The 70,998-nt window shown below is 46.4% G+C and overlaps 2 protein-coding genes across 11 annotated transcripts in view; both read left to right on the top strand.

Moving 5' to 3' along the window:
- Positions 1–10,651, top strand: part of ZFP62 (ZFP62 zinc finger protein) — a 13,549-nt gene extending 2,898 nt beyond the window's left edge. For 4 of the 5 annotated variants that reach the window (XM_030927560.1, XM_030927561.1, XM_010375016.2 and 1 more), the window contains one exon: positions 6,766–10,651. In XM_030927560.1, coding sequence (XP_030783420.1) covers positions 6,876–9,479 — 2,604 coding nt within the window. In that variant the 5' untranslated portion in view covers positions 6,766–6,875 and the 3' untranslated portion in view covers positions 9,480–10,651. Of the gene's footprint in view, positions 1–1,342; positions 5,267–6,765 lie in introns of those variants that run through there. The other variant, XM_030927559.1, reaches the window with a different exon arrangement.
- Positions 10,652–46,946: 36,295 nt separating this feature from the next.
- MGAT1 (alpha-1,3-mannosyl-glycoprotein 2-beta-N-acetylglucosaminyltransferase) lies at positions 46,947–68,227 on the top strand. 6 transcript variants are annotated; one of them, XM_010375022.2, is made up of 3 exons: positions 46,947–47,326; positions 48,662–49,085; positions 65,098–68,227. In XM_010375022.2, exon 3 carries the CDS (start codon positions 65,224–65,226, stop codon positions 66,559–66,561), a length of 1,338 nt encoding a protein of 445 aa, XP_010373324.1. In that variant the 5' UTR covers positions 46,947–47,326; positions 48,662–49,085; positions 65,098–65,223; the 3' UTR covers positions 66,562–68,227. The 6 variants fall into 6 exon arrangements, with proteins under 6 accessions (XP_010373324.1, XP_010373321.1, XP_010373322.1 ...); XM_010375019.2 differs by having other exon boundaries at positions 47,318–47,717; XM_010375020.2 differs by lacking the exon at positions 46,947–47,326 and adding an exon at positions 47,887–48,099.
- The last annotated feature ends 2,771 nt before the right edge of the window (positions 68,228–70,998 follow it).

Below are 70,998 nucleotides of genomic sequence, written 5' to 3'. Positions count from 1 at the left end.
GTCATAGGGGACACATGACTTAGCCACCACATCAGTCTTGATTGGATTATAGTGACTTATTCCTGGAACTCCAGGACTCAGTCCTGTCTCGCCTCAATCCGTTCTCCCACTGCAACTAGTATGAGTCATCTTTCTTTTCTTTTTGTGAGACAGTCTCACTGTGTCACCTAGGCTGGAATGCAATGGCGCTATCTTGGCTCACTGCAACCTCCGCCTCCCAGGTTCAGGCGATTCTTGTGCCTCACCCTCCCAAGTCAAGTAGCTGGAACTGCAGGTGTGCACCACCACACTTGGCTAATTTTTGTGTTTTTAGTAGAGACAAGGATTCGCCTCCTTGGCCAGGCTGGTCTTGAACTCCTAGCCTCAAGTGATCTGTCTGCCTCAGCCTCCCAAAGTGCTGAGATTACAGGTGTGAGCCACTGCACCTTGCCTGATCTTTCTTTTTAAATTTTTTTTCTTTTTTTTTTTTTTTTGAGACAGACATACAGGCGCCCACCACCACACCCAGCTAATTTTCTTTGTTTTTTGTTTGTTTGTTTTAGTAGAGAGGGGGTTTGACCATGTTGGCCAGGCTGGTCTCAAACTCCTGACCTCAGGTGACCCGCCTGCCTCAGCCTCCGAAAGTGCTGGGATTATAGGCGTGAGCCACTGTGCCCGGCCTAAAGTTTTTTCTTATGACCTTCCATATACCCATCACTTGGGTTCAGCAATTATCAGGATTCTACTGTTTAACTTTTCCCTTTTTAGTTTTTCTTGATTGAAATATTTTAAAGCAAATTCCAGATACCATGCCATTTCACTCCAGACTTCAGTCTGATTCAAAAAAAAAAGTCTGGGTGCAGTGGCTCATGCCTGTAATCCCAGCACTTTGGGAGGCTGAGGTGGGCGGATTACGAGGTCAGGAGATCGAGACCATCCTGGCTAACGCAGTGAAACCCTATCTCTACTAAAAATACAAAAAATTAGCTGGGTGTAGTGGCGGGCGACTGTAGACTCAGCTACTCAGGAGGCTGAGGCAGAAGAATGGTGTGAACCCAGGAGGTGGAGCTTGCAGGGAGCCACTGCACTCCAGCCTGGGCGACAGAGCAAGACTCCACCTCAAAAAAAGAAAATAAATAATTTTTAAAAAGGGTCTGGGTGCGGTGGCTCACTCCTGCAATCCTAGCGCTTTGGGAGGCTGAGGTGGGCAGATCACAAAGTCAGGAGATCGAGACCATTCTGGCTAACGCAGTGAAACCCCGTCTCTACTAAAAATACAAAAAATTAGCCAGGTGTGGTGGTGGGCACCTGTAGTCCCAGCTACTTGGGAGGCTGAGGCAGGAGAATGGCGTGAACCTGGGAGGCGGAGCTTGCAGTGAGCGTAGATCGTGCCACTGCACTCCAGCCTGGGCGACAGCGAGACTCTGTCATTTTTATCACATGGTTGTTTTCCTACCAGACTCTCTTACAAGTCTGCAGGCGCCTTGATGGCAGGGCCTTGTCATATCCATCTCTTTGGATAGGAATAGCCCAGGGCCTGGAAAACAAACAGGATACAGATAATAGTCTTAAGTTCCTTGCGCAACAATTAGCCTCAGAAAGAACTGATACACTAGAATGCATCTTCAGTATTGTTTATAAGGATAACTTCATTCTCCTTATATGTTGCATTGTTTGTGTTGTCTTTGTGTTTTAGCAGCGGAATGCACCTGCAGTATTGTTTATAAGGATAACTTCATTATCCTTATATGTTACATGGTTTGTGTTGTCTTTGTGTTTTAGCAGTGTGTGCTCTAGTGCTGTCTGGTTGTTTTTCTGCCTGTTTCTGATGGATCTTAGTATTGATTAATACAGATTTCATTTCAAGCCATGTATTTTCAGTGAAGATTCATGTTTATATTAATCCATCTTGATTTCACGCAAGAAGAAAATTGGATGAACTACATCAGATGACGGGACATTGTGCCTCCAACCCAAACAGAGGGGTTTAAGCAGAGCCAGAACAGGGAGGCCCCTGGCCTGCACCTAGGTTAGAGAGATAAGTGGCAATGTGTCTGTGATTTTAGGCAGACCAGGCCAGTCAGCAGCCAGTCTAACATGGACTCCCAGAGGACAGGAAGAAAACTCATAATCCACTTGTCGAAGAAACAAAGGAGGAAAGATCAGACTGAGAATCAGTGAGTGGAGTGGCAGTGAGGGGTGACAGTTGCACAGGCGACTGGTGCAGAAGGCTTTAGGTGCCACAGTAAGTAGCCAGGGAGAACTTGGCACTGCCCAGTGACTAGGTGTGCATTTTACAAAAACTTGACAGTGGTTGGAGAAAGAATTGGGCAGGGATAAGAGTGAAGGTCGAGAAATGATGGCAGTAGTCCAGAAGAGAATTTAGAAGGCTTAAACTAAGGCCTTAGCAGTAAGAAGCAGGTGGGGGATAGGGGTGGGAGCTTCAGAACTACTCAGGCAATAGAATCAGCGGTCCTCGGGGCTGTTTTGGATGTGGTCAAGGGAAATAGCCCACTTCTGATTTAGGCAAAGGGTGGGGGGCGCGGTGGATATGAGGGTCTGTAATTGAGAGGGATCTTGGGCAGAGATGAGGACCTGGGACGGTGTGTGGGAGTGCTGGGAGCAATGAGGGCTCCCAGGGGAGTATGGGGAGCCAGAAGAGGAAAGGCTCATGGTGGAAGGAGGGGCCGGAAACATCCAGGGGGCAGCAGCCCGGAGGGCAACCACCACCCTGAAGAAGCTAATGCAGTGGGGTCTGGAAGAAATGAGGCATGAGGGGAGTGGGAGTGGGATGTGAAGACCACTTTTCCAGATGCAACAGGCAGTAGGATGGCGAAGCAGTACCTGGAGGGGAAGGTGTAGAAGAGGAAACAAATTTGCTTTCTGACATTTTGAAAACTTTTTGTTTGGTAATAATTTTAAATGCACAGAAAAATTCAAGAATACGAACAATAGAAAGATACCCATTACTCAGATTTACCTGCAGTTAACATTTGACTTCATTTTGTTCTCTTGCTCTCTCTTTCATACATGTAAGTATTTTTCTAAACCTTTTGTAGGTAAGTTATGTACATCATGGCCCTTTATCCCTAAATACTTCAGTGTATTTCCCAAGGATTGGGATAGTCTCCTAGATAACTACAGTACAGTTTTCAGATTGAGTCAGTTTGAAGTTGATACTGCTTTTACCTAGGCTACCATCCATATTCCACCTTTGTCAGCGATGTAATTGTTTCTATCACAATTTTCCCTCCACTGCAGATCCAGTCAAGGTCAGGAATTTAATCTAGTGGTCAGATCTCTTTAGCCTTCTTTAATCTGGAACATTTCTACAGCTCTTCGTCTTTTATGAAAATGATGTATTTGAAAAGTATAGTCCCCCCTCTTCTCTCCACCCTCCATTTTAGTAGAAAACAGTTTTCATTTTGGGTTTACCTGCTGATTCAGTTCAGGTAATGCGTTCTCACAGGTGATGTGTCCTCCCTACTAAAAGCATATTATGTCCGTCTGCCCCACTGGAGGTGTTAAATTAGAACACCTGGCCAAGGCATTGTCTCTCCACTCTTGCATTTTTCCCCCTTGTAAATAACTTAAGCATTACAAATGTTTAAGACCATGCAGATACCCTGCTCCTTGTCAGAATTTCCTCTTAGACGTAGAATTCATTGATGATTCTCTCCTGATCCAGTTTTTACTCTGATAGTTGCAGAATGCTGATTTTTCCAATTCTGGTATTCCTTCTACGTTTATCAACCAGCACTCACATTCTGCTGTAAGCAAGAGGCCTCCCTTTCTATCCTGTTTGTACCTGTGTAGACTCATGAAAGCCTACCTTCAGTGGTTTATCATGTATCACTATACTTAGTTATTATGGTGCCTAAAGTTATTATGGTGCTTGAACACTGGATGTGCAAGCTGGGTCTTGCAGCATGTCCCTACCCTGTTTTTGAGCCTCTCTTTACTTGCTGGTGTAACATGATGCTCTTCTTGTATGTTTCCTGCTCTCAGCCTGAAATCAGCCATTTCTTTGAGAAGCTGTGGTTCCTGTCAGTAAGCAATGGTAATAGAGACCCAGAATGAGGGTACTGGATGTGCTCATTACCACTGGAGTGTTTTTGTGTTTTGGGCTTTCAGCAAACAGAACTAGGAAGTATATGCAGATATATGCATACAGCTATATGGACTTGAATATACATGTGTGCACATATATGTGATTTAGAAATCGTAAGTTCACACCAGTACTTTGAATTCATCCCAAGATTCATTTTTGCCTTCCTCTATTCCTTATTTTTATATCCCTTTCTTTAGGAGAGCCCTGAGCCCAACAAAATCAACACATTTACTCAAGTTCTTAATACATCTAAAGTTGTTTCAGAATTGCTGTTCATACCTCTGCAGAAAACCTGCTAACAGTTGAATTGCTTGTACCTCTTCCCACTGCCACTGCCCCGCCTCCAGCTTTCCCCAGACTGAATGTACTTAGGTAGTCAAATATGTTTCTAAGTTGCCTGGATTAGTTCTATGTTTCCTTTTTGTTTGTTCTCTTCCTGCTATTGTGGTATTCATGTGAAATGCAAGTAGGTTGATTTGTTTTCTGTTTTAGCAGTTTTTCCCCTTTCCTATCCTCTTGATGTTTAATTTTATTCTTTGAATATGTAGAATATTATCATGTATTTTGTATAGTAAAAACTATTAAAAAGGCTGTATACTCAGTCTCTCTCTTTCCCTCATCCTTCTGCTCCATTCTCCACACTCCTCCCGTGTAGGCAATGAACCTCACTGTTTTCTGGTTTATCATTGCTATAAAGAGAAACACACACGTGCTTGTTTTCCTGTTTTCTTTCCTACACAAAACGTAGCATGTATATTACTCTTTTTCACTTTGACCTTTTGACTTTAGGATATACAAATTGCTCCATATCAGTTCAGAAATGCTCCTCATCCTTTTTTAGAACTCCATCGTGCATATGTGCCAGTTTATTTAACCAGTCTTCTGTGCTTGGAGATTTACGTAGGTTTCCAGATTTTGCAGTTACGAATAATGCTATAATGAATCATCACTCTGTGCACATATGTTTTTTATATTTTTTGGAGGGGTATCCTCCTTATAAATTCATAAAGTAGGATTTCTGGGTAAATGCATATATGGTTTTGTTAGATATTGGCAAATTCCCCTTAAAAGGGGCTGTGCCAGTTTGCATTCCCAGCAGTGTATGAGAGTGCCTGTTTCCTCCACAGCCTTGTCAACAGTGTATTGTCAAGCTCTGAACATTTGCTAATGTGACAGGTGAGAAGTGGTGTTTTACGGTAGTTCTTACTTGCCTTTCTCTTATTATGAATCAAGTTGAATGTTTAAGGACCATTTAAAAGAATTGTCTGTTTATCTTTTTGCCTGTTTACCTGCATGATTTTTAGTTTATTTTTCTTCAGTTTTTGAAAACATCAGTCTTTTGTTGCTTATGAGTCATTGTTAGAAAACTTTCTCTATACTCAAGTCATGGAGGCATTTACCCATGTTTTCTAGCATTTGTACAGCTTTTTTATATTTAGAGCTCTGTTCCATATGGAGTTTATTTGTGTGTGTGTGGTGTGAAGAATGGGATCTAATTATATCTTTTTCCTTTTTTTTTTTTTTTTTTTTTTGGAGATGGAGTCTCCCTCTGTCTCCAGGCTGGAGTGCAGTGGAACAATCTCAGCTCACTGCAACCTCTGCTTCCCGGGTTTAAGTGATTCTCCTGCCTCAGCCTCCCTCCCGTGTAGCTGGGATTACAGGTGCACGCCACCACGCCCGGCTAATTTTTGTATTTTTACTAGAGACAAGGCTTCACCATGTTGGCCAGGGTGGTCTCAATCTCTTCACCTCGTGACCCGCCCGCCTCAGCTTCCCAGAGTGGTGGGATTACAGGTGTGAGCCACTGCACCCGGCCCTGATTTTGGTGGGATCACAGGTGTGAGCCACCGTACCCGGCCCTGATTTTATCTTTTTCCATATGGCTTCATAGTTGTTACAACACTATTAAAAGGACCATCTTTTCTCCAGTAATTGCAGATATCATCTTTATCATTAATTTCTGTGTCTACCTGGGACAATGTCTGGACTTTCTGTTCTATTCCCTCTGCCTGTCTGTGTACCAGGACCACACTATTTTAATTATAGAGGTTTAATAGTATATTTTAATATGTAATATGCAGGTTGCCTTCTTTCTCGTCTCTGCAGTAACTGTCTTCATGGTTTCATAGCCTTCTCCCTGATATCCCTCCCCAGGTACTGATTTTTTCTCTTTAGTGTTGTCTGTCCTCTGCTGATTTTGTCTAACTTTTCACAATAAAAAAAAAAGTTTCGCCTAACTTTTGTCCTACTTAGGAATTTTTCTGCTTCTGTTCCTCAGATTTCTTCTGCCCTCTTGTTTGTTTTTCCAAGACTGGATGACATTGTTTAAAAACTGACTGGTGTTGCCCATGGTTCTGTGAATCATTTCACCTTGCCCAACGCTAAGCTGTTACGCAAGAATAGAAAAGCTCATTGTTCCATTGAAAACCCAGGGCTCTAGCATTTTAACATTAGTTCCACAGGGGCAGAAATTTTGTCATATTCATTGTTGTATCCCTAGTACTTAAAAAACAGTACATGGTACTTATCACACAGTGTGTTGTCAGTAAGTGTTTGTCAGTTGAGTGAGCAAACTTTGTTGTTTGTTGTTATTCCAGTTTGTTTGTTTGTTTGTTTGTTTGTTTGTTTGTTTTTAAAGAGAGTGAACAGGTGTCCTTTTCATTTTCTTGGTTTAGTGTCACATTTGAAGACGAGCACTCAGGATGAGGAACCAACTGAAGAATATGCAAATGCTGGAAATACAGAATCTAAGTGGCCGAAAGTGGAAGGTCTTCACAGGGATCCTATGCCTGAGTCTAAGGTTGGTGACACATGTGTTTGGGATAGCAAGGTAGAGAGTCAGCAGGAAAAGCCTGTGGAAAACAGGATGAAGGAAGACAAAAGCAGCATCAGGGAAGCAATCAGCACAGCCAAGAGTGCAGCAAATATAAAGACAGAACAGGAAGATGAGGCATCTGAGAAGAGCTTGCATCTGAGCCCACAACATATCACACACCAGACTATGCCTGTAGGACAGAGAGGCAGTGAGCAAGGCAAATGTGTGGAGAACATTAATGGAACCTCCCACCCTAGTCTACAGCAGAAAACCAGTGCTATTAAGAAATTACATAAATGTGATGAATGTGGGAAATCCTTCAAATATAACTCCCGCCTCATTCAACATAAAATTATGCACACTGGGGAGAAGCGCTATGAATGTGATGACTGTGGAGGGACTTTCCGAAGCAGCTCCAGCCTTCGGGTCCACAAACGGATCCACACTGGGGAGAAGCCGTACACGTGTGAGGAATGTGGGAAAGCCTACATGTCCTACTCCAGCCTCATAAACCACAAAAGCACCCATTCTGGGGAGAAGAACTGCAAATGCGATGAATGTGGAAAATCCTTCAATTATAGCTCTGTTCTGGACCAGCATAAAAGGATCCACACTGGGGAGAAGCCCTATGAATGCGGTGAGTGTGGGAAGGCCTTCAGGAACAGCTCTGGGCTCAGAGTCCACAAAAGGATCCACACGGGGGAGAAGCCCTATGAGTGCGACATCTGTGGGAAAACCTTCAGTAACAGCTCTGGCCTCAGGGTCCACAAAAGGATCCACACGGGCGAGAAACCTTACGAATGTGATGAGTGTGGGAAGGCCTTCATTACTTGTAGAACACTCCTCAACCATAAAAGCATCCACTTTGGAGATAAACCCTATAAATGTGATGAGTGTGAGAAATCTTTTAATTATAGCTCTCTTCTCATTCAGCATAAAGTCATCCACACTGGAGAGAAACCTTATGAATGTGATGAATGTGGGAAGGCTTTCAGGAACAGCTCAGGCCTCATAGTGCATAAAAGGATCCACACGGGAGAGAAACCTTACAAGTGTGATGTCTGTGGCAAAGCATTCAGCTATAGCTCAGGCCTCGCAGTCCATAAAAGCATTCACCCTGGGAAGAAAGCCCATGAATGTAAGGAGTGTGGGAAATCCTTTAGTTATAACTCACTTCTTCTTCAACATAGAACTATTCATACCGGAGAGAGACCTTATGTATGTGATGTGTGTGGGAAAACATTCAGAAACAATGCAGGCCTCAAAGTCCACAGGAGGCTGCATACTGGGGAAAAACCCTATAAGTGTGATGTGTGTGGGAAAGCCTATATCTCACGCTCTAGCCTTAAAAATCACAAAGGAATCCACCTTGGGGAGAAGCCCTATAAATGTAGCTATTGTGAGAAATCCTTCAACTACAGCTCTGCCCTTGAGCAGCATAAAAGGATTCATACCAGGGAAAAACCCTTTGGGTGTGATGAGTGTGGAAAAGCTTTCAGAAATAATTCCGGCCTTAAAGTACATAAACGAATCCACACTGGGGAACGACCTTACAAATGTGAAGAATGCGGGAAAGCGTACATCTCCCTCTCGAGCCTTATAAATCATAAAAGCGTCCACCCTGGGGAGAAGCCCTTTAAGTGTGATGAGTGTGAGAAGGCCTTCATCACATACCGAACCCTTATAAACCACAAAAAAGTTCATCTTGGGGAGAAGCCCTACAAATGTGATGTGTGTGAGAAATCTTTTAATTACACATCACTCCTTTCTCAGCATAAAAGGGTCCACACTAGAGAGAAACCCTATGAATGTGACAGGTGTGAGAAGGTCTTCAGAAACAACTCAAGCCTTAAAGTTCATAAAAGAATCCATACTGGGGAGAAGCCCTATGAATGTGACGTGTGTGGAAAAGCCTACATCTCACACTCAAGCCTTATTAACCATAAAAGTACCCACCCTGGCAAGACACCCCATCCATGCGATGAATGTGGAAAAGCTTTTTTCTCAAGCAGAACTCTTATAAGCCATAAAAGAGTCCATCTTGGAGAGAAACCCTTCAAGTGTGTCGAGTGTGGGAAATCTTTCAGTTACAGCTCTCTCCTTTCTCAGCACAAGAGGGTCCACACAGGGGAGAAACCCTATGTGTGTGATAGGTGTGGGAAGGCCTTCAGGAACAGCTCAGGCCTCACAGTGCATAAAAGGATCCACACAGGTGAGAAACCCTATGAATGTGATGACTGTGGGAAGGCATACATCTCACACTCAAGTCTTATCAACCATAAAAGTGTCCACCAGGGAAAGCAGCCCTATAATTGTGAGTGTGGGAAATCCTTCAATTATAGATCAGTCCTTGACCAGCACAAAAGGATCCACACTGGAAAGAAGCCATACCGATGTAATGAGTGTGGTAAGGCTTTCAATATCCGATCAAATCTCACCAAGCATAAAAGAACCCATACTGGAGAGGAGTCTTTAAATGTGATATATGTGGGAAGTTATAGTGGCACATCCCAGAAGAGAACCTATGAGGGAGGGAATGCCCTGGATGGGAGCAGGATGAGGATGCCTCTGTAGCAGGCAGAGCTTACCAAGTCTCTGAACTCAAATGGAAGAAATACCTTATGAATGTAAGAATGTATGGGGTCATAGCTTGTAATTTACACAGTGCAAATGAAACCATCCTAGAGGATTGGGAGGAATCCTTTCTATGTGATTTTCAATCATAGCGAGCAAGAAAGGCTCCAGTATCAAAGTAGTTCAGCTCTTACGGGATATAAAATAGTCCATACTTGAGATAAAAACCTACCCAAGTGATGGAATGTGAAGCAATGTCTTCAAAATTAGTAGACATTTCTGGACATAAAACACAGATGAGGAAAGGACTTCAGTTAGAAGTTACATAATCACCATCAGAAAGTTCATGTTTGGTAAATTCTGTTACTAGAAATGTAGGAAATTCAGGTATAACTTTGAATCCCAGTTACACATTGGTCAGTGGGAAAACTGAGAAAGGCCTCCAACAGGCAAATTCAGGGAGAGGTAGGTTTCAGGGAATATAAATTTACTTAATATTAGTGGTCTTTAAGTATAAACTTGATGTAATTGGTTTGGGAGGGGGCAGTGATGATGACTTCTGAAACAAAATTTGGATTTCCTTTTAGGAAAAGTAGAAAGCATAGACTTACAAGTCTAACAGGAGATAGGAGAGAGTCACTCATAAAAAATGCAAATTGATGAACGTACTATTGTGATACATTAGTTGAATGGATGAAACTTTTTTAAAGTTTCAGATGGACTCCCATAATAATGAATTTGTGATGAGGGATAACCTGGAAGTGGTATTCCAACATTATGCTACAGTAAAAGGTTCTACCATGGAGAGGATTTTGACACATTCAGTAACTAATGGAACACACCGTCAACATGAATTTACACCTTACATGACAGAATTGATTCAGGGATTCCTATGAATAGAAATGCTGAGAAGGAACGCATCTTAGTGTAGAAGCTAAAAAGCTAAGTACCAGTCATCTAGAGAGAAGGAAATTAATGTTTCTTAATCCTGTTAAATGTTTGATTGTTTGGAATATGTTATTGTAAAGATGTCATGCAGTATATGTGTATATTGTCTGTTGTAAAATGTTAACAAATACTTTGTTCAGGGCTCACTTTCTCTTTGTCATGAAAGCCAGCTCCTTGTGGCGAGGTAAAGTGGAATTCCAATAAAGAAATTCCTTAAATCAAAACGGGCTGTGAGTTTAGATGCAGGATACCCAAGAGCCGTTTGTGTGTCAGATCTTTGTGGGTAAGTTATATACCAGATCCAAACCAGAGAGGGCAGTGGACTCATCCCACAGGGCTAGCAGCTCGGCTGGTTTCACCAGAAGTTAGAAGGTGCCTCCCTAAGAGGAGCACAGGATAAATTTTGAGGGGACCACAGTGGAGCCATGTGATCCTCATACTGGGCTAGATCCTAACTCATGGGAGCAGGTAGGTTGTGTGAGTGGTCAGTCACCACACACAGCTCTGACAGGACCGTGTAGAATTGAACATAAAATACTGCTGTGTAGGAAGCTGTTAACTAGGTAACTCAAAGGGTAAAAATAGACTCTTCTGAGAATTGAGTAACCTGTCTGAGAATACTGTGAGTGGGCCAATCAGTAAAGGCTGAATTCTAAGTCTGGTCTCTGGTTTCAAAACCCACTGTCTTGACAAGAGAACAATCTCAGCCATGTAGTTTCCCATCTCCCTCTAGGACTCTAGCCAGATAATTTCCATGCTCTTTTCTAGGAGTATAATTCTTTCACTTTGTATCCAAACCTCTACCATTAAGTTTTGATGGCTGCAATGGGGAAGGGTGGAGTTGAGGGAGGAAAGGGAGAAGGAGCATTTCTGCCATTGCTCCACTTTGGACTGTTCTGGTCATACTTGCTCTCTATCCTTCTTTGCACATGACACTGGGAAGCCTGACCCTACACACAGACTTGGACTGGTTTATTCAGCAAATCCTTGAGGATTTACTAGGCATCGTCCCTGTCCCACGTACTGGGTGGGAGAGAATGGCAGCAGGAGTAGATGCTGGCAGATAAGGATGAATAAAAGGAGAAAGGCTGTGAGCAGAACCACCCTAATGGATGTCTGAATTAAGACTGCACGTGATTAGAGGACAGTGACTAGGACCAACCAAGAGGGAGGAAGTGGTGACATCTAGGCAGGACGTTGAATTGGGTTTTCTGAGAGAGGAGTAGGAACTAGGATGACCTGAGTAGAGGCAGCTATGGAAGTGCCCAGGCATCCTCCCGCAAGGCTGGTCTCCGGCAAGGCTGGTGTCTGGGAGGAAGGAGGGTGCCGTGGAGGACTGATTCCCAGTAGTCGTGGGGACATGGATTGGGCTTCCTTTTGCTGAAGATGAGACCAGCTCTGGCTGTTTTTAACCTGAGGTTTCCATGTGCTCCTCACACAGGAGAGCTCCCGTACTTGAGCTCCAGCTGAACCTAATGCACTGTCTACTTTTGGGGAAGATGCAGGCTAAATAACAAAGGAGAGGATGGCCACAGCTCAGGTGGGGATTCTGAGTGCCTCAGCCCCCCAAGCACCAGACAAGCTCCTACTGTGGCCCCCATCTACTCACATGCTCCGGAAATGGGCCCAGGTCCTCAAGTGGACCTACAGCCAGATACAAGCCATGCAGGCTGCTCCCAGACATGGAGGGGTCTCTGTTGTAGCACAGACCTAATAAACTGGTGCAGCTGTGCCTGCTCAGACCAGGGATGGAACCTGGTTTAGGGACCACCCCCAATTCCTTCCAGAGAATGATATGCAAGTGGGAAAAATAAAGGGGGAGGAGAAAGAAAGGGAAAGCCTGAAAAAAAAAAAAACAATGAGTATGGAATAGCATTCCATAGGAGTGCACATCTTTCTTAGCAAATTTGTCTTAAGGTGAAAGCCTGGAAAATAATTTCATGTTTCATGTATGGAGACACTGGGTGTGAAACGGTACTGAACACCAATCCTGCAATGCAGGGGAATTTTCCTTCATGGGATTCAAAAACGAGAGGATCACCACTAGGACAACACCTGAAGATGTGTTAGCTGAAGACAGACACTGGGGACCTGAAGTCTGTCTGCATCAAGACCTTGAGGAATTGGCCACAGCTGTACCCAGGGAGTCCCTGGGCTGGGAAGACCCTTCATTCCTCTTCTCCAGCTTCAGCTAAGGGCCTTGACCTAGAGACATGGAGAAGGAAGCAGAATATAGTACTTCAGTTTTCTTCCTACTGAGGAGCCGTTCTCATTTAGACCTGGCAGTTTTTCTGAGGCTATAGGTAGTGTCATTGTGCCTAGGAAACTGCAGGAAACTTGTGTAGAGGCAATGAAGTATAGTGGCCGAGGACATGGTCTCTCCACCAGTAAACCTGAGTTCAAATAAGGACTCTCACTTTTTTCCAGATGACTTTAGGCAAGAAAGTAAACTAGAATGTCCTCACCTGTCTTTTTTTTTTTTTTTTTTTTGAAAGACAGTCTTGCTGTGTTGCCCAGGCTGGAGTGCAGCGGCATGATCTCAGTTCACTGCAACCTCCACCTCCTGAGCTCAAGCAATTCTCATGCCTTAGCCTCCAGAGTAGCTGGGATTATAGGCATGCACCACCGTGCCAGGCTAACTTTGGTACTTTTGGTAGAGACAGGGTTTCATCATTGTTGGCTGGGCTGGTCTCGAACTCCTGCCCTCAAGTAATCTGTCCAGCCTCAGACTCCCAAGGTGCTGAGATTACAGGCCTGAGCCGCCACAGGCTACCACGCCAGGCCCTCACCTGTCTTTTGTAAAGATGATAATAGTAGCAGCCTCATAGGTTGTGATGAGGGTTGGAAGCAGTAATAGTGTTCAGGTCCTTAGAAGGCTGCCTAGAATGAGAAGTGTCTGCATAAGAACGTATGGAGTAAGTCTGATGAGTAAATGTAGTGGCCCTGTGCAGGGACTCAGCATCTAGATGCTTGGGTGATGGAGGACAACTCTTACCTGGAAGTCAAGGAAATCCCTCAAGGACCACCCCCTGCTCAGACAGAACTTCAGAAGAAACATGAGAAAAGTGATTTTTTGGATGTTCCTGAGAGGTATCTTGCTTCTGAGTAAGCAATCCATTGTCTCTAAACAAACATGTTTTGTCTTTGTCCGGCTGCAAAAGGGCTCAGCAAAGGAGCCTCCGGCTGAGGCCAGTAACCACACGTGTTGGTCGAGGGCTACCTCACGCTTGCTTCTCTGGCCTGGGCAGCTTGCTCACTCACGTGGTATATTTTGTTTCCTGTGTTTTCCCAGCAATACTTAGATGTGCTGGAGATGTCTGTAGGAAGGGTTGGTGAGAGCCCGACTTCCACTGTCTTAACCGTGGCTATTTCTGGTTAGTGTCCCTTAAGATCCCAGAGGATAAGTCGTGGTCCTGAGGTGGGCAGAGCAAAGCCCCAGAGAGGAGCAGGCGAAGTTCCGCTGGTCTCGGGTGCAGACCATAGGGCCATATTCCATTCAATGCAATAATACGGATTTATTTCCTGTTCTGTCATTTTCTCATCTGTAAAATGAGGGAAAAGGCCTGTTTACAAGATTATTTTAAGGCTTAATAAAAATGCTCTGTATTTCATAAAAATTTTGTACAAACGTTGTTAAATTGACTATCTTTTTAAAAGTTGAAGGAGATAAGAATGAGGGCAAAAGTTGATGAAACAGCAAACAACACAATAAAGAAGACCAACGAAGTCAAGGTTGGTACTTTGAAAAGACTGAAAATTGGTAAACCTCTGATGTGATTGATAAAGAAAAGCACAAATAAAGTCAGGAATGAAAATTGGGAAATCACAACAGATTCCATGGGTTATTTAGAAGAGTATTTTTTAACTTCCAAACATGAGAATTTCCTAGTTATATTTTTGTTATTGTGGTTACAAAACATGCTCCATCTGACTGCTATCCTTTGAAATGTGTTGAGATTTGCTTTATGGCCCAGCACATGTTTAACTTTAGCGAAGGTTTGTGGGCACTTGAAAAGAGTGCATGTTCTGCAGATGCTGCATGCAGTTGTCTACATAAAGCCATTACATTGTTTGTAATACGTTGTTCAGATCTTCTCTGCTCTTAATGAAGTTTTCATTTGCTTGTTCTATTAACGAGACAATTGTTGAGTTATCCCTACTTAGATATAGTTCTGTGAATTTTGCTTTATATATTTGAGGCCACATAAATACAAAATTGTTACATGAATTGAAATTTTATGAAGTAAACCTTGTATCTCTAGTAATGCCTTTTACTAAAAGTCTCCTTTTTTTCTGGTATTAATAACATCAGCTTCCTTTTTGGTTACTGTTATATGGCATTTCTCTTTCCTTCCTTTTACTTTCAGCCTTTCTGTATTTTTATGTTTTAGATGTACCTCTTGGAAATAGCATATAGTTGTTGTTTTAATCCAGTCTGATAACTTATTTTAACAGGATCATTTAGCACTTTAATGTATAGTTACTGAAGGATTTGGGTTTAAATCTTATTCACTGCTTTCTATTTACTCCACCTGACCTAAATTGTGTTGTCTCTTCTATTGCCTTCATTTGGATTGGATTAGAATGATTGTATTCATACTCTATATTTCCATCTTTTGGTTTGGAAGTTACATACTTTTTCTCTTAGTGGCCTAGGAATTAAAAGGTGGATTCTTATCAAAACCCAATGTTAATTGATACTTTTATCTTCATCCTAGACAATGCAAGGTTCTTAGAATACTTCAACTTAATTTACTTTCCATCCTGTATGCTATTGTTTTGGTTAATTTTAATTATAGATAGATAGATATTAAAATGTTATGATTGTTTCCTATACCAGATGTTTATTTTAGATTTATCTACATTTTTACTATTTTAATTACTTTTCATTTTCTTTCTTTCTTTTTTTTTTGGAGAGAGAGTCTTGCTTTGTCACTCAGGCTACAGTGCAGTGGGGAAATCTCGGACATTGCTCACTGCAGTGTTCACCTCCCAGATTCAAGCAATTCTCCTGCCTCAGCCTCCCCAGTAGTTGGGACTGTAGGCACACACCACCACACCCGGCGAATTGTTATATTTTTAGTAGAGACAGGGTTTCACTGTGTTGGCCAGGCTGGTCTCGAACTCCTGACCTCAGGTGATCCACCCGCCTTGGCCTCCCAAAGTGCTGGGATTACAGGCATGAGCCACCCTGCCCAACTTTTTCATTTCTTTTCAGGTTCTTCTCCACCTCTGCAATTTTTTATTTGGGGACATTTTCCTTCTCTGTAAAAAACTTTGTTTAGAACGCTCTGTCCTGGTAGAGGTAAAACTTCACAATTTTTATTTGCCTAAAAATAGCTTCATTCTTAAAAGAGATTTTTTGTAGGAATGGAATTCTAGGTTAGACCTGATATTCTTTTGTTGCGTTGGATGCTTAAGCCACTGAACTGTGATTTCCACTCTGGCCGTTCATTTGCCAGTTTAATGTATTCTTTTTAAAATAGCTTCTTTTAAGATTTTTTTAATCTTCGGTTTATTCCAGTTTCACTGTGTTTTATTTTGGTGTGGATTTTTTTAAAGTAATCCTTTTTTTTTTTTTTTTTTTTTTTGTATTCTCTGGGCTTTTAAATTTGTATATTTGTCTTTCATGAGTTTTGGTAAATTCTCAGCCATTGTGTGCTCAGATATTAGCTCTGTACCATTCTTTTTTTCATTTTTTTTCTAGGACTCCAAATAAAGCCTTCTCACTGTATCTCCTGTGCCTCTTAAGTGCTCATTTCCATCCTTTTGTCCCCTACTCCTTTACCCAGGTTTCATTCTGGATCTAATTTACCTTCCAGTTCACTAAGTTTCTCTTTAGCCATGTAATCTGGCTTGAATATACCCACTGAGTGCTCAGTTTAAGTTTTTCTATTTCTCAGTTATAGACTTCTCATTTGCTTCCTTTTTTCTGGAGATGGAGTATTGCTGTGTCACCCAGGTTGGAGTACAGTGGTGAAATCTTGGCTCACAGCAACCTCTGCCTCCTGGGTTAAAGCAATTCTCATGCCTCCCATGTAGCTGGGATTACAGGTGGGCACCACCACACCTGGCTAATTTTTATATTTTTAGTAGAGAGGGGTTGTGCCATGTTGGCCAGGCTGGTCTCGAGCACCTGACCTCAAGTGATCTGCTCACCCCAGCTTCCCAAAGCTCTAGATTACAGGCATGAGCCACGGCACTGGACCTTCTTCCTTTTTCGTAGTATGCCAGATTCTCAAATGTAACTTTATTTTCCTTGAACATAGTAACATTGTTAGTTTAAAAGCTGTGTCTGATAGCATCTGTGGCAGTGCTTTCTCTGATGTTGACTCTGAGTGTGTCACCTCTTCTCTGCATTAGATTTCTTCCATCTGAATACTTGAGTGGTTTCTGATTTTCAGGTTAGAATCTGACTGATACACTGCTGTCTGCATGCTCTTAACCTGGGCCTTAGAATTTTCTACAGAATCCTTTCACAGCCCACAGCCCCTCTTTGTATTTTGTTAACTTTCAATAAAAGGGAACTTGGTTCAAGAACTATAGAAGTTGTTGTCTAAACCCAAGATTCTAAAGTGAATCCAAACTGGGAAAGAAAAAAATCCTCCCCTCAAGTTCCTGGCCTTATGTATATGTGTGTGTGTGTGTGTGTGTGTGTGTGTGTGTGTGTGTGTGTGTGTGTGTGTGTATACGTATAGCACACTGCCATGCTTTCCATTTTGTTTCAGTTGGTCTCATCCAGCAAGCTCATTTCCTTCCACAAAACAGTATCTGGGATACAAGACAAGAGGTTAGCTATTTGCTAATAGTTAACACATTTTGGGGTCATTTCAATTCAGTATTTTTGATTTTTCATTCAGAAGTCATTTGAATAATTAAGAAGTTATTTATTAGACCCTGTCCTCAGAATATACCATTGAAACAAAAAGCAAAAAAACCTCAGTGAGCACAAATCATGGAGTTCCAGGTTCCAGCTTCTTTTTCAGGATGCTTTTTTCCTCTAAAAGCAAAGACTGACTCAAGCATGTAACAACAGAAATACTGTGATAGCAATACTATACTAACATTTTTTTTTATTCCCGTGATCTTAACACCTTCCTCCCCCACCCCAACACACACACAGAAATTGTTTTAGCTACCTTTTTTTTTTTTTTTTTTGAGGCGGATTCTCACTCTGTCGCCCAGGCTAAAGTGGTGCAGTGACGCGATCTTGGCTCACTGCAACCTCCGCCTCCCGGGTTCAAGCGATTCTCCTGCCTCAGCCTCCTGAGTAGCTGGGATTACAGGAGCCCGCCACCCCGTCTGGCTAATTTTTGTATTTTTAGTAGAGATGGGGTTTCACCGTGTTGGCCAGGCTGTTCTAGAACTCCAGACCTTATCCACCCACCTCGGCCTCCCAAAGTGCTGGGATTACAGGCGTGAGCCACTGTGCCTGGCCGTTTTAGCTACTTCTATGGGAAGAGTTACATTTCCTAATTCCATTCTCATCTCTACCCACACCTAGAATCCTGCAAGTTATCTAGTTTATCTTGTCTGGAAACTGGCTGATTGACATCCAGTGGGGCTTTGAGGGGCATCTTCAAAGTCTTCCCCATCCCCAGCTCCTCAACTCCCTCTGAAGCTGACTGCCCCTTTTCATGGCCAGTGCATTTAGGAGAAGCCAGGGATCTGCCCCTGAACACACTAGGCCTTGGCTAAGACCACTGTCCACTGTGTCTAAGCAGTCAGGCACACGGGACCGTGGACAAACACCATGGCTAGAACATCTTCACAGAACATGCCCTTGATGACCCAGTGACCTTGTGGCACTTACTGTGGACGCCTCCACCTGGGGATCCTCAGCTCACCTCTCTTGCCTTCCTGACATTCTTTAGGCAATCCCACAGCTGTAGTATTTTAGGTGGGCTGGGGCTGGTGCAAATGGACCACAAGCATATACCCATTGTAGGGTTAGTTCTTCATTAATTAACCAGGGATTCAAAATCTTATCAGAAGGAAAATGGTGGATGGGGCAGAGAAAAAACAAATTCAGCACATCACTGTGAAGCTGTCCTTGGTGCTGGGAGTTCTTAAAGGGGTAGGAGCCAACCAGATCTGGAACATTTATTTCTTGTCAGTACACAACCATTTTATTTTTTATTTATTGTAACTTTTATTTTAGGTTCAGGAGTACATGTGCAGGTTGGTTATATAGGTAAACTGTGCATCACAGGGGTTTGGTGTTGACTGTTTCCTCATCCAGGTAATAAACGTAGTAACCAATAGGTATTTGTTCTGATTCTCTTCCTCCCCCTGCCCTCCACCCTCAAGCAGGCCCCAGTGTCTGTTGTTCCCCTCTTTGTGTCCATGTGTTCTCATTGTTTAGCTCCCACTTGTAAGTGAGAACATGCGGTATTTGGTTTTCTGTTGCTGCATTAATAGTTCTGTTAGGATAATGGCGTCCAGCTCCACTCATGTTTCTGCAACGGATGTGATATCCTTTTTTATGGCTGCATAGTATTCCATGAACACAACCATTTTAAACTAAGGGATTAGGTGATTGTTACGAAAGAAGCTAAGTAATTTGTGCCTTCACACTTTAAGGAATTCATACAAACAGGCTGTCATGATTCCTGAACCAGCCTCAATATCACCAGGGCAGCATGTGAGAGGAAGTTGAGGCAGTACCTTGGCACTGTTTTTAGCCACTGCTCTATACCAGGCCTTCACATGAGTGCTTTTGCTTCTAAACATATGCTTTTGATTTTTAACAAAAGGAAGCTTACTATATATACATGATATTGGCACATTTGCGTTTAGACAGTAGCTCACCTTTCTGTAAAAGTCAACATACATCTTTCTGCATTCTTCCTAAGGGTTTCCTAGTAAACTCATTGTATAGTGATATCATACTTTACTTAACCCCCTAATGATAAATGTTTTGGTGGTTTTCAGTTTTTGTTAGTATCAACAGTGTTGCAATAAAATACATTTTTCTATCCTGTATGTTATTCTACAAATACATTTCTAAAGGCAGAATTGCTAAGATTTGCTTTTAAATTTTTGCTAGATATTGGAAAATTGCTCTCCAAAAATATTGTAACAATTTATACTTTTGACAATAGTGTATGAAACTTTGTTTCTCCACACCTTCACAAACACCAGGTATTATCAATATTTTTCACCTTTTACCAACTGATGGTTGACAAATGCTGTTTTTTAAAAAATTGTATTTTGAAACAATCTAACCGTCCCAAAGAAGTATAGTATAAAACATTTTTCTTCCTGAACCATTTGAGAATAAGCCACTGATATGATGCCCCATCACCTCAGAATACTTTTGAAGGTGTATTTCCTACAAGAACCTCCGGCATCATCAGCATACAACCATGAAAATTAGGGAATCAACATCGATGCATTACTACTACCTAATGCTCAGACCCCATCCAAGTTTCTTTCATTGTCCTAATGTCCTTTAGAGCAAAGATTTCAGTTTAGAATTGTGCATTGTTAGTGTTTGCGTCTTTTTAGTCTCCTTCAATCTAGAATAGTGCCTCAGCCCTTCTTCAGCTTTCATGACTTTTCAAAATTACGGGCCCTACTCACCTTGCTTGGCAGTGACACCCTCACTCCCTGCATGGTCCCCTCTTCACCTTGCTTGGGCACTGAGACCCATGCCAGGCCATGCCCCACCACCACATGGGCCTCCTTGACTCCGTCCTCACCCTGCTTGGGCTCCAGCACCTAGCTTCGGGACACTGAAGCTCTGTTCCCTCACAACAGAATCCTATCTTGTTTGGTTTTGTGTAATGGGAGCTGAATTGTTAAGGAAGGGAAGGGAATTCTTTTTTTTTTTTTTACCTCTTAGTAGAAATTTAAGATTTTCTATACATAGGTCCAGTTAAGTTTATTCCTAGCTTCAATAAATGTTTAAAGAAGAGTAAATATTCTTCACAACTTTACATCAAGTTCATTGGCAAATGCAAGGTTTTTTTTCTTGAGGGAAGCTTTAACAGAGCCCAGGAACAGGACCTCGTGCTTGAAGGTGCATCAGCTGAAACAGGAGGTTCAGGAGGGTGGAGGCTCAGGAGGGTAGAGGTTCAGGAGGGCGGAGGCTCAGGGTGGAGGCTCAGAGGGGGTGGAGGTTCAGGAGGATGGAGGCTTAGGAGGGTGGAGGCTCAGGGGTGGAGGCTCAGGGGGGTGGAGGTTCAGGAGGGTGGAGGCTCAGGGGATGGAGGTTCAGGAGGGTGGAGGCTGGGGGGTGGAGGTTCAGGAGGGTAGAGGCTCAGGAGGGTGGAGGCTCAGGGTGGAGGCTCGGGGGTGGAGGTTCAGGAGGGTGGAGGCTCGGGGATGGAGGTTCAGGAGGGTGGAGGCTCGGGGGGTGGAGGCTCAGAGAGGTGGAGGTTCAGGAGGGTGGAGGCTCAGAGGAGAGTGGCCGTCCCTACTCATGAGCACCATCCCAAACATCCCTTCGAGAGAAACCAGACATTTGACAGAAACTGAAAAGCAGACTGTTGGAGATTATGTTTCTTCTTGAAGGCCTGGATGCAGATTTTCAATTATGTAGTCTTCTCCCCAAGGCAAGTTCATTCCAGAAGAGTCTTGTGGGGAAAATTCCAGTAAGTTGAACACTTAATTATCATAAATTTTAATGGGGGAAATTGTTATGCATTCCAGAGCCTCTGAATTAACATACCTGTATGCTAAAATCCTTTACATCCCAATAGATAGACTGAGTTAATCTCTGCTAAAAGGTAACTCAGTGATTAGGAGCTTCCCTTCAATAGCTGAAAAAACAGCTGTTTGCTACCTGACAGCTTTCCCCACCCCTCACTGCCAACACCTGTCATTCAGCTTCCTACGCAGTGTGAGGTGCCACATTCTTCAGTTTGTTCTCACAGTCAAGCCTTACAGCTCAAAGCTCAGATCAGTAGACTTTAATCCAAAACAAACCCACAAAACAGGAAATTTGACAGATCAACATAGTGCCAGTGATGATGTCACATGCAGTGAATAAGCCATTGTATGGAAAAGCAGAAAAGATGGGAGGAGGATGCAGAGAGAGTCACTGCTGTTGGATTCATCTTCAAAGATGGGCCACACAGTGGTCTCGTTTCGTGGCCCTCAGCCACTCACCAGTGTTTTGCAAGCTGTTTCATGTTTATTAAATTAATTCTTCATCCAGTTGATGGCCTGAAATAGAGACTGGGATAAGCCTGAGTTAGCAGAAGCTTCATCTGCTCTGGGAAGCAGGTGGTAGGTGGCAGGGCTATGTCTGTGGACACTGAGGGACCTGGCTCTCAGGTGGCCACACATGTATCTGCAGAAAAATGTGGGTTTTATAGCTATTCAGATTCATTTCTGGAGATTCTCATTTGATAGCAAAGGAATGTTATGCAATGTTAATAAATATAGCTTTTTTATCAACTTGAATAAAATGTATTCTTACAGGAAATTAATTGAATGCTGTGGCAGTCCCTACTCATTGCCTCTGCAAAGAGTAGCCCATAGATCTGCAGCCCACCTCTGTTGTCACCATCCAGCCCCCGTGGCTCTGGAATGACAACACAGAATGCTTTCCAAGGCGGCATGGCCCTTACTTCAGTTTACATGTTCATGAAAAAACGGGTTTCGCCATGTAGGCTGCTTTGTGGCTTGACCTCTGATGTGGGTTCACTTGTGCCCCCTAAAAATATATGTTCAAGTCCTAACCCCCAGTACATACGAATGTGACCTCATTTGGAAATTGCATCTTTACAAAGGTAATCAAATTAAGGGTCACACTGGATTTGAGGGGCCCTGAAGGCAAAGACTTGTCCTTATGCAGAGTGAGAGATTTAGAGACACAGGGGTTTACACCGTGTAAAGACTGAGGTAGGGATTGGAGTTGTGTTACTACAAGGAAAAGATTGTCAGGGATTGCTGGGAGCCACCAGAAGCTGAAAGAGGCAAGAAAATATTTGCCTCTAGAGCCTTCAGAGGGCGATGGCCCTGCTAACAACTTGATTTCAGGCTTCTGTCTGCCAAGTCTGTGAGAAAATAAATTTCTGTTACTTAAGCTTCTCAGTTTGTAGAATGAATAGTCATGGGTCACTTAACAACGTGGATATGTTCTGAGAAATGCATCATTAGGCCATTGTGTGAACATCATAGAGTGCACAAACCTAGCTAGGAGAGCCTGCTACACAGCTAGGCTGCCTGTCATGGCCTACTGCTGTGAGGCTGCGAACCAGTACAGCATGTGACTGTACTCTGAATACTGTAGGCAACTGTAACAATAAGTATCTGTGTGTCTAAACATAGAAAAGGTGCAGTAAAAAATAATGGTGTTATAATTGTATGGACTAATGTCAAAAACGCAGCCCGCTGCTGACTGAAATGTTATGTGGTATGTGACTACTTTGTTACGGCTGCCCTAGGAAATTAATACAGGCTGCAAGAGCAAAAGAACCTTAATTTTTTTTTTTTTTTTAGAATTTGAAAGTTTCATACTGCACTTGAAATTGGGGTGAGAACATCAATTTCGTAATGAAAGTGTCACATAAATGATCGGCTCAGTTGAAACTGGCTGAAGACAACTGTACAAGAAATTTATTGTCAAAAACATTTATTTTTTCAAATGCTAATAGTAAGTATTAACCATTTCGGATGGTTTGCATGTGCTAGGTTTTACTTATGTTAACTCATTTTTACCTCATAACAGTTACCTTGGTGTGAAATTATTATCCACATTGATATCTAAATATCAATCCACAGAGGAAGAAAATTGCTTAAGACCAAAGTCATAGTTATCAAATGTCAGGGTCAGACCCAGACCCGGGGTGGTCTGCCTGCAGAGCAGTTCTGGCAACCACACTCTGCCACCAAAAGACCAGGGCAATTCCCATTCTCCATGAAGAAATGCTGTTTGGAGATGCCAGGGATATCATTTATGCTTTAGGTCTTACCTGTGTGTGATGGGGTTGAGAACGAATGTCTTCCATGAAGCAGCTGTAAATATTAACAGCTGTATTAGTAAAGTTTCTCCAGAGAGATAGGAGAGAAAGAGAGAGATGGATGAGTGGGGATTTATGGGAATTGGCTCATACAATTATGGTGGCTGAGAAGCCTCACAATATGCCATCTGCAAGCTGGAGAATCAGAGAAGCTGGTGGCATGGCCCGATCCAAGTTGGAAGGCCTGAGAAACAAGAAAGCACATGGTGTAACTAAGTTCAAGGCTAAAGGCTTGCAAGCCCCAGAGGGTCACTGGTGCAAGTGTCAGAGTCCAAAGGCCAAAGAAGCTGGAGTTCTATGGTACAAGGGCATGAGAAGAAGGGTGTCACAGCTCTGAAAGAATTCACCCTTCTTCCCCCTTTGTGTTCCATCTGGGCCCGTAGGTGATTGGATAGTGCCTGCCTACATTGAGGGTTGATCTTCCTGACTCTGTCCACTGAGTAGGCATTCTCAAGTCTTTATCCTTGAACTTACTTCCACCATGTTCTTCCTTATTTCTCAGGCCTTCCAACTTAGACCATGCTACCAATTCTTTCTTAGAGTTCTGAAGGCTGGCAAGTCCAAGATCAAGGTGCAGGCAGATCTGGTGTCTTAGGAGAGCCCACCTGCTTCTGGTTTGCAGATGGCAGTCTTTGGTAGTCTCACATGGCAGAGAGAGAGAGCAAGCTTTTGGGTGTGTGTTTGTAATGCCACTGCCATGATCTGAATGTTTCCTCCGAAATTCACCCATACAACAGTCTCCTCCAAAAACATGGTCCTTCCCAGAAACAGTGCTTCCCCAGCCATCTAGGCATCCCTCAATCCTGTCAAGTGGACACCTAAAACTATCACAGGGACACTCTACAAGTAACTGGTAAACCCACCAGAAGATCAGGGTCCAGATGCAGAAAGCAGGTGCTGATGAGTTTTAAAGTATCTTGGGGTCTCTTAGTGGGCTGCTAAAACAAATACCATAGACTGGGCAGCTGAAACACACACTTGTTTCTTACTGTTCTGAAAGCTGGCAAGTCCAAGATCAAGGTGCAGGAACATTTGGTGTCTGATGAGGGTCCACCTGCTTTCTGGTTTGCTGATGCCAGTCTTCTTGTGGTATACTCACATGGCAGAGGGCAAGCTCTTGTGTCTCTTTGTATAAGGCCACTGTGATGGTCTGAATGTGTCTCCCAAGATTCATATGTTAGAAACTTGATCCCCACCAGCTACATGGAGGCAGAGGTGGGAGGATTGCTTGAGCCCAGGAGTTTGAGGCTGCAGTGATCTATGATCCTGCCACTATACTCCAGCCTAGGCAACAGAACAAGGCACCATCAATCAGTCAGTCACTCAATACATAAATAAGTCCATCCATCTACCCCCAATGCAACAGCTGTGAGAGAACAAATATCTGTTCTTTATAAATTACCCAGTCTCAGGTATTCTATTACAGCAGCACAAAATGGACTAAGACAGCCACTAAACCCACTCATGAGGGCTCTACCATCATGGCCTAATTATCTCCCAAAGTTTCCACTTCCTACTGCCATCACAATGGGGTTAGAATTTCAACATAGAAACTTTGGGGGCACACAAGCATTCAGTCCATAACATGGAGCGTCTTAGCTTGGGTTGCTATAACAAATACCATGCCGGCCAGGTGCAGTGGCTCATGCCTGTAATCCCAGCACTTTGGGAAGCCTAGACAGGTGGATCACAATGTCAGGAGTTCAAAACCAGCTTGACCAACATGGTGAAACCCCGTCTCTACTAAAAATACAAAGCCAGGTGTGCTGGTGGGCACCTGTAATCGCAGCTACTCAGGAGGCTGAGGCAGGAGAATCGCTTGAACCCGGGAGGCAGAGGTTACAGTGAGCCGAGATCGCACCACTGCACTCCAGCCTGGGCAACAGAGCGAGACTCTATCTCAAAAAAAAAAAAAAAAAAACATGTCATAGAGCTGTGGAGAAATTTATTTCTCAGTTCTGGGGGTTAGAAGTCTGAGATTGTGGTGCCAGCATGGTCAGGTTATGGTGAGGGTCCTCTTAGAAGGTGCAGATGGCTGCCTTCTTACTGTATCCTCACATGGCAGAAAATCAGCAAGCTAACTCTCTCTCTTTTTTTTTTTTTTTTTTGAGAAGGAGTCTCACTCTGTCGCCCAGGCTGGAGTGCAGTGGCGTGATCTCGGCTCACTGAAAGCTATGCCTCCTGGGTTCACACCATTCTCCTGCCTCAGCCTCCCGAGTAGCTGGGACTACAGGCACCCACTGCGACGCCCAGTTAATTTTTGGTATTTTTAGTGGAGACAGGTTTTCACCATGTTGGCCAGGATGGTCTCGATCTGATCTCGTGATCCGCCTGCCTCAGCCTCCCAAAGTGCTGGGATTACAGGCGTGAGCCATCTCTGTTCTCTTAGGCAGTCATTCCATTCACGAGGGCTCCACTCTCATGACCTAATTACCTCCCAAAGGCCCCACCTCCAAATACTATCACACCGGGAAATAGATTTCAACATTAATTTTGGGGTGACAGTCCATTCGTAACATGGAATAAACCATGAGACTGCTGACCAGAACATGGAAAGTGCAGCCTTGTAAACAGTCCCTGTGCTGGAGCCTGGCTGATTGCCAGACACAACAACCAAACCCTCACCTTGACACCCACCCCCAGCCACACTGGAACCTGAACTGAGAGGCCACCCTTTCCCTGCAGGACCAGCTCCTAGAACAGCGGTTCTCAAACTTAAGCAAGTGTCAGAATCACCTGAAGGGCTTGTTAAAACACAGGCTGCTGGGCCCCACAGTTTATGATCCAGTAAGTCTGGGTGGCTGGTAATTTGCATGGTTACAAGTTCCTGGGTGATGCAGATAACATTTTGAGAACTGCTGTTTCAGAAGTTCTCCACATTAAAGTCTGCCAGTCCTGACTGGTACCTAAGGGGTCATGAGGTAGTCAGTGCACAAGATAGAAAGTGAAAACACTGTCTTCAAATTTAAAACAAGACTTCCTAACACCAATAGGTAGCTTTTGATGAAGAAATTATCAAGCATGGCTGTATTCATTTCTTATTGCTGCTGTAACAGATTACTACAATTTGGTGGCTTAAAACAATGTAAATTTATTATCCTAGAGTTTTGGAAATCAGAAATGGAAGCCCAGGTGCAGTGGCTCATGCCTGTAATCTCAGAACTTTGGGAGACCAAGGCAGGAGGATTGCTTGGGCACAGGAGTTTCAGACCAGCCTGGGCGACATAGTGAAACCCCGTCTCTACAAAAAATCCAAAAATTAGCCAGGCATGGTGGTGCATGCCTGTAGTCCCAGCTACCTGGGAGGCTGAGGTGGAAGGATCACTTGAGTCCAGGAAGGTTGAGGCTGCAGTGAGCCATGATTATGCCACTGCACTCCAGCCTGGGTGACAGAACAAGACTGTCTCAAAGAAAAAAATAAACTAGAAATGAGTCTCACTGGGCTAAAATCAAGGAGCCAGCAAGAGTTGTGTTTTTTGTTTTTTGCTTTGAGATGTGGTTTTGCTCTGTCACCCAGGCTGGAGTGCAATGGTGCAATCTCAGCTCACTACAACCTCTGACTCCCAGGTTCAGGCGATTCTCCTGCCTCAGCCTTCCGAGTAGCTGGGATTACAGGCGTGCACCACCATGCCCAGCTAATTTTTGTATTTTTAGTTGAGACAGGGTTTCACCGCATTGGCTAGGCTGGTCTCGAACTCCTGACCTCAGGTGATCCGTCCACCTCAGCCTCCCAAAGTGCTGGGATTACAGCCGTGAGCCACCACACCTGGCCTAGGAGTTGTGTTTTTATGGAGGTTCTAGAAGCAAACCCATTCCTTGTCTTTTCTACAGACTGCCTACATCCCTTGGCTTATCCTCCCACCCGCATCTTCAAAGCCAGCAGGTGGTCAAGCCTGTCTCATACTGCATGACCCTGAAACTGACTCTCCTGCCTCCTTCGTTCACCTACGAGGACCCCTTGTAATTACATTGGGCCCTCTGGGATAATCCAGAATAACATTCCAAGATCCTAAACATCCATAAAGTTCCTTCTGCCGTGTAATACATATTCACAGGTTCCAGGGAGTAGGATGTAGAGATCTTTTGGGGGCCATTATTCTGTCTACCACAGTGATGAAGACACACTAACTACCTGCTAGTCTCTGTATTTCCCTATCTGTGGGCACATAACTAGACTACACTTTCCAGCCTTCTTTGCAGTTGGGTGAGGCTGTGTGACTGTCTCTCCAAAGGAAGGTGAGCAGAACTATCTGTTACTTCCATGCTAGGTCCATGGGAATGTCCTCTTCATGCTCCTCCATTTTCTTTCCCCTTTCTTAGGACATTAGGGGATGGCAAAGCCTAGGTGCCTATCTTACTTTGTTTTCTGTTGCTTATAACAGAATACCTGAAACTGGACAGTTTATAAAGAAAAAGAATTTATTTCTTACAGCTCTAGAGGCTGTCAAGTCCAAGGTCAAGGGGTCCCATCTGCTGAGTACCTTCTTGCTGGTGGGGACTCTCTACGGTCTCGGGGTGGTACAGGGCATCATATGGTGAGGGGGCTCAGCGTGCTAGCTCAGGTCTCTTCCTCTTCTTAAGAAGCCACCAGTCCCACTCCTGTGATAATCCATTAATCCATTAACGCCTGAATGATGATTCCATTCATGAGGACACAGCCCTCATGACCCAGTGATCGTCTCTTAAAAGCCCATTTCTCAATACTGCCACATTGGCAATTAAGTTTCAGGATGAGTTTTGGAGGCGACAGACATTCAAACCAAAGCAGTGCCCGAATGACCAAAAAGAAAGGAACCACCCGCTGACCTGAACACTCATCCTGGACTGTCAAGTGAGCAAGAATTAGATTTCAGTAAGGTAGAGGTTATACTGTGGAGCCTTTGCATGTGGGCTCTGCTTCTTATGGTATTTAGTTGATCCTAACTAATATACAAACAAGCATATTTCTTCACAGGCCCTTGACTCCCAATATCCATTTCTCAGAAGACCTAACCTGGTACTGGCCCAACAAGACCGAGGCCGCCTGAGATAAGCAACCACAATTTCTTCCTCTCCCCTTCAATCACGTATTGACAACAGGTTCAGGGCAGGTACAACACTGAGACCTGCAGATGCCTGCTTCCTTTGTCCCTCTGGGCATACTTTCTTTCTGCGGCCTTTTGTGATTCAGCACCCATCCTTCAACTCTACTGCTCTCACCGCCTTCGCCAACTTCGTCCCGTAGGGCTCCTTAGCTTCCACCTTCAAACTTGCTGGGCTTGGCCCCAGTGTTGCCAGGCTTCCCTTCACTCTGCTGTACTATCTCACGGTTCCTCGATTCCTCTGCGTCCTTCACTGTCAAACTTCATGGATGAGTAGCTGACCGTGTGGGCCCCACTTTTCTCCTGCTGCCGCCCTCCCGTCCTCTTTCCACCATCCACTCAAGTTTCTACTTTGCTTATCCAGCTGGTATTTACTGAGCCTCTCCTTGGTGCTGGGGATAAGGCAAGAGTGAGAGGGTCCGTTTTGCTGCTTCCATCCAGCATAGACCGTTAGGTCCTTATGAGGTCAGGGAATCCACACTGATGGGGAAGCCCCGGGGAGGGGAGGGAAGAGGAGGGAAGCAAGGAGAGAGGAACCCAGGGAGCAGAGCCTGACCTGGTCCTGGGGATCTGGGAAAGACAAAGAGGCATTGTTAGAGCCGGCAGCTGAGGGCTGAGGCCCAGTAGTGGTTAGCCCAGCAAAGGAGGAAAAGGAAGAAAGTTGCAGGTAGAGACTTCGGTGGAGAAAGACCGATCTGGAAGGCACCAGCTTGTGCACGTGGCAACTGAGGTCAAGGACGCGCCTGAGAGAGAGGAGGAAAGTGCCCTGGGCACCGGGTAGGGGTTTGGAGGTCCCGAATGGAGAAGAGTTGTTGGGCAGGTCCGGGTACCCGTAGCCAGAACCCCAAGGGCGTGCGCAGTTTGGCGTCCCTGCCCCCTGGCGGCCCCGCCCCCTGGCGTCGCTTCCCCCCCTGGCGGCCCCGCAGAACAAAGATCACATGCTTCTGAGGAAACAGGGCAAAGGGCAAAAGGCAAAACTCCTGATGAGGGTCTATGTTCAGCAGTTCACATATTGTCTTGATAAACATCTTAACAGAAGACAGGGTTCGAGAGCAGAGAACCGGTCTGACCACAAATTTACCAGGGCAGAGTTTCCCAACCCTAGTAAGCCCAAGGGTACTGCAGGAGACTAGGGCATATCTCAGTCCTTAACTGCATAGGACGTTTCCAGAGTGGCCATTTACAGACCTCCCCCCAGGAATGAATTCCTTTCCCAGAGTATTAATATCAATATTCCTTGCTAGGAAAAGAATTTAGTGATATCTTTCCTACTTGCACATCCATTTATAGGCTCTCTGCAAGAAGAAAAATATGGCTCTTTTTGCCTGACCCTGCAGGCAGTCAGACCTTATGGTTGTCTTCCCTTGTTCCCTAAAAATCGCTGTTACTCTGTTGTTTTGTTTTGTTTTGTTTTGTTTTGTTTTGTTTTGTTTTTTGAGACGGAGTCTCGCTCTGTCTCCTGGGCTGGAGTGCAGTGGCCGGATCTCAGCTCACTGCAAGCTCCGCCTCCCAGGTTTACGCCATTCTCCTGCCTCAGCCTCCCAAGTAGCTGGGACTACAGGAGCCGCCACCTCGCCCAGCTAGTTTTTTGTATTTTTTAGTAGAGACGGGGTTTCACCGTGTTAGCCAGGATGGTCTCGATCTCCTGACCTCGTGATCCACCCGTCTCGGCCTCCCAGAGTGCTGGGATTACAGGCTTGAGCCACCGTGCCCGGCCACTCTGTTTTTCAAGGTGCACTGATTTCATATTGTTCAAACACACATGTTTTACAATCAATTTGTACAGTTAACACAATTATCACAGTGGTCCTGAGGTGACGTACATCCTCAGCTTACGAAGATAACAGGATTAAGAAATTAAAGACAAGAATAAGAAATTATAAAAGTATTATTTGGGAACTGATAAATGTTCATATTAAAATGAAATCTTCACAGTTTATGTTCCTCTGCCACGGCTCCAGCTGGTCCCTCCATTCAGGGCCTGACTTCCCGCAACATAGAACCGTCAAATAGATGAAGGTGGAGCTTCTCACATAGAGACTGGAGGATTGGGGTGTTGCCCACTGGGCCTTACAGACTCTCCCAAGTGATCTGAGTCACCTCCAGAGAGCTAGGTATCAACTCCAAAATATGCTGTGTCCCTTTCTTCCATTTAGTAATCGAAGCCTTACCACCAGAGGTTTGGCAGGGCATGGGCCCAGCTTCCTTTCAAGGCTCTGGCCAATGGGATGTGAGCAGAAGTGATGGGGCAACTTTCAGGTGATGACTTTGAAAAGAAAGCTTAGTCCTCTGCTTCCCTGTCACCCGAAAGAGAACAGAGGCCTGTCTTGTTGAAACCAGTGTGTTTGGTGTCTTTTTGTATAGCGGCTTAGCCAGTTGCCTAAGAAGACCAAGGCTCAATGGAACACACTTTGAGCTTCTCCACAGTTTGAGAACCTCTACATTACCTATACCAGGCCTTCCCCAGCACTCAATTTATGGAAGACCATTTCTCTTCTCATGACACATGTCCTCATGTTGGTTTGGCCTGTTTTAAAGCTTTCTCAACTCCATCTCAATAAAGAAATCTGCAGCTTTGTTGGATGAGAGGATCTAAAAAGTTGGTTCTTCCAATCAGTCATAAATATAGACACTAATTTATAAACCGATATAGGAACACACAGCAAATTAGTAGAAAATCCGATTCCCGTTTGCTTTTCTCCTTGCATTGTTTCCTGCCAATGCTCACTATTTCTTTATCCTTTCCACTCTTCCTCACTCCTCCTTCCCTTTAATTTTTCTGTTGTGCCTAAATAAGCTGTCCATGCGTGGCACTCCCTGGGCTCTGATAACAGACTCAACAAGACAATGACTTAAAGACAGAGTGACCAGCTGATCAGTCACACAAGTTGTTCCAGTGTCACTATTTTCACAGGTGTCTCAGTTTGAATGATAAATTATATGGACACTCAAAGAACAAGCACCTTTATGCCTGTCTTGCTTCAAAGTCCAAGTTGAGCATACCTGCCTGGCAGCTCTGCCTCAATTTCTTTTAAATCATTGCTTTGCCATACTTCAGCACACTGCTGTCATCTGTATGGTTGAAGCTGGACTGCTGCCATGTTGAGTCACCAGTGACTTTTTGATTCTTTAATTCCCATTTTGACTGGCATTCCTCTCTGTGTGTGTATTTAGTTCTATGCAGTTTTATCACATGTGTAGGCTTGTGTAACCACTGCCACAGCCAAGATACAGAACAGCCAAGTTTGTTTTTGTTCACTATCATCTCTCCAAAACCTAGTGCCTGGCACAAAGACATTCAGTACATACTTGTTGAATGGGGGAATGAATGAATGAATGAATGAATGGTGTGCTAGTTTGGGTTTTAAGATGCCATAGCTGAGATGCAAAACCCAAGCAGTATAAGTGAGGTACATGTGGCAGTGTAGAGGTAGGATCAGCAGGATAGTTGTGCCATCTCTCTCTGGGCCAGGCAACCGCTGCAGTCCTACTATGTCCCCAGCAGATGGATAGGGGAAAGGCAGGGCCTAGTCTTTACAAGGGCGGGGTCTGCAGTTGTACACCTCACTTCCCCTCATATCCTACAGGCCAGAACTTAGGTGCAAGTACACACCAAGCTCCATAGGAGGCTGAGGTACATGGTATTACTTGCCTGCAATTCTTCCTTCCCTCTTTTCTCATAGTAATGTTCACCAAAGTGGAGAGTACTTTTCTACAACTCATGCAGGGCTTTGGCCAATGGAATGCGGGCAGAAGCGAGTTAGTTAGTTCTGAGTTGAGGTCTTACAAGGCCCCTTGTGTCTCTGCTCGTCCACTGGCCCTGTTGCCACCCCAGGTGGTCACTGGTCCAGAGGATGAGAGACAAGTAAAGCAGCCCTGACTCAGCTCATAGCTTGAAGCAGAGCTGCCTCCGCTGGCCTGCAAGAAAAATAAATGACTTTTTTGATAAGCCACTGAGATTTTGAGGTTGCCTACCATGAGCTCAGCCTTAACTGAGTTAGTTCTACTAGTAACGAAGGGAAGAATGAACATTTATGGACTTCGAGCATTCTGCAGTATGAGAGGGGCCCCTCCCTGGATGGAGCAGGGAAGACCTTACCTGTAGGGACTCCGTAGGAGTCTAGAGCAAAGCCCGGGCGGCTTAGTTAGCATGGACACGCTGGAGATGGCATGCTTTCCTGGGACTCTCATGGGCAGACGGACTGGAGATCTGCTAAACTGGGGCCAGCTGGAAACACCTCCATCTGGAGTCATCTTGGGGGTAAAGGGAAGTTTGGGGTGGGAAGAATGATGATGGAAAGCTGTGTCCAAACAAATAAAACTGTCACATTAACAAGTTGAAGAAGAGTTTTCCCAGTGAGTCGAGAACTGGTGCTAATAATAGAAGCCTCAGAAAACTGTGCTTTTTGCCATAATAGTTCGTTTGGGCTATCTGTTGCCAATACAGTTGTAGAGAATGATGCTGCTCCAATTTGGATCAATACAGTATTTGGAATGCATGGAAAAGATCACTGATGCCTTTACTTGATGCCTTACCTCTGAAGGATTATTTCTCCACAGCATTGGCCCTCGGTTTTGTGCTGAATGCAGCTGTTGAAGGAAGCAGCTCTCTGTATTACTTGCTGATTATCCTGCCAACAGGAATTTGGGTGTGCAGAAATGACATCAAATTCTTTGCACTGGGAAACTGCTAGCAACAAACAAGAGGTTAAAAAGCTTTTGAAAGCACAGCAATTTTGGTGTGAATATCCATTTTGAGATGGATGAATTAGTTCCTGATAAAGTATTGGCTGCTTATTTTAAACTGGTTGAGGAAAAGAAAACATGGCTTTAAAAAGTTCTTCAAATACATAAGTATCCTAAATTTTATCTGGTTTTTACTGATATTTATCTGTCTACTTTCTATTATGAAAATTTTCAACACTTAAAAATGTCAAAAGAAACCACAAATGCTTTTCATCTAGATTCAATGGTTGTTAATGTTTTACCATATTTGGTTTTTCTCCTCTCTCTGTCTCCCCACAAACAACATGATACACACCATTTTTGAAAATAAGTTGTCAGTATGACATCATGATTCCTAAGTGCTTCACTATGAATCTCCTAAGAATAAAGAAAATCTCCTGTATAACCACAATACCACCATCATACCTAGGAAACTTAACAATGATTCTACAATCACAACTAATATCCAAGTCATTTTACCATTTTTGAAATTGTCCCTTAAAGGTTTTTATGCAGTTTCCCCCGAGATCTAATCAAGGCCTGTGGATTCCATCTGGAGGCTAATCTGGAAAATCCCCCCACCTTAACTTCTGTTTGGTTTTGATTTACGACATTGACTTGAGGAATTCGGACCAGCTGTCTTAGAGAAGGTGACGCATCCTGGTTCTGATGGTGCCCTTTATCTTTTACTTTTAAGCACTTATAATGGAAGTTAGGTTTTAGGTTTGAATAAACTCTTTTCTCTCTCTTTCTTTCTTTCTTTTCTTTATTTTTGGCTATAAAGAATATTTTATAGGTATTCCATGAGGAGGTCCTCACATCGGGTTTTTGCACTACCAGTGATGCTCAGGGGGATGACCTGGTTGAGAAAGTAATTATTATATGTCCATGAAAAGGTACCCTTGCCTGGGAACATCAACTGAGGCAAGGTTTACATGCTATTGCTTTGCAGGGTGGAGGTGCAATGCTAAGAAAGAAAGAGGGGAAAAATGAATTGCGGGGAAAAATACACGCTGGTCCACTGCTGAATTGGCCGCTGCTTGATAAACAGCACAGCTGACTGCTTGGCTGTGTGAGACACCTTTGGAGGTGCTGTGTAGCTCCACTGCATCTCAGAGGAGTCGTGCAAGACAAAGCTTGTGTGGTATTAAAGCATTTGTATTTCAGGACTGTGTTACTAGGTGCCTCCACACAGCCCCGGGGAAAGCCAGTTCGCCCATGGGTCCTGCTGGACCTGGGCACAGGAGTTGCTGCAGCTCCTGTCCTGGCAGGTGTAATGACACGGTCTTGCCAAAGGCAGCGGGGCCTGTCATTACAGGAGGTAAGGTGACAAGGTGGAAGCTGGAACTTTACGCCCATCACCAGGGCTGCTTTACGTAGGAGCAAGGCAAGTGGGTCCCCAGGGACAGGCAGGGTCAGATGGATGTGCTGGGTGGATATAAATTGGATCCAACATTTTTTTCCCTTTTAAATTACTGAATGATTTCTGGGGTGTACTTTGCCCCTGTAGGAGTATTCTATTGCCCTGCCACTTTAATGTAATGGTTTCAGTATTCATTGATTATTCTTGCCTGTACCATTTATTACAGCAGGAGATGCAAGATATGAGGGTTAGTTATGTTCGTTACCACTAGGGCGTCATTGTTTGTTCGCTTTTTCAGGAGCACAACTAGGATACTTTATTTACATATGTAATGAATATATATGTAATAAAAATACATATATAATGAAATAGTATGAGTTTGTATTGCTATTGAAATTTAACATAAGTGTTTAAATTATTTTTTATATTTTATCTTTTTCCTCTTATACTGAAAAATTCCTAGTTCCTAATAATATTGATATATAGATATAGTCTGAGTAGTATGTTCAAGTTACCCAAATTAACCTTTTCGTTTATTGTTGGTTTGGATCAATTTTATATAGAGTTAGTAATTTATTTCTCTTAAGGTCCAATTTTAAGGCATTTTCCTTTATAAATTACTTTTATTTCTGAATATATAGGAAATAAATGGTTCAAAAATCAACATTGTGTAAAAACGTTTGATCAGAGAAGTCTGACTCCCGTGCACAGCCCCACCACCCTGCCCCAGTCTCCCTACAGGGATAGGTCATCAAGTGGGTTCGTTTCTGGTTCCCCCCCCCCGTGTTTTTTTTTTTTTTTTGCAAATGTGAGCAAGTACATATATACATTTTAATTTATCCTTCTTTACACAAAATGTAGCACACTGTATATTCTGTTCTGTCTTGCTTCTCTCTCTTAATAATGTATATTCAAGGCATCATTCCACATTGGTTCACAGACACCTTAAATACCAATTTCTTTTTTTTTTTTTAGACGGAGTCTTGCTGTGTCCCCCAGGCTACAGTGCAGTGGCATGATCTCGGTTCACTACAACCTCTGCCTCCTGGGTTCAAGCAATTCTCCTGCCTCAGCTTCCCAAGTAGCTGGGATTACAGGCACCCGCCACCTTGCCTGGCTCATTTTTTGTATTTTTAGTAGAGACGGGGTTTCACCATGTTGGTCGGGCTGGTCTCAAACACCCGACCTCAGGTGATCTGCCCGCCTCGGCCTCCCAAAGTGCTGGGATTACAGGCACGAGCCACCATGCCCAGACTTAAATACCAAAATTTATCAATTGTTTATCATATGTCAAATGTATTAGGGTAGGCTAGACAATGCTCCCGTAGCAAAAAAAAAAAAAAAACAAAAACAAAAACAAAACCTCAGTGGCTTTACAAATAAAGGCTGATCACTTGCTCACATAAAGTCCTTTGTGGATAGGACAACACTCCTTTATCTTGTAATTGCATCACCTAGAACACGTGTCTGTATGGTGGCTTATTGGCTAGAGCCGTTACATGGACTCAAACTGGTGGAAAATGTGTGTTATGTTCATGAAGAGGAAACTGAGATGGCATTTGGTGGATACTACTAGCACTATCTCAGCCACACAAATCTTTATATAGGCCTCACAACAGCTCTGTAAATTAGATAATTTTATTACTCCCATTTTACAGCTAAGGACATTGAGGCTGCAAGTATTTATATGCCTTTCAAAGTCATAGCATTCCTGTGTATCAGGGTTAATTTCAAATGTAGGTTTCTCTGCCTTTAAAGCCTGTACTTTATACCCAATTCTATGGCCAATCATTTTTGTCCACTAATAAAGAATGGCAAATCCATTTCATACATGCATGAATGCAAATCTCCAACATTAGAGATCAGTACAATTGGTACAGAACAATAAATATTTAGAGTTAAGATTCAAAAGGTATTTTCTACAAAACAGTGCAACATTAAAATTAAATCCCTGGACCAATAAAGACTAAAACATTACAGGACACAATGTTTCAGCAAATTGGACAATAAAACAGTTTTATTTATAATTTCTGAATCCAGAGCTAATTGTTATAAGAATTTTTTAAAGCTCAAAGTGAAACTGTAAACATGTTTTCTTCCTCTTCCTAAGTAAGAGCATCATATATTCAGCACATGAGGGAAGTTATAAATCTTTCAAAGCCCTTGGTGTGGCTCTGAGGACTTATGTCAAGTAATCTCCAAGGATTTCAAAGTCGAAAAACCTTCCCTTTAAAGGAAGAAATAAAAAACTCACATGGCCATTTGGACAGTGCCTCCTGCCCCACATCATCACTTATTGCCTAAGACTCCACGCAACAATGTGTCTAGTGTGTGCCTTTAGAAAGTGAATACAACCAACTAAAACTGGGAAACCCAAATTAAATGAAGCATTGCCATTTCCTTGGCATTTGAACCCAAGGCAGATGACCAGTGTGCCATGGCATCTCTGTGTAGGCCTACACTCATTCTGTCCCATACTTACTTTTCCGATTGTACTTCCTTACTTCTTTAATGGGAAAACAATGTATCCTTCTTGGGATGCCTATTTTTCTATTTTCCATTAACCCACATGCTGGGACTATAGACTCAATGAAAAGGTAGGGTGGTTCCAGAAGGGTGATTTTCCCTCACCTCCGAGTGTGAAACTAACACCTGCCTGTTGACCTAACACAGTTTTCACAAAGAACACCCTGCAAGTTTCATGATCATATCATGGGCTTTCAGGCGTTGTGGACTGTGACTACAGGTCAGAAGGACCATCAGCCAGTGTACACACACACACTCACAGAAGTTTCATGAGACCAAATTCAGGCAATACACTCTGATCCCCACCCTCCCCCACCCGCCTACCAGACTCTTGCCTTTCCATCAAAGCCCACTGCCTGCCCCACGTAGGCCAGGTCTGTCCATCCCTCAGAATCAGGACCTTTGGGCTTGGTTTTTTCCTGTTATTCTTCTTTTTCCCACCCTACACGCCATCCCTCAACAGAAAATCAGTTAGTGTGTGAAAATGCTCACACACCGATGTTATCATGAAGCGCTGCACTCTTCCCTGCCTTCCTCCTGTTCGGGCTGTTCCTCTAACCTTAGCTAGAGGCAAGGATAAGCGTCACCTCCTGGAGAAGGCTTCTCCAAGTCTTTGGCAGCCAGGACCTTGGGCTGGGCTCCAGGGCCTTGCAGGGCCTCCTTCCAAAGAACCGAGGCTTTCTTCACCAGTTCTCTCTCTCTCTCTCTCTCTCTCTCTCTGCCCGGCCACAATTCCTTCGGAGGCCTTCTCACCCTTTGCTAACACTCATTCAGACTCTTCTGCCAGGGCCATCTGGATTTTTTAAACTGGCATTATAGTTTTAAAAAAATTCAAATCAAACTGGTATTTAAAAAAACAAACAAACAAAAAACCCTAATCATTGTTAATGTGTAAATGGTTGCCACTGGGATAATTTTGAAATTTTGTATTTAAAAAAATCTAGCCAGTATTTAAGTTCTGCTATGTGTGCCTAACACTGTTAGGAGCACACAGTTAAGACACAAGTTCTTGCATTCAAGAATCATACTGGAAGACAAGATTTAAGTAAATGAAAGCCATTTAAGGATGACCCAAAGAATAAAATAAGTCTGGAATGATTAATAAAATCATAGAATGACACTGTTTCCTCATCTGTGGAATTACAGAGGATTTGATCAGGTTATCCATAAAGTTCCCTCTTTTATTCCAAATAAATGACACTAGATATTTCAAATTTTATTATTTTTATATATAACATATAGTTTATATTATAATGTAATAATATAAATTATTATATATATTATATATAATATAAATTATGTTATATTGTATTTTATTTATATAAGTTATGTATTATATATTTAATATATAATACATAATAAAATATAATAATATAAATTATGTTATATAATAAAACAATATAATAACAGTACTATGTGCCAGACACCATTCCTGACAACTCTTCCAATTTTCATAATACCATGAGGTGGCCATTCTAAATCTTCCATGGGGCAGATGGGGAAACTTAGGCACAGAGAGGTTAAGAATTTGCCAATGGGCACACAGCATTGCTGTACGATTGGCATTTGAACCCTAGGCAGATGACCAGTGTGCTGCGGCATCTCTGTGTAAGCCTAAACTCATTCTTTCCCATACTTACTTTTCCAATTGTACTTCCTTACTTCTTTAACAGGAAAACAATGTATCCTTCTTGGGATGCCTATTTTTCTATTTTCCATTAACCCACAAACTTGGCCCTCTCAGTTCAAACTTGTACAATTTGTAACCAAGTTTATAACATTCTCTTGGCTGCATCTCTTCTCTAGGGATTTCGTTTACTGGAATCTACAAATTTTACTCAGATTTTCGCCGAAAGTCCTGCCTCATTCACTGTATCACTTATCTTTTCAAATTTTCTCAAAATGTGGTAGGCAAAATCTTCATCTTGTAGCTCCCTTTTTTTCTACCCCATTTTAACTTTTGATTCCATAGCCTCCCTGGGAAGACCTCCTCACAGTGCGTCACTGAAACCGGAGTTTCTTCCATGGCTGCTCCCGTCTACTTCATCCCTGCAGCTGCTGCACATCCACCCAAGTCCTCTCAAGACACTGCTGTGGGACTGAGAAATAGGAAAAGGAGGAAAGCCAGGGACAGCCGTGCCACAGTGAATTCCAATACAGGGCAATGAAAACTCATGCTGACGGTACTGTGGTTTCGAGGAGAGTGGCATTTGAACTGCGGTTTTGAGGAGAGTGGCATTTGAACTGCGGTTTCGAGGAGAGTGGCATTTGAACTGGTAATAAAGTCCGAGGACATCAAGGACTGAAGGGAGAGCTACTGCCCTGGGCTGAGGGAGGGAGTTGAGTCTGGGGTCTCTGTGTCCCTCAGGCCAGCCATCCCTGACCTCTGCCCTGGAACAAACTGCCTGTGGTGTTCTATGTAGTGTCAAAGCCCAGAAAATGACAAATCATGGTTTTTTACTTGGAATATTCTCCTCACCTGGGTTGCAGCCGAGTAGATCTGAGCCACTGCATATATTACATCCAGTTCCTCACTGAAATTTCAATTGTTTTTCACCCACTCGAGAAGGCATGGCAGAATGTAAGCAAGTCAGCTTGCTGTGCCCACAGACATGACCTCAAATGGGTTTGATTTATTTAGTCAGGTCAGTCATCTGAAAAGGTCAGCCCTTAGCAGTTCCTGGGAATTAATCAGTGGTGTGACACAATGCAGCTGTGATTGCCACAAACCATTGACAACTGGGCAGTGGCAGGCACAGTACTAGGTTATTAACCCCCAGCAGCCTGTGCCCCCCCCTTTTTTAAAAAACTTGCCTTGAATGCCACTAATGAGTGCTTGCTGGGGCGTTAAACAGTCTTGAACCTACATTCTTGCATTGTTTTGGAAGGCGTCCTGTGTTGATACTGAGTGGGGGCCCATACAGACCACATTTTGTCACAAAATAAGGCAGAAAAGAGTGAATCATACACCTGGCAAAAGATCAGAGAACTGTGCTTCAAAAGATTAATAGATGTGTTTCCCTTTTTATGATTAATGAAGATTATTACTGACAATTATTTAAAATGTTTCTAATAATTACAATGGTTGTTCTGGCTTAAACTCATTTCACAAAAGATAAAGAATTATACAGTTCTAATTAAGGTTTGGGAGTAATAGTTAAAACTGGTTTTCCCAAAGTACTTTTCAGCTGTTCCTGCACAAGGAGATGAGTAAAGAATTTGCTCAGGGTCTGTGATGAGCTGGACGCTGGAATGAGGACCAGAATCCAAGCTCCTGACCCCAGACCCAGCTTAGATGATAAGGAGCTTAAATACTCATACTGGAGTTTGGTTGTTCTCGAAGAGGGATTTATGATCCCCAAACCAGGAGCTCCTTTCTCCCCTGGTTTCTTTCAGGACCTTGTGCTGATGCACCTACTCCCAGGAGGCAATCCTGACTGATTTTACTGCCCTCCAGACCAGTCTTTATGTCAGCACTTCTGAACCGACTTTAGTCTTTTGTTTCTTTGTTATTTCTTAAGAGTGAATTTCCTTTCTCCATGTGACCTGAAATATCTTGAAGGCAAAAGACACTTCTATTTATGACTGTGCTTCCTTGACCTTCCTCTCCCACCCTTCTCCCTCTGTACCCCTCTTCCTGCCTCCCTGCCGCCCCTCCCCTTCCGCACACAAGTGGAGGCCCAGTGCAGGAAAACCTCAGCCTCCTGGCATCAGGAAGGTTTCAAATTCTCACTGGTAATGGACACACCCCCTCTGGAGGAGCTGGGCTGAAAAATTACTGACCTGGACAAATGCTCCTGATTCAAATGTAAATTCAGACTTAAAAAATAGACCTGGTGATATTCAGAACTTACAATATCGTTTAAACAGACTGGCTTTCTCTGTGAAGATCACTCTTTAGGGGCCCCGAAAAGGAGAGGCCAGGTGGGAAATGCGAACTGCTTCCTCAGGGAGGAGAGTGCAGGGCTCTCCACCAAGTGCCCCCTGGAAGCTCAATGCCTAGCAGCGCCGGGCGCCTTCCGATTGCATCTGCGAACCTAAAGCCCTCAGATGTTTATGCAGCTCTTTGCAGTTTTAAAAGGGTTCCCACACACATGGTTTCACCTGATCCTCATGAGTGCCTTGCCAGGGGTGAAGGCCAGGTTTCACTGTCCTCGCCGTATGAAGAGGAAACCAGATCCCTGGAGTCCACGGAAATGAGAGGAGCCAGGATGTGAGCCCACACATAAATATTCATTGAATTCAACTAATACAGAAATATATGATTATTTTAAGGTAAACAGAATGTCCTTAAGAAGCTCATAATCTAATTGTGGAGAAACGTTCAAAATATTTTTTATTATTTATTTATTTTTGAGATAGAGTTTTGCTGTGTCACCCAGGCTGGAGTGCAGTGTTACGTACTCCACTCACTGCAACCTCCGCCTCCCGGGTTCAAGCGATTCTCCTGCCTCAGCCTCCCTACTAGCTGGGATTACAGGTATGTGCCACCACGCCTGGCTAATTTTTGTATTTTTAGTAGAAATGGGGTTTTACCATGTTGGCCAGGCTGGTCTCAAACTCCTGACCTCAGGTGATCCGTCCGCCTCAGCCTCCCAAAGTGCTGGGATTACATGCGTGAGCCACCACACCCAGCTCCAAAATAAAAATAATTAAAATAACCGTACAAGGAATGAATAAGGCAAGAGCAGACATACTTCATTCTGAAATGAGGCAAGACAGTGCTGTGATGTTTTAGGGAACTGAGGTAACTTTTATCCCATGACTGAACTGAACTGAAATTTCTGTGTCCTCCACCCCACCCCATTCCAAGTTTCTGCTGAGTATTCTGGGTTTTGCTAGAATTCCTTATGACACATAAAAAGTCTTCAGCTCTACACCTTAGCCATGGCGATGTCTGGGCTTGTCACATCATCTTCAGTCCTGTATTTACCGTGCAACTCAGGGCCAAAACAAAAAAGAATTTTATTTATTTATTTATTTATTTATTTTTTAATTTAAAAAGTCACAGGAAACATGAAAAGGGGGAAGAGGGAAATTTGTCTTCAGTGTTCCAGGAAAGTCCACCCTCTCCTTCTAGGGGTGGATGTTAGTGGATCTAATGAATCACACATGAAGAGACGAAAAAGAGGAAGGAGTTTCAGGAGAGTATTGACCAGGTCAAAGGAGAGGGTGGGGAAAAGAGCCATGAAATAATTGGGAGACAAACTTTTGGGGGCTTTTGACTGACTGGATGTGGGAATGTTGTGGAAGACTTCTGGCCTGCCATTTCCTGAGAATGGGACTGCTGAGAGAGGAGCTGGGAGGAGCACTGCAAATTTCGCTTTGGACACGTGAGTCATCTGTGAGGGGACCAAGTTGGGAAGGCAAGCAGGGAATTGGACATGTGGGCCTGGAGCACAGAGAAGGGGCTTCGGCAGGCATATTTAGGTGTTGCCATGGTTCCAATGTTCCCTCCAAAACTCATATTGAAATTTAATTCCAAAGTGGCAGCATGGCAAGGTGGGCCCTGTAAAAGGTGATTGGATCATGAAGGCTCTATTCCCACTAATGAATGGATTCATCATGGGAGAACTGGCAGCTTTGTAAGAGAGGAAGAGAGACCTGTGCTAGCACCTTAGCATGCTCAGCCCCCTTGCCATGTCATGCCCTCAACCCCTCAGGACTCTGCAGAGAGTCCCCACCAGCAAGATGGCTCTCACCAAATGCAGCCCCTCAACTTTGGACTTCTCAGCCTCCAGAGCTGTAAGAAATAAATTTCCTTTCTCTATAAATTACCCAGTTTCAGATATTCCCTGTTTTTAATTTTTAATTTTTTGAGACGGAGTCTCACTGTGTCGCCCAGGCTGGAGTGCAGTGGCGCGATCTCAGGTCACTGCAACCGCCCCCCCCCCCCCCACCGTGTTCAAGTGATTCTCCTGCCTCGGCCTCCTGAGTAGCTAGGATTACAGGCGCCTGCCACCACGCATGGCTAATTTTTATATTTTTAGTAGAGATGGGGTTTCACCATCTTGGTCAGGTTGGTCTTCAACTCCTGACCTCGTGACCCACCCACCTCGGCCTTCCAAAGTGCTGAGATTACAAGTGTGAGCCACAGCACCTGGCCTCAGTTTCAGATACTCTGTTATAAGCAATAGAAACAGAGGAAGTATCTTTGACATGGAGTGGATACTGGAAGCCATGTGACTTCTGTGGGATCATCTCAAAAGAAAGTGTAAAATGAGAAGACACAAGGGCTCAGGAAAGAGCCCTAGGGAACTCAGAATTTGCACAGCAAGTACTGGGTAAAGGGAGAAAAGGGAGAAGCCTGTCAGGAAGCTGAGGAAGAGCAGCCAGAGGAGGGGAACCCAGGAGAGCATGCTGATAAGGGAGTCAGAAGTGTGTCAGAAGAAGGAAGCAGCCGACAATGTCAGAAGCTGCCAAGAGGCACAATAACATTGAGGGAGGAAGTGAGTGTGGTTGTTTCTTTATGGGCCAGAGTTTTAAAATACCAGGATGAAAGGGCACCTAACAAATAGCAAATACACTAACTTTTGTATTTTGTACCTACCAGACTTCAGACTAAAAAAAGCACAAAGAATACTTGCCAGAGTAGGGAGAAGCCCAGGAAATTACAAGATATCCAGTTTCTGAAATAAATTACAATTATCACCTGAATAGTGTGAAAAAATATACACCTGAAAAAATGTGTGAAAATGGCCAAGAAAACATTGAAAATCAAGGTCACTGGGGGAAGACTTTTACCGCCAGTTATTAAAATTTACTATCAGCTGTACTGACTAGAACAGCTGCCAGAATAGATAATTCAACAAACCAAGATGGGAAGCCCTGAGACTTGAGCTTGGTGGGGACCGTACGTAGGCCCTCTGGCTACCTTCTTTCTCGATGAATAGGTCACACGTCTAACTCCCTTGCAATTAGGTTCACCCACTCAGGTGCCCTTGAGTTAGACTTGAAAGGCAGAAGACAGCGGAGGCCATTTTCCTGCTGCTTGTGATGTAGATGCGAGGCTTCCATAGGAAAGAGGGTCCACCTGTATAAAGAGCCCAACAACCATATTCTCCAGATGTTCAGTCCCTCTTCACCCCCCCAATCCAAATGACAGTCTGAGAGACTGACCATGGAGACTCCACCTGCTGGTCCTCCAGGTGGAGTAACTGATAACAAAAATCTCTAGCTTACTCCTAAGTGTTTATTCTGAAGGCAGAGAATGTACAGCAAGATCAGACTTTTGGCCCAGCTAGCGCTGACTATGCAATATCAAAATTGCACGTAAACAGACTTAAAAAGCAAACAACAAACTGGGAAAATGGCTGTAACATAGGTAACAAAGGGCTGATATTCTATAGAGTTCTTGCAAATGAATAAGACAAAGATGAATCCAAGTGGGCAAAAGATATGTGCAGGCAATCTGCGAAAGTGATGCATAAAAACAGGTTCAACGTTACTAGTAATTAGTGGAATAAAACTTAAAACAACAATGCGAAACCACTGTTCTATCATATTAACAAAGATGACAAAAAATGGTGTGACAGTGCAGGGTGTTGAGAAAAGTTGATGTCGAAGCTGTGCCGTCTTTCTATGTCTTTCACATTAATCAAACGCCTTCAACAACGAGCACCCCTTTTGACACGAGTTCCTGGACTTTATCCTTAAAAAAAAAAAAATGACGTGCACACAGATTTAGCTACAAGTAATTTTGCAAAAGTGAAAAGTTGAAAACAACCCAAATGTACAAAAATAGGGGAGATAATTATGGTACATTTGTATAATAGTATGCCACTGGGTCATTAAAACTACCATAGGAGTATATTTTTCATAGGTTTATTTCTGGCTGCTGGTGTTACAGGTGGTTTTTGCTTTTTTATTTTATTTATCATTTACTATTTTCCTGTAATTATTGTACATTTTTAAATAATAATGTATTAAAACTGGCAATTATATGGTGAAAAGGAGAGAAGTGCATTAGTAAATTCTGAAGCAACTGAAATTGTAACTGACCATTAATAAATAAGCATCATTACATACTAACATTTACCTTAAACTAGATTTCATTTTTCTACTATGGGAGGAAAGACCTAAAATACAAATTGACTCGAATTATAGAAAATAAAGTTACAATTCAGGAATATCTGTCTTTGAACTGTGAAATTTGTACCTGTTATATGTGTGTGTGCGCGCGCGTGTGTGTAAAAAATATTTGGAAAGATATCCACTAGTTTAAAACAGTGGTTCCTTTCATCAGGGTGGGATGAGGGGGGACAGGAGACAATGTTTCGTTTACACAACTCTGTATGACTTGTTATAATAAGCATGAAAAATCGAAGGTCACTTAAGTAAAAATGGTTATAATTATGAAAATACTTAGAAATATGTAAAGTCTCTATTGTATGATTAGAAATCATAATGCAAAATATGTATACTGTACTTGCAACTATATTCATATATTTCCATGTGAGAGAAGCCTGAAGGGCAATACTCTACAATGAAAATAGCTGTTCAAGTTCATTCATTCGTTCATTTATTCCACAAATGTGTGCTGAACTGCTACTATGTGCCAGGCAACTGTTGCAGGCACCTGGATACAGCAGGCAATCAAAAGTCAAATGTGCCTCCACTCAGGGAACTTAAATTCTAGTAGCGGGAGACAGACAATACATGGTAAACACAGCGAGTATTTTAGGACGTGGTGAGTGAGTGTCGTGGGAAGAGTGTAGCAGGCCAAGGGAGACTAGCAGTGCTCTGGGTCAGGGGCACGTTTAAACAGGTTGGTCAGGAAAGGCCTCACTGAGGTGACACGGGAGTAAAGACTTGAAAGAGCTGAAGGGGTCAGTCCTGGACACACCTGGACGGGGGGTTTTAAAAGCAGACAACAGCCAGTGCAGAGGCCAGTGCAGCTAACAGAGGAGGCGGACAGCAGGTCAGATAGCTAGGCAACCAGTGGGTTGTCCGGCTCTGCGGCCATCGTAAGGACTCTGGTAAACTGAGGAGCCGCTGCGCAGCGTGGAGCACAGAAACCACAGGATCCCTGCGGCTGCTGGATGGAAACCCAGCGACTGGGAGGGTAGGGAGGGCAGGGAGACCTAGGTGCTCAGGTGAGGGATGAAGGGGGTGCGGACATGCTGAGGTGCTGCATCCTAGACACAGATTGAAGGTAGCGTCAACAGGATTTCTAGTCAGGTTGTGTCGAGGGTGTGAGAGGGTGAAGCTGGCTCTTCTGGTTCTGGCCTGAGTAAATGGAGCCGCCATTAACGCTGACGGGAAAGACAGGTGGGCCGAGCGGGTTTGGAGGTGGGGGAAGAAAGGGTCTTACTTTCTTCTTCCTTGGAATAATATATTCCAAGCAAATATAATTAAGCAATATATATTTTCTCCTTTAAGAAAATTCCAAATATTATGGTATCGTTCCAAATAAAAAAATCATTTCAAGAGTCCTGACGCAGCAACCATTACATTCCCAGTAACGGGAACGTTCAGTCAGTCCGTGCTCCGGAGAAATTCCACGACAGAACACAGGCCGGGCCGAGATCCCGGCGTTCGAAAAGTGGGGCAAAAACGGAGGCTGCAAATCCATGCCCAGTCCTGGTAAGATGCTCGAAAACGGGAGAGCTGCACAGGAACTTCAAAAACGAGAAGCGGCTCCTAGGATTCAGGGTAAGGGAAAACCGCGGGGCACATGTGGAACTCGGGGTCCGACGTCTGAAGGAGCGGAGGCCGCTTCCGAGGAGCCCGGGGCACCACGGGAACGGCCGCGCCGGCCAGGCCGCCCTCCTCCCGGCAGCCTCGGGCAGGCCGCTCCCGCGCCGCGACGGCGGGCCCGGCCACAGCGACCAACAGCACCTGTCAGACATGCAGCGAGAAACGGCCGCGATGAACGAAATAAAACCTTCCTCCACTACTGGGACACAGCTCGCGTCCGAGGAAGCAGCACACACAGGCCGCGAAGCTTTCCGAAAGGCTTCGCGCCAGGATCCGCGACCAGCACAGGGACCCCCACCCTTTTTGAGAAGCCGGGTCAAGCGGGCCGTTGCTGGGCGACCTTTGGGCGGAGGCAGAGGGCAGGGCTGCCCCGCACAGGTTCCGCCCCCACTTCAGCGTCCTCGCCCCGCCCAAGCCCCGCCCAGCACCCCAAAGACCAAACCCCCGCGACGCATGCGTGCTTCTTCCCGCGCGCCTCCACCTGCCGTGCGCTTCCGCCGCTGGCCAGGCTCTTCTGCCCCTCCCCCTCCTGTACGGCCGCTACTCTGCGCCCGGCTTCGTTCTCACAACCTGGTTCTGCCCACACCTGTCCTTCAGCCTTGTGAACAGTGGCTGTAGAACAATCTCAGGCCCTGCAGACCCACCTCCCTTGCTCCCGTGGTGGTGGTGGTGAAGGGCTGGGGACGTGGGGTAGAAAAATCGGCGGGATGTGGGAGGCCGCAGTCCCGGGGCCCACTTCCGGAGGACGGGCGGAAGTGGCTGCGGTGGATGGTGGGAGGGGGGAAGGAGTGCGAGGGGAGGGCCGGGCCGCTGGGGGTCGAGGGGGTGGGGCCTGGGCCGGCGCTGGGGATCGGGCTTGGGGCCTGGATTGCTACCCGGGCGGGCCGCGGCTCCTAGCCGACGCGGGGCGGGCGGGAACCAGGTAACGAGCCGGCTCAGTTAGGGCGAGGGTCGTCCGCAGGGCGGCCGGGTGGGGGTCGGAGTCCAGGGAGGGTCGCAGTGTCACCCCCTTCTCCTGTGAACACGGGGTACCGGGTTCCGGGGAGAAGGGTGGGAGGAGTTAAATTCTTGGAGGGGGTGGAGGTCATGTGGACGCCACGCCCCTACAGAAGGAAAGGATAGAGTGTGTGTGTCTGTGTGTGGGGATGTGTGTTTAGGAATAAACTTGAAGAGGATGGGGCGACAGGGGTGGGTTTCCGGGCTGAGAAATAGGAACACTGTGGGGCTGCTGCAAGCAGGACTTGGGCCTTAAACATTCCAGGAGAGTGTTCTCGGGAGTAGCCCCGGGAAGGACTTTAACAGAGGTTGGGACATATATCTCTGGCACAGTTTTGCAAGCGGAGGGGGAGCTTAGTTGAAGGAAAAGGAGCAAAGAATGCATGTAGAAGATGCCAACATCTCGGTCTGGAAAGGATTCATTAACTAGTTTAGTTGAAGAGGGCTGGTGGACTAAAACGCTTAGCACCCTAAGAAGTTGGGAGATTCGATTATTATGTTGCGCTTTAGACAGGCGGGCAGGAGAAAGGGCGTTCTTTTCTCGATTTCTTAGAAGACAGTCTCCGGTTACTTTTCTGTGGCGAGAATGGGTACGACCCATCTTTTATCCTGAATCATGTATATGTTTGTACATATATAATGTTTATATTGTATGTGTTTGTATATAAACACTTGATGAGGTGACTGTGTTCTGGCGTGCGATACCTGAGTTAAGTAGGTGCTTCGTATAACCTTGCGGAGTGTTGAAAGTTGTTTGATGATAGAGCCTAGTATGGACTCTTAGGTGGGGAGTGGAAACTAGAAGTTTTTAGGACTCTATTTGGGTATGTACTAGATTAGAGAGTGTTATAATGTTTAAATGTTCTGCAGGTTAACACGAACATCTGCCACCTGGGCCATGCCGCTTCTAAGGCCTGTTTCTTATGAACCTCCGCAGAAGACAGATGGGCCAGTTCTCACAGTGGATAACTTCCCCTGCCTGAGCAAGAGATGGGATAGTATCCGGGATCTGTCCATCACCAGACTCTGAGCTTAATAAGGCAGCTGAATGAAGGGAGGTAACGGACCCCTGAGAGGGGCACTTAAGTCTGCAGTGGGGGGGGAGGGGCCTGGACACAACCCTTCCCCCCCAGACTCCTCCCCGTCAGGGTCAGCTCAGCCATGGACTTTGGACCTGGATAAGAAGAGAGAAGCTGCACTTTGGTGGATCTGATTTGGGATTATCGGTTTTGAAAATGGAGTGTTGAATGGGGGTTTGATGATCTCCTGGGGAGCAACTGAGACAAGAGGAAAGGTAAGGCTGCTGTCTCATTTCCCATGTAATGTCTTACTGCGCGTGTGCAGAAGTTGTTGAGCGGGCGAGTTTGCAGAGGCTATTATTCAGGAAATCTTATCCAGATGGGGACACTGGAAGCTACACCTCTCCATTACTCTGTCCGGGTGTAGACTTGTTCCCACCTGTCCTTACCCAGGCTGGATAAGTGCCTTGTAAGGGGTTGTGAGCAATGGCAATTGAGAGGTTCGGCCAAGGAGAACATGAAAATAATTCAGGCTTCCGAAGGGAGGTTGGATTAGATTACCTTTAAAGGCCCTTCCAACACTGAGATAATAGGATTCCAAGTCAGTCTGGGTTAAGACTGGAATGGATTACCTAGGCAGAGGCAGCTGCTCTGTTTTGGGGAGCTAACTGAAAAGGACTACTGGTGGGAGGAGAAGGTGGGAATGGTCTAGATCACCTCCTAAATTGTCTCTCTTCGTCTTTCTATAACAGGAGCTTAGCCCATGAAAGCTCAGGAAAAGAGCAGAGGAACAGAACACAGGTTTGGGAATCAGGAAGGAGTACTTGTGTTCTAGCTTTGACTTTTTTAGTCAGTGTACAACCCTACACAGGCTATGTTCTCTTCACCTACAAAATGGGGAACACTGACTTTCCAGGTCCCTTACAAGTTGTTACAAGGAGCAAATGAAACAATGAAGGATTTTGAAAAGTATCCGGGGCCATGTACATAGGAAACAATAACATTGATATTGCTACATGTGCCTTAAAGGCACAGAAACAACTCTGAATCAGGAGTTCTCTTTTCTTACTGAAATAGTGTGCTGGCAGAAGCCTAAGAAGACGTCCTTAGTTAAAAGCCTGAATTTGTTTCATCATCTTGTTGTTAAGCAGTACTTGGGATCATCAAGTTGTAGAACAGGCGAATGGATCCAAGGAGAACTTGGATTGAAGATTCTTGCAGGTACTACATTGGTCCTTAGGGCTCTCCAGTCCAATTTCAGTGTGCCCCTTTGAGGTAGCTGGTTAAAGAGGGGGTGGAGGGATGCCGAAGCCTTGAGGGCAAGTGTCTGGCTAGGAGTTGGTACTGCATTTCTTGAAGTGAGTGGTGGTCTTTGCCTTCCTGTGCCATATCCTCGTTATTTTTCCAGCTCTTTGAGGTGACGTTGTTTTCCAGACTGACATCTTTTTGCCCTTCGTATTTTCTCAGGCTGTATTCCCACTAAAAGCAGCCCTGTTTGTCTTTATCTTCTCGCTTCCTGTCTGCTCCCTCCTTCAATTCCAGTTTACTTGTGCCAAGATGCCAGCTTTTCCCGGTGACCACACACAGCAGAAAGGAGAGGTGGAGCACGGTGTTGGGAATTTTGAGAGACAGTAGGATGTCTGGGCAAAGGGCAGGAAGCCTGGCTTCTGGCACGTCTCCGCCTCTCCCTAGCTCAGTAACACCTAGGCCTCAAGTGTTCCTTGAGGATGGGTGCCAGGGAGGTCATTTGCAAACTGAAAATCCTGTACTTACGCCTTACTTTCCCTGTTAAATTTTTTTCTTCCACCCCCTTCCCCAGTCTTTCCTTTTTTGCCACAGGAGTTTTCCTCACTCCCTGCAGCGGCCTGAGCGGTGGGCGGTGGCCTGGGTGGAGCTGCTGCTCCCAAGCTGTTCTTTCTCCTCTGATTTGATGCCTGGGGCAGCCCCTTTGAGGCCAGGCTGCTCCTTTATAAGGTGTGGGTCTCAAGGTGGATATGCCACCTTCCCCAGCTTCACCCAGCACATTGCTGGTGTCAGTCTTTGCTTAGACATAGGGGTCACAGTGGTCCCTCAGGGATATGTGATGCCACGGTGCCTCCTCAGCCATCTCTGGGATCCCAGGTACCGGGGAGTTGTGTATTTGCATAGTGCTTCTCTCATGTGATCCATTCAATCTGTTTTGTCCGTTTTCCCTCATCACTTTGTTGTGAGGAGAACACAGCAGAGATTCTTTTCCCAGTTTGAGGGGAAGCTACGGAAGCCCTGAGTGGGAAGGGTTTGCCTAAGGGTAGAGTGGTCGGCACTGAAATCACCTCCCAGTAGTGTGCTGTTTCCACAGCATCTGACCTGACAAGGGCCATCTGGGTTCTGCAAACCTCCAGGGGGAGAAGCTCTGTGCCTGCCAGACAGCCTCTCTGGTGGAACATTTCCTCCTTAGAGTGAGCAAGCATTCCTCTCCCTGACCTTCCCACCCTCCTGCCCTCCACCTGACCCTTCCATGAGACAGTCCTTTCAAGACAACCGTTGGCTTTTTCACAGGGACGCCAGGATGCCAGGGCATGGCACTCAGCAGGTGTCAGGCTACTTAGCCAAGAGCAGTGATAGACTTCACCAGACTGTGTGTGTGTGTGTATTTCTTTTCTTTTCTTTTCTTTTTTTGAGACGGAGTCTTGCTCTGTCGCCAGGCTGGAGTGCAGTGGTGCGATCTCAGCTTGCTGCAACCTCCACCTCCCAGGTTCAAGCCATTCCCCTGCCTCAGCCTCCCAAGTAGCTGGGACTACAGGCACGCGCCACCGTGCCTGGCTAATTTTTTGTATTTTTAGTAGAGACGGGGTTTCACCATGTTGGGCAGGATGGTCTCGATCTCCTGAACTCGTGATCTGTCCACCTTGGCCTCCCAAAGTGCTGGGATTACAGGCATGAACCATGGTGCCCGCCCATGTGTGTATTTTAACTCAATTATTTATATTCTTCTTTATTCCAAAAGGAATTGTAGGTGGCTAACCAAAAGTTATATTTCACAGACATTGTTTAGTGATTATTATGTTAATCTTTCCTCTTTGACCTGGATTAGATGAATTTCTGGGTCTCCATTGTGGGGTGAGGGAAAGTGGCAAACAGAGAGATTGGGAGGCAGGGAGAAGGGAAACAAAACACTGATTTTAAACATTTGCTTTTACTTTTTTTTTTTTTTTGAGATGGAATCTCACTCTATCACCCTGGCTGGAGTTCAGTGGCATAGTCTCTGCTCACTGCAACCTCTGCCTCCCAAGTTCAAGTAATTCTCCTGCCTCAGCCTCCTGAGTAGCTGGGACTACAGGTGCATGCCACCACACCTGGCTAATTTTTGTATTTTTAGTAGAGATGGTGTTTCACTATGTTGGCCAGGCTGGTCTCGAACTCCTGACCTCGTGATCCGCCTGCCTTGGCCTCCCAAAATGCTGGGATTATAGGCGTGAGCCACCGCACCCGGCCTGCTTTTACTTTTACTGATGTTTTCATTTTAATTTAAGGGCATGAATTCTTTTCAAATTGTAAAAAATGTCAGGGATCTTAGGCATGGTTTATGGGAGGGCCATTTCCTGCAACAGTTTTCACTTCCTTTTCATCTTTTCAGTTCTCTTTTGTTGGTGGTGGAGTGGGCAGGAGAGTATTGTTCCTCCTAATTCTGGTTTAATCCTGTGACTGTTTATCCTCCTGTTTTTTCATTTTGCACATAATCCAATCCCAAGCCCACCCCCAGAATCCTGGGCCCTTGTTTCTATCCTTCTTACCCCTAATCACTGCTCCCCATGTAACCTCTATCAAGAGTTCAGAGCCTCTTTTTCCCAGGTCAGTTTGGCACTCATTTACCCTGGTTTCTTGCCTCTCAGACCAAGTGCTCTCTTTTGCCTCCATCACACCCATTCTGATTCTCTAACCAGACCCTTTCTTTTTGAGATGGTCTCTTGCAGTCCGGGAATTTCTCCCTTTGGATCTTCCTGTGAGCCTTGGGATTTAAACAAAGGGTGGTAGAGAGGGGGTGTGCGTTACAGTGCACAAACAGCCCTCATACTGTTTCCCCTTCACCTGCCTTAGATGGAGAAGCATCAGAGTTAGTGGTGGGAATCTGACATCTCATGGGCTGATCTTCCCCCACCTTTCAGCACCCCCTGATGTCTCTCCTTTCTCCTGGAAGGTGATTTTGGCTCCTCATGTCTTGGATCTACAAAACAGTGTTTCCCAGCCTTTTCACTTTTAGGAAACATAATTGTTTTTTCCTTTACGCCTGACACCTAGTGTAAGTGTGCAGAGCCCCCAGGCCCCGACTCTTGTTCATTAGAGAAACATAAGGCAGAGGTGACAGACAACTGGCCTCTGACTGGCACACCCACCTGGGCTTGAGGCTCCTGCCACAGTGCACGCAGTCAGCTAAAGTGGAGGCCACGGGCTTGGCGCACACTGCACATGGCGGGCCTTGGTGGGCCTGCTCTTCTCCTGCTCCTCCTACATGGCGGGCCTTGGTGGGCCTGCTCTTCTCCTGCTCCTCCTCCAGGTCTGGGCTCTGGCCACTTCCGCGGAGGCTTCACGGCAGCGCCTGAGAGGACACAGAGCCCTCTTAGAGCACTGGCGCTGGAGGATGTGTGCGAGGGTGGATGGGGGGGGGCGCAAGAGTGCCCGGTCTGAAATCTGGCCATGCTCCCCACCAGGTCTTGTGGCCTCCAGCACGCTGGCACTTACCCTGAGCCTCAAACTAGTTATCTGTAGAATGGGGATGATAACGCCCACTCCGCAGAGCTCCTGAGGCTTGAAGGAGAGGCCGAGGGAGGGTTTGGCCCCTGAGGCCTCTCACTATGCCTGGTAACCCTTTAGCAGTTTTGATTTAGGTCCTCGCCTCCACGCAGGGGCCCTTTGTTTCTCTAGAACCCTGCACGATTCGTGGTTTCATGTAGAAACAAGTTAGTGAGCAGTCAGTCAGTAACCACAGGCCTCAGAGTTCCGGACTGCTCCGTGCCCTGGAACACGGGGGAGGGGTTGATGTCAGGGGCGTGGGTCCTGATCATATGGCAGCAGCCCTTCTAGGGGAAGTCAGCTACCCAGCAGCCAGTAGCCCTCGGCTATCCACCCTCACTACCTGGGGTCCCATGGTGAGAGTGGGCATCAGGCTTCTGCAGAGGGCCAGGCCGGACGGAGCTGGGGGAGGGAGTGGGGCTGGCTCCTGGCTTGCACCGGTCTCGTGGAATCCAGGCCTCAGACCTGATCGCTGGCGAAACAGGCTCTATGCGCTGGAGCCCCTGGTCTTCTGCGTCTGTCCTCCTCCTGGCCAGACTTTGCTCCTGGCTCAGCCACAGGTATTTGCTATGGAAGAGCTGTCCCTCCCTCCCCTGGGTGGGTCTGGGTCCACCTCCACCTCCTCTTCAGTTCCGCACCTTCCTCCCCTTGAAAACACCAGCCAGGCGCAGACCGGTTCTGGGCTTTCATGGTGCTCCCGCCAAAGCTTGTGACCGAGTCCTTCCCGCCTAGGGCTGGTGGGCCTACCCTGCTGGCAGGTCTCTCCCTGCTTTCTTTACTTAGAACTAACTCTCTCGTTCCCCACCCACAAAGGAAAAACAAAAGGGAAGAAGCCACAGCTGGCCCTGGCTTGCTTTGGCACAGGTGTTTTCCCCCGGCCCCGCGTCGGGCACCCTGGTTCCTCTTCTGTCCTTGCCCCACGCGCCCTGGGGCCCCCACCCAGGCTCCTCAGCCTCCCCTGGGTTGGGGCGGGGGACCGGCTCCCAGCCCTTGGCCTAGGGTTTGGTGAACGCCTTTCCTGGACTGCGGGCCCACTTGAGGCGCGGCTCCAGGCAGGGCGGCTGTGCTGGGGGGCCGAGGGCAGGGGTGGGGTCGGGCGTCCACCCTCAGGGTTGCGCGAGGGAGCAGGAAAGCCGACTCCCGAAGTTGGGGGCCTGGGAAAACTTGGGCCCTGGGTTGACTGAGAAGCAGCGGGGAAAGGAGGCTGGCCAGGAGGAGGGGGCCCGGCGGACGCCGGCCGGGGGGCGGGACGCGGAGGGGCGGTCGGTCCCGCCCATGAGCCCGCCCCGCCCATCCGTCCGCCCCGCCCCGCCTGCCGGGGAAGGGCCACGTTGCCCGCCCGGGCTGTCCGGCCCCGGCGCGCCGCAGGAAGGGCTGGCGAGTGGAAAGGCGAGGCGGCCGCGGCAGCGCCTGGGCACCGGGCTCGCTCCCTGCGACCCCGGGCGGGCCAAGTTCGGGGCCAGGACGTTGGGAGGCCCTGGTGAGTAGAGGTCCGGGGTCGGAGGTCTGACCGGGGGAGGCCTCGCGGGCGCCGAGAGGGAGCCCCAGGGACGTCGGGTCGCCCGAAAGCCCCGGTGCCCGTGAGCGCTAGCGAGAGAGGGCTTGGCTGGGCAGCGGCCCGGGCCGACCCGGTCCCAGCTGCGCCTTAGTCCCTTCCCGAGCCGGGAGGGTGGAACTCCGCCTTCTGCTTTCGGAATCCCGGGCCTCCAGCTGTTAGAGGGAGGGAGGGCGGGCTCCGCGGACTGGGGAGGATGTTGTGAAACTCGGCCCAGGGCGTCCGTGGGTGCGGGGCAGGGAGGGGGTGGGAGTGCCCGGAGGGTTTGCGGAGCGAGACTAGGGAGGTGACCTTTCCCCCTAACCTCACTCCAGCATCCTTTCCCCAAGTTAATAGAGGTTGATTCTCCTCAACATAAAGGAAATGTTGACTCTGTTGAAATATATATATAATAAATTGGCAAGAAAACTTTTCTTCCTACCTGTTTGCTAACGTGTGTGGAGTAGAGAGCCCCGGGACGTGCAGTGCCCGCGTCTGATAAACTCTGTAGCAGAGGGACTGTGGCTGGCCCGCTCTGTCTCCCGCAAGGCTGAAGCTTCACTTCGGTTAACCCTTGCTGCTGTAGCGGGTCTGCTGTTTTGTTTTAGAACATCACTGGCTGAGAAGTTGTCCAACTTTATTTTCAGTCATTTACAATATTTTTTCAGGCCATGTAGCCTTTGCTCTTACATGCTCACATCATCCAGGGTCTGCCTTCCATCAGGAATCACTGGGTCCTGGTCTTTCCCAATTCCGGGACCATTGAGCTCACCCATATCCCTGCTTCTGTGTCTTATTCTCACTGTTAGAAGCACTGCAGTATGTCTGACCTCAGTGGCCTGTGTAACAAGGGAAACTCATTACTGTTTGGGGCATTAGAGAAATTGTCACTATCCTCAGTATCCAGGCACTGGTACCTTGTGATGAACCAAATCAGCCCTATCACCTTATAGATGAGAGAACTAAGGTATAAGTGGGTCAAGTGACTTGTCCAAAGTTGCCTTGCTTGCTGGCTGGATCGCCTGAATCCCAGGCCTCATGCCTTTTGTGGCACTTGTATTTAGCTCTTCTTTTCCAGGATGAATAACCTGCATCCTTTCCCTCCTAGGTCTTATTCTCTAAACGCTTGAATTATTTAGTGTATCTTCTCTGACTACCTTTCTTTTTTTTTCCGTCCTGAAATTATGGGCCTGGTACATGATACAGGAGTCCAGCCAAGGTCTAAGAATGAACATGAAAGTAGTTCAGTTAGATTTCCATTATCTGTAACATGTCTATATTTTCTGGAATTTTTACGTAGTGCTCTTTAACATTAAGCAAAGCAGAGATAGAAGGGAAAATCTGTTACCATTTCTTCCACTTCTATACTTAATTTTAAAGCTAAATATAATTTCTCTCTTATTGCTCATGATTGGAAGTTCACTATCTGGTGTTCACTTGCTGTTTAAGCAACATATTTTGCCAGATAAAGGAAATAGGTTGGAGAATACCATGGCATTAGACTGTTAGAAAGGATCTCACAGCTCCTAGGCAGTCCTTCAAATAATTCAGAAACTGAGTGAGCCCCATAGGGGTGGGTAGCACCTACCCAGATTTTGGCTGAAGGGTTTGGTACTGAAACCCACCACCTGGGTTTTGGCTGAAGGGGTTGGTACTGAAAAGACACACTTGTCATCTCCCACCCTGGTGCAGATGTCTTTGTACTTGGTGGTGTGGATTGGCTGTGTCACTTCCCTAAAGGAGTTGTGAAAACTCTAGAAAATGGAAGTCAGTTTTGAGTCTGTGCCTTGCATGTCAGTCTCATAATGATATCATTAGGACTCAGGTCAGGATTAAGGACAGTTGTTCTATTGAAAAAGGAAGGTGTAGCAGATTGTATTTTCCCTAAAGGGCCTCACCCATAAGTATCCCCTTCCACTTGTAGTTATAGTTTGACATTGTCCACTTCCCACCCAGTGGTGGGGTTTGTGATTCTCTCCCCGTGAATGTGGATAGGAACTTGTGGTTCCCTTGACCAGTGAGTAAGACAGACGTGATCCAAGGCTGAATCAGGAACGGGACACACCTTCACCTGGCTTGCTCGCTTTCTTGGAACACTCCCCTTTGGAATGCAGCCACCACTTCCAGTACATTTCCAGGCCACATAGAGGGGTTCTAGCGAGCACTCCTGCCAATAATGTCTCAGCTGCTGCCAACGTCATCCCACAGACATGTGAGAGAACCTGAGAGCCTCCAGGGGAGTCTAGCCTTCAACTTTTGAGTCTTTCAGCAAGGCCTCAGGCATGGTAGAGCAGAGACATCCATCCCCTCTGTGTTGTACTGTCCAAATTTCTGACCAATAAAAGCTGTGAGAAAGAGTAAGTGATAACTGTTGTTTTAAGCCACTAAATATCGAGGTAATTTATTATGCAGGAGTAGATATCTAATAAGGAAGGGGACATGAGTGGAGACAGGGCCTCAGTATTTGGACTTTGAACTGAGCACAGAGGACAGGGAGGACTCTTGCCCTGCTTGTCAAGATTATCTAGATTCTGTTTTTCTCATTGCTTCAGGTACTGCTGGCTGCATAATGAATCACCCCAGAACTTAGTGGCTTACAGCAACAGAATCATTTTATTAACATCTCAGCTGTGTGGTTCTTGCTTGTGGTCTTTCACATGGTTGCAGTCAGGTATGGCTGGGGCTGGGATAATCTGGAGAGCCGTCTCCTGTGTCTAGCAGTTGATGCTGGCTGTCAGCTGGGACCGTAGCTGGGGTTGTCAGTTGGAATACCTAGAGGGGTCCTGTCCGTGTAGCAGGGTCCTAGGATTAAGCATCTTAAGAGGACCAGGTGGAAACTACTGCCTTTTATGAGTTAGTCTCACAAGTCACATAGCATCTCTTCTTCCCAGAACCAAAGGGAGGGAGCACAGACCCTCAGCTCTGGAGCCAGGGGTGTCTTTGTCACTTGTAAGAAGAGCGTATGGAATGGGATATGTGCGGTCATCTTTGGAAAATGGAACGCTTCACTCTCTTGCTGCTGCTTTGACCATCTTTCTCCCTGGTTTCACTAATAGTGCGAGCAGTCTTCCATCTAGCCACTTGAACCTCACGCATGTGCCAAGCACTGTGCCGGGCACAGAAGTCATAGAGTCTTCTTTCCTAAGGAGGAAGGTGGGAGTCAGGTGCGTGTGGCCACAGATTCTGTTATGGTGTGGAGAGAGTGCTATGGGAGTGTAGCCACAGGGAGGCCTGGCTCTGTCTGCGATGTTGCAGGAGTCACCTGAAGTGGCCTGAAAGGATGTATGGGTGGCTGGCAGGGGGTGCCATGGTCAGATTCCAGGATGAGGGACCAACTGGAGCAAAGACCCAGCAGTGTCCAGGTTTGCTTATTGGGGAAAAAGCAGCCTGCTGAGGCCAGAGTGCAGGGTCCATGGGGTGAGTGGTTGGAGGTCAGGTTGAAAAGGGATGTTTGAGCCAGTCTGTAAGAAGGGCTTTGTATGTCATAATAATGAGTTTGAGTTTTATTTTGTGGGCAGTGCAGCCTCTGATGGCTTTAAGGCAAGTTATTGTGACCAGACGTGCTTGTCAGGAGGGATGCACCGTTGCTGTTGGGAGGGTTTGTGAGAGGGAAGCAGGATGAGTGACAGGTGGACCAGCTGGGAAACTACATCAAGAGTCCAGACTTAAGACAGTCCTTCCTATGAAGGAGTGAGTTCAGGTTAACAGGCTGGAGGGCTTGACATGGACTGCTAGCAGTCAGAGTAACTTTGTACTTCCATTCTCACAGTTTTGAAGTTTTTGGGCCTAGATGTATTTCTTTTTTTTTTTTTTTTTTTTTTTTTGAGACGGAGTCTCGCTCTGCCGCCCAGGCTGGAGTGCAGTGGCCGGATCTCAGCTCACTGCAAGCTCCGCCTCCCGGGTTTACGCCATTCTCCTGCCTCAGCCTCCCGAGTAGCTGGGACTACAGACGCCGCCACATCGCCCGGCTAGTTTTTTGTATTTTTTAGTAGAGACGGGGTTTCACCGTGTTAGCCAGGATGGTCTCGATCTCCTGACCTCGTGATCCACCCATCTCGGCCTCCCAAAGTGCTGGGATTACAGGCTTGAGCCACCGCGCCCGGCCGACGTATTTCAGAATTCAGAATTTTTGGAGTTTTGAAAAGGTGATCTGGTGAATTTACTCTGTAGTGGAAGATCAGAAGCAGCACAGCATAAGCCACCATGTTTATTTCTGTAGCAAAATGTATGAATAGCCACAGCAGGAGAGAGAAAAGACTATAAATAGCCCCATATTAGATCAGATCAGATTTTAGCAAATGAGGTTGGATGAGACTTTACTGCCAATTGAGTTAAGAAAACTTCTGTTTTTTAGTGCTTCTTGGATTTGGCAGTTGCAGTTGAGGAACTGTGGATGTGTTTAGATCCCAGGCACGTCTGCTGAATGTTGAGGGCCCTAGCACAGCGGCTTGGTGGTGCTGGTGGAGCCAATCCCTGTCTTCATGTAGCTTGCAGCTGAGGGGGCCTGAGAGAAATCGAGTAGGTGGTTGCGCTCGTTGCTGTTGGTGAAGGGTAGGTGGACCTTATGTGGTCCCAGGCGTCAAGGAAGGCATCTTGGCAGAGACACGAAGCAGAGTGTGCCAGGTGAAGAAGATAGGGAAGAGCAGAGCTGACTCAAGGGCACATGCACAGACCCCAAGGGTAGGGTTGGCCATTGGGGTACCCAATGGGAGTGTGGTAGAATGGAACAAAGAGAATGGGGAGAAAGGAGTGAAGTAACTGGCCAGTATTTACGTGGTCATGCCGGGCACTGTTCTAAACACCTAACATGGCTTATCTCATCTGATCTTCACAGCAACCCAGTTTGAGTCTCAGAAATGTGACAAAACGTAGGGTGATGCCTCTGGGCTGTCTGGCTTGCCTTTGTTACTGCTGCACTCTCCTGATGGTGGCCTGAGCAGACTTGAGCAGTGCTTGCTGGAGGAGCAGGTCACCGCTGCTGGCCAGGGTCTGGGCTTGACCATCCTTTTGGGCACAGCCAGCTGTGAGAGGGTGTGTGGCTCTCCTGGTTCATGTGTGTGCACACAGCACTAACTTCCAGGCAGAGCTGAGGATCCTATCTCAGGAATTACATGGGTAAACAGTAGGAAAATAGCACTGGAGCCCAGGATGAGCCTATGTGAAGAAGCAGGTGGGCTGGAAATAGGGGTGTCATGTACTCTTACAGCAAGAGGAGCAAGTTTGAAGCACAGGGCTGTGGGGTGGAGAACAACGGTCCAAGCACTAAGGTGGGGACCAGGGCTGGGCTGGGGCAGCTTTTCCTGTGGGCTCTCTAGCCACTCCAGATGTGTGCAGATTTGCTAAGTAAAAACCCAGTCAGAAGATTGCTTTGACCTACATGGCTTAGAAGGGTGGGGCAGGAGGTCCTAAGTGTCAGGTAGTGGGTGTGGGCCACCAAATTCTAATGTTTAGAGAAGAGTAAAAAGTCATCTAAAGGGTGCAGAAGTCATCTGGAGGGTCCCATGAGGCTTTGCCATAAGGGCTTGCAGGTCGTTGATAAGTCAGGGACGGGCTATCCCTCTAGCCCCCTTTTTTATTTCTTTTTTTGGGATGGAGTCTTGCTCTGTCATCCAGGCTGGAAGGCAGTGGCGCCATCTCAGCCCACTGCAACCTCCACCTCCCAGGTTCAAGGGATTCTCCTGTCTCAGCCTTCCGAGTAGCTGGGATTACAGGCGCACACCACCACACCCAGCTAATTTTTGTATTTTTATTTTAGTAGAGATGGGGTTTTGCCATGTTGGCCAGGCTGCTGACCTCAGGTGATCCGCCTGCCTCGGCCTCCCAAAGCTCTGGGATTATAGGCTTGAGCCACTGAGCCCAGTGTGGCCCCGCCCTTCTAAGCCATGCAGAGCAGCACTTCAATGAATAGAGTTCAGTCCCTCTTCTCCATCCCTGTCCTGTTATATAAAGTCTTTTTCTTGCACAGTCATTTAGGAGGCGAGAAGTTGGGAGACAAGGAATCCTGGCCATCAGATTAGAGGGGAGGTTCCAACATGGACAACATCCTGAGGGGAGAGCGAAGAAGAAAGTGAAACTCTGCCGGGCGCCGTGGCTCACACCTGTATCCCCGCACTTTGGGAGGCTGAGGAGGGTGGATCACTTGAGGTCAGGAGTTCGACACCAGCCTGGCCAACATGGTGAAACCCCGTCTCTCTTAAAAATACAAAAAGTAGCTGGGCAAGGTGGCAGGCGCCTGTAATCCCAGCTACTCAGGAGGCTGAGGCAAGAAAGTTGCTTGAGCTTGGGAGGCAGAGGTTGCAATGACCTGAGATCATGCCACTGTACTCCAGCCTGGGCAACAGACAGATCGAGACTCTGTCTCAAAAAAAAAGGAGATAAAGAAACTGAAACTCTTCTCTGCATCACTCTTTTTTTCCACATAAAGTTTCTTAAAAATCAAATATGGGGATATGGCCCACAGCTCTGAGTAGCTTCATCCATCTGTATGGCCCCAGCTGGGCACAGCAGTAAGGCCAACTGAAACAGTGTTTGCCCTGAATTCCTCAGTCACTTGATGACATATATCTAACTGATCTATAGTGTATGAGCCCTGATATAATAGGAATTTAATTGCACAGTTACGTGGAAATGGACTTGAGGTTTCTGAGAAGACTGATGTCCTGGAGTCGTGGGGGTGGTTGGTTTCTAGGAAGAAGACAAGTGGTGGTGAATGCTGGCAGGGGCTGGAGAAGTCTCGCCAGGAGGGAGACAGAATCCAGGTCTCTTTAGACGCCCTTCAGGATCAGCCCTTTTAAGCCAGATCTGCTGGTTTGAGAGCCCAGAGCCTCAGAGATTAGATCGGAGGCCCCAGGTTTTGACCAGGATTAGAGAGTAGGCTGTGAAGCAGAGGGTAACTGGCAGAGCTGTTGGTGTAAGAGGGTGCATGCCTGAAGCTTCCGGGTGTGAAGGGAGATCAGAGGCAGGACAGTCAAGGAGTTATGGTCTGGAATGGCAGCTGGCTGGGAATTGGGGAGTGTTTCAGATCCTTTCCAGTAATGTGGTCTGGTAGAGCTTGGAGGGTGGGTGGGGCCATGCCTTTTTCTCATTGGTTTCTGTCCTGGTTCCTTCCCAGAGCCTGGCAGAGAGCAGGTGTGTGATGCATGTCGTCAAGTGACTGACTGAGGAATTCAGGGCAAACAGATCATCTCAATTTGCCTTGCTGATGTGCCCAGCTGGGGCTACCCTGATGGATGAAGCTATTCAGAGCTATGGGCAAGGTCTACATATTTGACTGTCAAGAAACTTCATGTGGAAATAGCTTCAAACTTATACAAATTGCAAGAATAAAAAATAGTATAAGGATACTCGTACACACTGTCTTTACTCAGATTCACTTGTTAATATTTTGCTCCATTTGCTCTCCCTCTCTATGTATGCAGTATATTTTTGTTCTGAACCATTTAAGAAGTTGCATCTGTCCTGGCCCTCTACCTCTAAATACTTCAGTGTGTATTACCTAAGAATTGGAATTAATCAGTTATCACTGATACTTTAACCTACTGTCCATATTCCAACTTTGTCATTTTACCCAATAATGTCTTCTTTTAAAAAGTTTTTTGAGGTTTCATTGACATACAATTGATATAAATATGTGCAATAAACTGCATATAAAGTGTACAGTTTGATGTTTTCACAAATGTGGGTGTATGTGTGTGTGTATATATATACACACCTGTAAAAGTATCACCACAATCAAGATAATAAACATACCCACCTTTCCAGAAGTTTCCTAAAGCCCCTGTGTAGTAACTACCCCACTGCCCTTCTCTGCCTCCATTCCTAGGCAACAACTGATCTGCTTTCTGTCATATAGATTAGTTTCTATTTTCTGCAGTTTTATGTCAATGGAATCTTAGTGTATGTGTTCTTTTTTATTTTTCCCAAAAAGACCCATATTGTGTAATTATTTGGAGATTGTGTTGTGTGTGTCAGTGATTTATTCAGGTTTTTTTTGCTGGATATTATTCCATTCTATGAGTAAATCACAATTTGTTTATCTGTATTTCCCTGTTGATGGGCCTTTGGGTTATTCCAGTTTTGAGTGATTATGAATAAAGTGACTATAAACATTCCTGTATAGGTTTTTGTATGGATATGGCTGAAAGTAGGAAGTGTGGCATGCAGGAGAGACAGTAGAAAGGAAGTAGGACATGCAGGAGAGATAGTAGAAAGGAAGTGGGGCATGCAGGAGAGACAGTAGAAAGGAAGTGGGGCATGCAGGAGAGACAGTAGAAAGGAAGTGGGGCATGCAAGAGAGACTGGGCTTGGTTGTAACAGCCTGCTATCCCTGGGGAACTAGCTCACTCACCGGAGGACATTATGAGGGCTCTGCCCCGGCCCCCCTTGTGATCCAAACACCTACCCCTAGACCCCACCTCCAGCACCACCACATTGGGGGTCAAATTCCAACATGTGTTTCAGAGAACAAACCATATTCAAGCTATATAGCATAGCTACATAATTATTATAACACTATTAATAAGACTATCTTGGCCTTGGGAATTTTCTTGGTCTGTTTATGTACCAGTACCACACAGTTGTAATTATGGAGGTTTTGTAGTATGCAGTATATGTATATGTGTGTGTGTGTGTGTGTGTGTGTGTGTATATATATATATATATAATTTTTTTGAGACAGAGCCTCACTGTTTTGCCTAGGCTGGAGTGCAATGGCACAATCCAATCATGGCTTATTACAGCCTCAGCTTCCCAGACTCGGGTGATTCCATCTCAGCCTCCTAAGTAGCTGGGACCACAGGTGCATGCCACCATGCCCAGCTTTTTTTTTTTTTTTTAATTATTTCTTGTAGAGACAGGGTCTCTCTGTGCTGCCCAGGCTATTCTTGAACTCCTGGGCTCAAGCGATCCTCCTGCGTTGGCCTCCCAAAGTGCTGGGATTGCAGGTGGGAGCTACTGCACCTGGCCAGTGTGCAGCATTTTAATATCTGGTAGGGCTAAGTCCCTCCTCACAGCTTATTTTTACTGTTTTCCTAGTTGTTCATGTGAACTTTATTGTCAGTTCGTCTAGTTCCATAAAAAGGTATTTTTATTGGGATTTTTGATGATGCTGAGATGTCCTGACCAAGAACAAGGGATGTTCACATGTTCTTTTGTGTCTTTCGGGAATGATAGTTTTGTTCACATACGTTTTGAATGTTTAAGTTTATTAAGTTTATTTCTAAATATTTTCTCATTTCTCTGGCTTTTGTAAGGAGGGTTTTCTCATCCATGTTTTCTTCTCATGAGTCATTTGTGGATATAAAGGCTATCCATTTGTGTTTGTTGATTTTTATATTTCATTACCTTGCTCAGTTCATTGATAGTTTGGTTTAGTTTATTATTGATTTACTAAGAGTTTTCCAGGCATATTCTCACAAGTAAAGATAATAGAAATAGTTCGCTTCTTTTCCACTTCTGCTTTGAATTGTTTTTTTCTTGGTTCATTTGCATTGACTGCTTCCTCCAGCAAAACGTTAAATAACGCTGGAGATGATGGGCAGCTTCATTTTGCTCCTGACATTTGTGGGGTGCCCCTGGTGCTTCCCTGTTAGATAAGGGATTAATTTTAGCCCTGAGGCATGATATTTGATTTTAAAAATCAGTAATCATGGGGCAGTTGGGTTAGAGGAATGGTAGGCAGATGCTTTCACTCCTTGCTCCTCCCTCCTCCTTCCCCGCTGGAGGGAAATGAGTTCTGACAGGTAGAAAGGAGTTAGGATTCTTTTTCTCTCTCCCTCTACCAGCATCACATTCTACCTCTCCCTCAAAAATGCGTTGCTGAGAATCAGCATAGATGTTGACTCCGTAGAGAGCTCTGGAATCAACCTCCTGGCCTTCCTCCACCCTCACTCTTGGCCTTTTCCTGCCCCCCACATTCCTCTACCTGTGGGGTGTGGAGCCACACGCCTTTGTGTGACGGTTTGTTTTCTCTCTCCTGTCTTTAGGTGCATGGCTGCTTCCTAATCCCATAGTCCAGAGGAAGCATCCCTAGGACTGCAGGCAAGGGAGCCGGACAAGCCCCGGGCAGCCTTGAACCCTCCCCTTGCCTGCCCTCCCCCGTGGGGGCCAGGATGCTGAAGAAGCAGTCTGCAGGGCTTGTGCTGTGGGGCGCTATCCTCTTTGTGGCCTGGAATGCCCTGCTGCTCCTTTTCTTCTGGACACGCCCAGCACCTGGCAGGCCACCCTCAGTCAGTGCTCTGGATGACGACCCTGCCAGCCTCACCCGGGAAGTGATTCGCCTGGCCCAAGACGCCGAGGTGGAGCTGGAGCGGCAGCGTGGGCTGCTGCAGCAGATCGGGGATGCCCTGTGGAGCCAGCGGGGGAGGGTGCCCACAGCGGCCCCTCCCGCCCAGCCGCACGTGCCTGTGACCCCAGCGCCAGCGGTGATTCCCATCCTGGTCATTGCCTGTGACCGCAGCACTGTTCGGCGCTGCCTGGACAAGCTGCTGCATTACCGGCCCTCGGCTGAGCTCTTCCCCATCATCGTTAGCCAGGACTGTGGGCATGAGGAGACGGCCCAGGCCATCGCCTCCTACGGCGGCGCCGTCACGCACATCCGGCAGCCCGACCTGAGCAGCATCGCGGTGCCGCCGGACCACCGCAAGTTCCAGGGCTACTACAAGATTGCGCGGCACTACCGCTGGGCGCTGGGCCAGGTCTTCCACCAGTTCCGCTTCCCCGCGGCCGTGGTGGTGGAGGATGACCTGGAGGTGGCCCCGGACTTCTTCGAGTACTTTCAGGCCACCTATCCGCTGCTGAAGGCCGACCCCTCCCTCTGGTGCGTCTCGGCCTGGAACGACAACGGCAAGGAGCAGATGGTGGACGCCGGCAAGCCCGAGCTGCTCTACCGCACCGACTTTTTTCCTGGCCTGGGCTGGCTGCTGCTGGCCGAGCTCTGGACTGAGCTGGAGCCCAAGTGGCCAAAGGCCTTCTGGGACGACTGGATGCGCCGGCCGGAGCAGCGGAAGGGGCGGGCCTGCATCCGCCCCGAAATCTCCAGAACGATGACCTTTGGCCGCAAGGGTGTGAGCCACGGGCAGTTCTTTGACCAGCACCTCAAGTTTATCAAGCTGAACCAGCAGTTTGTGCACTTCACCCAGCTGGACCTGTCCTACCTGCAGCGGGAGGCCTATGACCGGGATTTCCTCGCCCGCGTCTATGGGGCTCCCCAGCTGCAGGTGGAGAAAGTGAGGACCAATGATCGCAAGGAGCTGGGGGAGGTGCGGGTGCAGTACACCGGCAGGGACAGCTTCAAGGCCTTCGCCAAGGCTCTGGGTGTCATGGATGACCTTAAGTCGGGGGTTCCGAGAGCTGGTTACCGGGGTATTGTCACCTTCCAGTTCCGGGGCCGCCGTGTCCACCTGGCGCCCCCGCCGACGTGGGAGGGCTATGATCCTAGCTGGAATTAGCCTGTCCTTCCTGGGCCCCTCCTTGCCACATCATGAGCTGAGGTGGGACTACAGTCCCCAGGCTGCATCGGCCTGCTTGTGTTTCCCTCTTAGGTGCATTTATCTTTTTGATTTTTCCGAGTGGCATTTAAGTGCACAAATGATAAGGTGAGGATTATTCTCCCGTTCTCAAGGGAGTCAGATCAGGGGAACTATTCTAGGGTGTGTTGCGGGGTATTAAGCAGGAAACCACTGTGTGGTAGGGGGACACTGGGCTTGTTGAGGCCAGAAATGTCCAAGTCCTGAGTTTTCTCCTGGAGCATGTGCAGAGTTTGGCAACGTTTGCTCTCTCTCCCTGACCTGGCTTTTCCAGCCAGGGCATGAGCCCTCCTTCTATACCTGTTCCTTTTCCCCCAGTGGGGGCTGGGTTATGGGAGAAGGGGACATATTTGTGGCCAAAATGATACTAACCAAAGAGGCTGCCTTGTCAGGGCCTGGTGGAGTTGGTGGGTCATTGGGGCTCACTGCCTCCTGTCCTTCTCTCCTGTCTCTGACCCCCACTTAGCCCTTCTCTCCCTGCAGCCTAGCAGTTTATCGTTCTGAGATGGAAAGTTGAAGGGGGCAAACAAGACCTCTCCTCAGCCCATGCCCAGCTGTCAGGGGAGAGGTGCAGGGAGGAAGGCCTTGTGCCGGGCCAGCCCCTCTCTTGCCTTACCTCAGAGAGGGACTATGCCCTGACCCTTCCTTTCTGAAAATCAGTCCTCTCTCTGTTGCTCTAGGAGGCTCCTGCTGGCTTGGTAGAAGACAGCATTCAATCCGTGTGTCCCTTTTCCCTCTGGGGTTTGGCACGCAGGCTCCTCCCTGCAGGCTGTGGCTCTGGTGGCCTTTCAGCATGAGGTGGAGCAGTGACCAGATGGAGCAGTGACCAGGACGCCTCTGGCCCAGTGCTGCCCAGCCTCCCTGCCTACTCCCAGGCGCCCCATGTCCTCACAGGCCAGGATGCCATGGCAGGGTGGAGAGGACTTGGTGGATTTTTGTTTCTTGCCTGACCTCAGTTTCATGAAAGAAAGTGGAAGCTACAGAATTATTTTCTAAAATAAAGTAAAGGCTGAATTGTCTGAAAAATATTATGTGTGTGTGTGTCCTGGAAAAGGAGGTGACAGGCGGGGGAAGAAAGGAAAAGGGAGAATGAAGAGTTAAGGAGAGGGCTAGATGGGTGGGAGGAAGCAAAGTTGAGGAAGGAAAGTGGATGAGTGGGAGAGAAGAGGCAGCGACAGCCCAGGGGATGGGGGCCAGGTGGGAAAGGAAGTGCAGGCCACAAGGTAGAGAGGACCCCCAAGCCGTGCTCCTGCTGCTGATCATCCTGTAGAGCCAGGAGGCCACAGCAGGAAAGCTGGTGAGTGTCTCCTGCTTCTGCCTCCTGCTGGCTGGGCAGGCTTGGTCTGGGGAAGAACCAGCTCCTCTGATCAGGGTGGTCCCTGAGAGGTGCTTTGTGCCCGGTGCCCTCTGCTGGCCCAGGCAGTGCTTACTGAGTGCCCTTTATGACCTGCTGGGGAGCCTTAGGGTGCACAGCTGATACCAGGGTTGGCCTCACAGTGGCGCTTGGACTCCCAAACGCAACCCCAGTGAGAGTGCCTGTTTTGCTAACACCCAGAACACATACACAGACAAAACTGTTACCTATGCATGTCACATGCAACATTCTGAGAGTTTCTGTTCTCCACTAATTCATTTAAAAGAACAAAACACGGCCGGGCGCAGTGGCTCTGATCCCAGCACTTTGGGAGGCTGAGGTGGATGGATCACGAAGTCAGGAGTTCAGGACCATCCTGGCCAACATGGTGAAACCTAAAACTATTTTACTAAAAATACAAAAATTTGCTGGGCGTGATGGCGCATGCCTGTAATCCCAGCTACTTCAGGAGGCTGAGGCTGGAGAATCACTTGAACCTGGGAGTCGGAGGTTGCAGTGATCTGAGACCACTGCACTCCAGCCTGGGCGACAGAGCAAGACTCCGTCTCGGAAAAACAAAAAGCAAAACGCTTTTTGTGACCACGAACTTGGTTTCCTGATTTCCTGCGTGGGTTTGAAAACTCGGGCTAGGCCAGGCGCGGTGGCTCACGCCTGTAATTGCAGTACTTTGGGAGGCCAAGGTGGGTGGGTCACCTAAATTCAGGAGTTTGAGACCAGCCTGGCTAACATGGTGAAACCCCATCTCTACCAAAAATACAAAAATTAGCTGGGCGTGGTGGCGGACACCTGTAATCCCAGCTGCAGGAGGCTGAGGCAGGAGAATCACCTGAACCCAGGAGGGGGAGGTTGCAGTGAGCTGAGGTTGTGCCCCTGCACTCCAGTCTGGGCGGTAAGAGCAAAACTCCATCTCAAAAAAAAACAAACCAAACCAAACCAAAAACCCTGGGCTAGCAACGTTCTTGGCAGAAACTACTTTGGAGCTCCACACCAGATGGTGGCAGAGGCGTCTGGGGAACTGCGTTGAGGCCGTGGCCTTGGGAGCAGCTCTGACCTCCCATCTGGGCTCAGAAACCAGTGTCAGACATCCATTTTATTTTAGCCTTTGAGATTTGTGTGGAGCGGGTTTTGCCTTCCCCTGTTGCTTAAATGGGTTATTTAGCCCTACTTTTTTGTTAAATAAGGGGAGATGGTCGTTATCTGTGATGTGCAGATGTGGAGTAGGCCAGGAGATAGCTGCATTGTGCCCTTCCCAGTGGAGCCAGGAGGAGTCTGGCTGCCAGGCTCCATGTCCTTAGCATTTCATGCAGCTAACCAAGTGCATTGTTCTGAGTGCTCCATGATAAATACAAACTTATTTAATCCTCAGAGCAAGCCTCAGTGGTGAGTAGTGTTTAGCTCTTGTTTGACCAGTGAGGAAGCAGGCACGTAGAGGTTAACTTGCCCCAGGTCACACAGAGGGTTGTGGGAGAGCCGGATTGGCATGAACTCTGCTGTTAGCCACTGTGTGATGCTGGACTGTTCCATTCCAGCCTTTACCACCGCTTCCAGGCCATTCCCCAGCTGCACTTGGATTCTCAGGCCAGGCACCAGTGGTCTCCTGTGAGGGTGGTGAGGGGGCTGGGTGGCTCAGGGAGGTCCAGGAGAGATGATGGGGGAGTAGAGTTTGGGGCCTGCGGGGCCAGAGGACCCCCTTACAAGACAGAGACTGGATCTCAGGCTCCCGAAGGAAGGAGCACCTTCAGGGGTCTCCTGGTATTCCCCTGTCAAGGCTTGCTCAGGTGGTGCGCGTGTGTGCATGGTGGCTGCCTCCAGACCCCGAAGCTCCTGTGGGTACCAAAGCAAGTGGAAATGCCAGATGGAAAAGCCCTATGTTACTCAGTGCTGTAGAGTTCAGCCAGCCTCCAGTTTGCAGGTTTACAGAGCTGTCTTTCGCCTGGCTGCTGCTGCTGCTGCATTCCTGCTTCTGCCTCCAGCTGTGACCACCTCCTGCCACTCCTGCTGTCCCTGCAGGTTCCTGCTCACTCTGTCTCCAGAACAGACAGGTGTGGGTAGATAAAAGGCAAGAGGTTGCATTCTTCTGAGCCTTTGATCGGCCCTTCACATGTAAGGGAGGTAAGGAATTGTCACTTAGACATTCAGCTAGCTCGGTGAATCTGCACTTTTACATAAGATAAAGTAGGGCAGAGGAAGCAATCAGATATGCATTTGTCTCAGGTGAGCAAAGAAATGGCGGAGTCCTTTCCTTTGCCCCATCACCGTGAAGACAAGCTATCAATTTACATGGTCAGGGTGAAATTCAACAGAACTCTTTTAGAGTAAAAATCTTGCCCACAAGGGCAAATTGTGAGGGAGGTATGTAGCCTTTTTATTTGTGAATGGGAGGCAGCTCTGTGTGGCACAGTTCCCAGCTTGATTTTTCCCTTCAGCTTAGTGATTTTGAGATCCCAACTTGTATTTTCTTTTCACAATATGTGTGTATATATTGGTTTATGTATTAGTTTTCAACCCAGGGTTCCTGGCTTATAATTCCCACAGCCCTTGTTACAGTCTTTTGTTACAGTGTTGGGTGTGTGAGGGGCAGGACTCTGACCTTCCGCTGCCCCAAGGCAGGACTCCAGGACCCCTGTGAGAGGGTCGCATCCTATACCCTGGGGAAAGCAATGCCAACGTCATGAAGCTTCCATAAAAAACCAAGGAGACTGGGTTTGAAGAATCTCCAGATAGCTGAACACATGGAAGACGACAGGAGGGTGAAGATCTCATCCATGTGCCGGGAGGGTGGTGCACCCCCGGCTCCACGGCCCCAGAAGCGCCTGTGCTTCCAAACCTCACCCTATGTACCTCTTCGTCTGGCTAATTATCTGTATCCTTTAAAATATCCTTCCTAGTAAACTGATTCTCTGTGAGCACCCCCCCCCCCAAATTAATCAAACTCAAAGAGGGGTTGTGGGAACCCCAGCTTGAACCCAGTTGGTCAGAAGTAC

The sequence above is a fragment of the Rhinopithecus roxellana genome, chromosome 3, assembly GCF_007565055.1.
Source record: "Rhinopithecus roxellana isolate Shanxi Qingling chromosome 3, ASM756505v1, whole genome shotgun sequence".
NCBI lineage: Eukaryota > Metazoa > Chordata > Mammalia > Primates > Cercopithecidae > Rhinopithecus > Rhinopithecus roxellana.
Note: the sequence above shows the minus strand (reverse complement) of the source record. Positions and strands in the feature narration are given on the sequence as shown.

Bases quoted from the DNA above. Each gene is read 5' to 3' on its own strand.
- MGAT1 (XM_010375022.2), top strand. From the start codon at position 65,224: ATGCTGAAGAAGCAGTCTGCAGGGCTTGTGCTGTGGGGCGCTATCCTC.